The sequence below is a fragment of the Notolepis coatsorum genome (genome assembly GCF_963971535.1).
Source record: "Notolepis coatsorum genome assembly, chromosome: 18".
In the NCBI taxonomy this organism is placed as follows: domain Eukaryota; kingdom Metazoa; phylum Chordata; class Actinopteri; order Aulopiformes; family Paralepididae; genus Notolepis; species Notolepis coatsorum.
Window position 1 is genome coordinate 81702693 of NC_140182.1, and position 72089 is coordinate 81774781.

Below are 72089 nucleotides of genomic sequence, written 5' to 3' on the forward strand. Positions count from 1 at the left end.
ACGGCTCAATACATACAATTGTTAAGGGGATGCAGACCTGAGAAAGACGTTTGTCTTGTTTCCATCAGGGTCCCCCATTTTCAATTCATATAGACATTTATGACATACACAACATACATGACATTTATGGCATAGGGACATATAGGTATTTAGTACTGATACATTTGTGACATAAGCGGTATTCAAATATACAGTACTGTTACCCCTAGATCCTGACAGAGTATATACATATGATGGGGAGGGGACTGTACATTAGGAGGGGGTGGGTGGGTGGGAGGGAAATATACATACGGCGGGGAGGGAATATATATACTGCAGTGTTGTCAGTGTGCTACTGACAACCTACATACTGCAGTATGGTGTTCCATGTTCATGAATAGTGCAATGCAAAAGATGTTTAACTCAAAGGTGGAACATACTGTTTGGCTGGTGCAGCTCCGAGTCCTGTAGAAGTCGATGGTCGTGCTGTGCTGTATATTCCATATGCGGTAGACAGTATTTTGTTTCCTCCGCAAAGTGAATGTTTTTTTCACCCGGCTTAGCTGACACAAACGTTAAGTAGACTAGTGAACTTCCAGTGCAAGAAAGCGTTACGAGCGCGAGCGTCTCCCTGCTAGCTCACAGTTTAGGTCAGCCTGAAAATAACAATAACAGCCGCGCCCACCAGCATGGCTCAACACGCGAGGTTGCGTGCTGTGACGTCACTCCCCAATACAAGGAAAAGCTTTCCAAACGTATATTTGACTGTCGAAAACGAAAGAAAATACTGCATTCCGCCTGCATTATGATGAGATAGTAACGAAATAGTAACGCACAGCCACTTGGACAAGTAACTGCAATCAGATTACTGGCTTGTAAAGATTAACGCGTTAGATTACTATTTTCGGGGAAAAGTAATCAGATTACAATAACGCGTTACTTAGTAACGCGTTAGTGGCATCACTGTTCACCACTATATTTATACACACACACACACAGACACACACACACACACACACCTTCAGTTGCACTTTCTCACACACAAACACAAAAAAACATATTGTATATAGGACTCATTACCCTTAATTATTAAGCTTAGCATTGTGTTGTATTTTATCTTAGTACTTTTTATCATGCCTATTTTATTATTCTATTTTATTACTTGTCTTTTTTGCACAATCAAGGTGGGCATGGCCACCTTCATTTCACTACATGTCTCGTGTATGTATGTATGTATGTGACGAATAAATCTCTTGAATCTTAAAACTTGAATCTTGAACCTCTCTCTCTGTCTACCCCTCACACCTCTCTTTCTCACCCCCCTCTTTCTCGGTCTCTCCCTTCCCCCCCTCTCACCCCCCCCCCCCTCTCTCTCCCCACTTCTGCTGTGACTTGAGTTTGTTGTGGGGCATGGGAGGAGCTGAGCCGCGTCTCTACAATTCGTAGCCGCATTTCTGCAGAACCCTCTCTGATTGGTTGAGGCCATTTCTGCAGACCCCTCTCTGATTGGCCGATCGCGCGCATGCGCATGAGCCGCGACAAGCTCCTCTAGCCAGGAGTCGAAACTCCGTTAAGCTCCAGAGAGAGAGGCTGAAAACCCACAGTTGTTGCCCGACGGATGGGAGCCGAATCCCGGATTCGAGTTTTCTGATGAATAGCCCCAAAACATGAAGGTTGCGAACGCAATTGATTACGCCATAACGAATCATTAAAAAAAATATACCGTTAACTGGATTATGTTGTGTGTGCCTTTACACATATGTTGGATAGGATTATGTAATTGGTTTGTCATTAAAAACCAATAATAATCGCTCGCCTGCTTCGCTGACCAGAGCTCTCTGATTCAAAGTTTTAATTGCAGCCAGAAACACACATGTTTCGGAACCAATGTGTAACTAGACAGTTACAATATAACATTTATATTAATTAACCCAGTTAATGCCTTAAGAGAAAGAGTCTGGTGGTCAATTGCTACGGAAATGTTGTGTCATACTAATAATAACTACTTCCTTCCTTGGTCAATAGAAGTCTCTGTGATACTTTCTGAACATGATTTGGGAACATCAAATGGGCAGGCCGCGAAATAACAACGTTACAATGTAGAGTTTCTGACAGCTGGCTGTGTTGTGAAATGTGCATAACGTTATGAATAAACCGCGAAGTCACGCGAAATAACGTAGTACATTTCCAATTAGAGAGGGGCTTCGCTCAACCCATCAGAGAGGGGTCTGCAGAAATGGAGCTCAACCAATCAGAGAGGGGTCTGCAGAAATGCGGCTACGAATTGTAGAGACGCAGCTGAGCCTGGATATGCTCTTCTCTCTCTCTCTCTCTCTCTCTCTCTCTCTCTCTCTCTCTCTCTCTCTCTCTCTCAGCCAAACGTCACACTATAACAACTACTACCCCCCCCCCCCCCCCCCCCCCCCCCCCCCGCTGTGTGCGGTGGATCGCCCCCCCATACCTGCACCTTTGGCCCTTATAGCATGCTACTGTTGCTGCTGCTAGCGGTGGGTCTGTGCCCCTCAGGATGGCGCTGATAAACGCTCACTCCATTGCAAATAAGATTTTGGTACCGATCGGTTTATTAGTCTCTGACTGACTGAGACTTGGCAGGAGCAGAGCCTGGAAGACGGCCCTCTAGCTAAACTGTGCCCGCTGGACTGCATTTTTATCAGCAGTCCCAGGACCTCAGGCCGGGGGTGGAGGACTCGTTGTGGTTTTGCAGGAACTGCTTTCTAAGTCGGACAGTGAGCATTGGGGCTTTCTCCTCGTTTTAACTACGGATGACCAAAGTTATGGTGGCTCAAATCGAGAAGACATTTTCACTGGTTGCAATTCATCTTCAAATGCATTTTCTTTAACTATCCCCCTTATCTGAAACTATTTTTAATCCCATACAGCTCATCATATGGCCTAAGGCATATGGATTACCTTTTCTTTTTCACTCCCTGAATCTCCAAGGTAGTTGGTACACGTGCCTTTCAATTTAAAGCACCATCAGATTGGAATCATCTTTCCAGCTCACTCAGATCTATTACCTCTTTTTTCCGCTTTGAGTCATCTTTGTTCACTCATCTCCAGACAAGCTGCTCCTGTTTTTTTATTTTTATTTTTATCTTTATTTTTCTTAATTTTTTTTATACATTTATGAAATGTATTTTGTTATCCTTTCAGGAGGAATCAGTGGGTGTTGGACTGGTTGGGTTGTGCTTGGGAGAGCTCCTGTCAGTATGCATGATTGTATTGTCTTGTATTATACGTAGTCTTGTATTGTATTTTCTTGTTACTATGTGTTTAGGACCCCCTCGAAAACGAGATGGTTAATCTCAAGAGGTTTATCCTATCAATAAATACATTTCAAATACGTTTCATCATATCTTCATTTACCGGCCCCCTGGTTCTAATAGTTCTTTTGTGTCTGAATTCAGTGATTTCTTTTTATCACCTATCATTAAGTTGAACAGAGTTATAGTGGTTGGTGACTTTAATATTCATGTTGATAACATGCCTGTAGTTATTTTTATATTCAGTTATACTGTAATTATATTGTTTATATTGTTAATTTTTTCTCATATTTCTATATTTAGATCTTCTTACTTTGCCAACCTAATAAAATTGGGTTAAGATTATATTATTACTTTATTGATCGCCTTGGGGAAATTCAGGCATCATAGCAGCATGGGGGAGGGGGGAGGGGAGATACAGGTATGGGAAGGTTAATAGAAATAGAAAGACATAAATATAGGCAATCAAATCTGAATATAAAAACATGAAAGAAGAAGGGGGGCAGGTGGCGCACGGAGATTACGTTCGTCACCAACACCGGGAGACACTAACCGGGAGACACTAGGATTCGCCTGTTCGAATCCAGCTCCCGGCGTTGCTATCAGCTTGGCTGGCCTCTCGCACTGATACAATTGGCTGTATCAGGGGGTGGGAAGCTGAAGGGTGGGTCCTGGGCGTTGTGGACAGCGACCCCTACAGTTCGGTCGGGGCGCCTGCTCAGCGAGGGTTGGATCTGAGGAGAGATAGTGTGGCCTCCCACACGCTACACTCTCCCCGGTGAGAACCTGCGCAGCCAGGTTGGCCTGCCCCAGGCTGCACATGCGTCGGAGGAAAGCATGTGACAGTCTCCGGTCTCCCGGACCAACAGTAGGGGAAAGTACGCAACAACCAGGAAGGGTGGGATGGGAGAAAAATCGGGAAAAAGGAGGGGAAGAAAGATAATAATAAAAAAAAAAAAAAACATGAAAGAAATAAAGAGTGTAATCAAAGGTGCAGATGAGGGTCTGTATGCCCTATCGGTTATATTATCAAGGGCTTGGTGCAAAAGTGACATTTTCTGAATTTTACAAACACCAAACTCAATTGAAGGTTTCCACTTACACCTTTATGTGTTCGGCCTTTACTTGAAAAAGTTTAATTATAGTGAACTTATCCTTTTACCATTTGATAGAGCTCATCAAGAGTTTTAAATTATATATAAAACTCATTTTTGCCCGAGGTGTCACTTACTGTATGCCCCTTTTGCTCCAAGCCATCGTTATACAATAAATATAGGCAATAAAGAATTATAATCTGAATATATGCTATGTGTAAGAGGAAAACAGTATACACAAGGTGCAGTATACACAAGGTACCCTAACTGGCATTATATCCATAATACGCTGTAGTCTGTGCAGGTTTTGGTGGTCAGACACACTTAGGTCGCTTTCACACAGGGGCTGTTTGGTCCGGACTTTCGGACCAGATTTTGATAGTCCGGTTTTTCGAGTTTGTGTGAATGCGTGTCGAACTCGGTTCGCGGACCAAACAGGCGAACTCTGGTCCGCCTGAAAACGTCGGTCTCGGTTCGCTTCATCGGACCAAACGCGAACCAAATATAGGAACTATCTATCTAACTGTGCATCTTGGGAAGAAGGAAGAAAAAACGCGGCTTATTATTATTACCGAGGCGCACAGCATTGGATCAATGCCACGTCAATACTATTATTACCTTACCACTGCTCGCAGCATTCATTCACTGCAAAACAAGCACACTGCATCTATCTATCTATCTATCTATCTATCTATCTATCTATCTATCTATCTATCTATCTATCTATCTATCTATCTATCTATCTATCTATCTATCTATCTATCTATCTATCTATCTATCTATCTATCTATCTATCTATCTATCTATCTCTCTCTCTCTCTCTCTCTCTCTCTCTCTCTCTCTCTCTCTCTCTCTCTCTCTCTATCTATCTATCTATCTATCTATCTATCTATCTATCTATCTATCTATCTATCTATCTATCTATCTATCTATCTATCTATCTATCTATCTATCTATCTATCTATCTATCTATCTATCTATCTATCTATATATCTGTGCATCTTGGGAAGAAGGAAGAAAAAACGCGGCTTATTATATTATTAATAAAACAGCTACTTGTGGGCACTCATAAAAACACCGTGGTCTACAAGTTGTTTAGCGAGAGGATGGTGGTAATGTGCTTCAATAGAACAATGGATCAATGCCATGTCAAAACTCGTCTCCGCTGATTCGCAGTCCACACACAGACACACACACACACGCGCGCGCACACACAGGCTCGCAGCCACACACACATTTCCACTGTCCAATAGACAAGCGCCCTTTTCGACCGCGTGACATTGTTCAGAAGGTTCGGTGCGCCTCACAGATTTCTATGTGAACGCAGGCGAACCAAATGAAGAATGCAACAATGTTGCAACTTCACCCCCAGAACCGCACCGAGTCCACCAAAACTATATGTGAAAGCGACCTTAGTGGTCAGACATTCCTAATAGTTATTGAGTAATTTCCTCCAGTAAATGCAACCCCAAAGTCTAGTTTGACACCATCAATAACATTGTCACAATCTTTTCAAACTGGGACTGCAGTAACTGGTTCTATTTTTTGTGGATAAGATTAGAGATGTCAGGGCTAGCATCATAGATTAGAGGGGGTCATCCCTATGTTCCCCGGGTTCTATGTTCCCCGGGTCCTATGTTCCCCGATTGATTGATTGATTGAGTGAACATTTTATAAATGTTTATTATTTTATTAATTATTAATGTCCGCCTTGTTTCGAACTGGTTAAACTTAGGCCCTCTTTCGAAGTTGGTTAAGGTTAGAGTTTGGAATCAGGGCTGGTGGTCTGACTATCAATCGCTACCGGGGAACATAGGACCCGGGGAACATAGACATGCTCCCGATTAGAGATGTCAGGGCTAGCATCATGGATTAGAGATGTCAAGGCTAGCATCATGGATTAGATATGTCAAGGCTAGCATCATGGATTAGATATGTCAAGGCTAGCATCATGGATTAGACATGTCAGGGCTAGCATCATAGATTAGAGATGTCAAGGCTAGCATCATAGATTAGAGATGTCAAGGCTAGCATCATAGATTAGAGATGTCAGGGCTAGCATCATAGATTAGAGATGTCAGGGCTAGCATCATAGATTAGAGATGTCAGGGCTAGCAGCATAGATTAGAGATGTCAGGGCTAGCATCATGGATTAGACATGTCAGGGCTAGCATCATAGATTAGAGATGTCAGGGCTAGCATAATATATTAGAGATGTCAAGGCTAGCATCATGGATTAGAGATGTCAGGGCTAGCATCATAGATTAGAAATGTCAGGGCTAGCATCATAGATTAGATGTCAGGGCTAGCATCACATTAGAGTTGTCAGGGATAGCAGCATTGCCTTTTCTGTTCCCCTATGTGCCTATCCAACTCTGCCATCAGTTTTGGACCATTTCTCTCCTGTCTCCCTGCAAGGCCTCAGTGATCTGGTGGCCAGTATGATGAAACCTTCATCAAGCCCTGTAGATATTCTACCAACCTCCATGCTTAAATGCACTATTTGCACTATTGGTCCATGCCTGGTCTGTATTATAAATAACTGCCGGCAATCTGGTTGTGTCCCAGCATATTTGAAACATGCAGTTGTTCAATGTATTCAGAAGAAAACCTTGATCCATCCCTTACTAAAATACTATACGTTTATTTATATCTAAGCTGCCTTTTATTTAAAGGGGACATGCATTGCTATTCCTAGCACTATTTGGGCAACTTTACACAATTCCTGTGAGTCTATGGAACACCTCTGTAAGGTTTTATAAAAAGAAATGCATTGTTTTATATTTCTAATCAAGTACTCAAAAGCCACATTTTTCTCACTTTGGATTTCAGGCTGTGTTGGCTCCGCCCATAAGCACTTTGAGTGACAGTCATCCACACAGTCTGCGACTGGCACAGAGAGAGATTGAGGGGGATAGTAATTAATTTCACCGCGGGGGGCATAATCCCACGGGACAATGCATTGGTAACTTGTTTCAAATTATAATATATACTGTAAACAATGTTAATATGTACCTCCGTTGGGTGTGGGTCAATGAACACACTCGGGTTTACCAAACCATAGGTTTATTTAACATCTAGATATGACGTGACGGCAAGAGCAGGTTCACAGTAGCGAGGCAGTTTGTAAGCAGTAGCACTACAGGTACGGTGACTCGTAGTAGTCATTAGTCAAACTGGATAATCATTTAGCCAATTATCTACATCCCTTCCCTTTAGCTCAAATCTCGTATAACAAAATACTGTATCACTAGGTAAATATTAACATCGCTGAACATTTCTTTTACTTAAAAATTCTACAATTTTCCAGTAAACAATTAAATGAAGATACTCTTAGATCAACTTGAAACTATCCATCTGTAGACAAAGGTGGACGAGTATATATCACTTTGAGAAGTAGTGCATTCATAAAACATGAAATCACCATAAGTGCATAAGTGGAACGACTTAGTGCAAATAACATTGACACATTGGCATAGCATTTTACATTAACCATGTTATACACAGCAGTTTTCTTTTCTTTTCTTTTTTCTTTTTTTTAATACAATCTACTGCATATACTTGGGGTTTGGCTTGCAGATGCGGCCTGCACGCGTTGTATATTGTGCGTTACTGTTCTCAGCTGGGAAGCGTGCTGGGTGTGTCGGCCGGGGAGAGTGTGTGTGTTGCATGTTGTTTGGCCCTGGTGATAGTGGCGTGAAGGGTGCATTGTTCACTGTAGAGGAGCTGGTGTTCTGGGAGTCTGGGTCCCCTGCGTGGAACCATGGTGGTGGTGGTTCTGTGACAGGAAGGATGTGACAGCGATTCCTCCTGTATGTCTTCCTGTTGGACTGGATGACGTAGGAGCGCGGCTCTTTGCTCTTCTCCTTCACAGTCCCAAGTCGGTCGTATCCTTTCGGGGTCTGCATACGGACCACCTGTCCCTCTGTTAAAGGCGGTAGTAGGCGACTTGACTTGTCAAAGTGGTGCTTTAGAGTGAGCCTTCTGTTGAGGAGCTGGGCGCTGACTCGCCGGGCGTCCTTGGGGGCTGGTTCCAGTAGTTTGCTACACACTGGAATGGCTGCGCGTGTCTGCAGTGACATCAGACGTTCAGCAGGGGAGCCTAGTGTTGAGTCACGGGGGACGTTCCTGAGGTTTAGGAGATTGAAAAAAACATCGGTTCCATCATGAGATTTCTCCATCAGATGCTTGGCACTTCTGACCGCCCTCTCTGCGAGCCCATTAGACTGTGGGAACTCTGGGCTGCTGGTGGTATGGACAAAATCCCATTGTTTGGCAAAGTCCTTGAAACTCTGACTGGTGTATTGTCTAGCATTGTCAGAGAAGAGGGTGTGCGGTGAGCCGTGGACTGAAACATTTCTTTTCAACTTAGATATCACAGCCGATGATGTCAGGCTGTGGAGTAGGTCGATTTCGTACCAGCCAGAATACGAATCTACTAGCACTTGGTAGTGTTTACCATGCCATTCAAACATGTCCGTGGCAACTGTAGACCATGGGAGGTCTGGAACTGATTGAAGTTTCAGAGGTTCCTTTTGCTGGTGGGACTTGGTGCTGTTGCACGCTGCACATGAGAGCAGCTCTTCAGCGATGTCAGTTGACATTGCCGGCCAGAATATGATGCCTCTAGCTCTGCGCTTTGTGGCTTCAACACCTGGGTGACCTTTGTGCACGATGTTGATGTACTCTCTGTGCAGAGACTGGGGGATGACTGTCTTGTGGCCTTTCATGATGATTCCATCCTCTACTGCGAGTTTGTCTCTGTAAGGGAAGAAGGGAATGACAGAAGGCTGGAGCTGGCTTTCTCTGTTGGGCCATCCTCTCTGAATGACCGCGCTGAGGGTCTGTAACATCTCATCCTCTGCTGTGTGCTTTCTGAGTTCTTCTAGGCGAGCAGTGGAGATGCAACTCACTGACATGACTTCATAAGCACCGTTTTCAGCAGGGCTCTGGGTGACATGTTTGTTTGGAGCTCTGGAGAGGGTGTCAGCCAGGTACTGTACATGTACTTGCCCTTTTTGTACACTAGGCTCTGTAGATGGAGTAGCATTCTCTGGAGAGTGGAGACGGGCTGGGGCTGTGTGAGTGGGCTTTTTCAGGATCGTCACCAGAGGTTGGTGGTCTGTTTCCACGATTGTGGGCTTTCCATATACATAGTCCTTGAATTTTGTGCAGGCAAACACGACAGCTAGAAGCTCTCTTTCTATTTGGGCGTACCTTGTCTCTGTATCTGTGAGGGTACGCGACGCAAATGCTACTGGCCTGCCACTTTGCATGCATGCTGCTCCGAGTCCATAGCATGACGCGTCACATGTGGCTCCTTGACGTTGTAGTACACCAACACTGGTGGGCTGGATAGGCACGACTTGAGGCGCTCAAATGCCTCCTGGTGCTACTGGTACCAGCACCACGCCGTCTCCTTGTGGGTCAGCTTCCTCAGTGGCACTGCTATGTCACTGAAGCTGGGGATGTACTTTGCCAGCTAGTTTACCATCCCTAGGAAACGCTGTAGTGACGTGACATCTGTGGGGACTGGCATCTCAGTTATAGCTGCAGTTTTAGAGGGGTCTGCTTTCAGGCCTTCGCTCGTGAAGATGTGGCCTACATAACCTACTTGGTCTAGGCGAAACTTGCACTTTGCTGAGTTTAGCCTGAGGTTGACCTCTCTCACCCGATCAAGCACTTTTCTCAGGTTGGCATCGTGTTCAGCCACTCCGCGGCCTCCGATGATGATGTCATCTACTATCACGGAGCATGGTAAGCCTGTGAACAGCTGTTCCATGGAGCGCTGAAACACCTCGCTTGCGGAGTTGATGCCGAAAGGCATTCTTTGACATTTGTAGCGCCCGAACGGCGTACTGAATGTGGTCAGCACTGAGGATTTCTCGTCCAGACGTATCTGCCAGAATGAGTTCTTGGCATCCAGGACGGAAAACACTGTTGCTCCTGACATCTGTGCTGCTACGTCTTCAACACTACGCATGGGGTGATGGGGCCTTTTCAACGCTGTGTTGAGGTCCTTTGGATTGATGCACAGTCTGATTTCTTGTTTGTCCTTCTTGTGTGCCGCCACCATAGATGAAACCCAGTCTGTGGGCTCAGAGACAGGTGTTATGACACCTATGCTTTGCATGCGGTCCAATTCCGCTTTAACTCTCTCTCTTGCATCGCTGCGGGGATGCGGTGGGCTGGTCGGACCACAGGCTGTATGCTGGGATCCAGCGTCATGGAATACGTGACTGGGAGTTCTCCAAGCTCATCACTGAACACATCTTTATAATGTGTTAGAATTTGTGTATTGAAATCTGTGTTATTCTCCATGGTGACTTGATGGACGTCTAGGCTCATTTGAACAATCCCCATGTCCATACATGCACGAAAACCTAGTAGTGGTTGCACATCTCTGTCCACTATGAAGAAAGGCAGTGTGTGTTGCTGCTCCTTTAAACAGCACGACAGTGTGACCAGACCTTTGGTCTCAATTCTAGTGCCTCCATAAGCAACAAGGTTTGCAGTTTTCTTCTGCTGCACAAATTGCTCTCCGTTAGTCACTCTTTTGAAAGTCTCTATTGACATAACATTACATTTAGCTCCTGTGTCAACTTTAAACTCTGTAGATTTGCCATTTATGTGCATTGTGACAAATCCTTCATCCTTCTCATTGACTTGAGAATTGACACTGTCAACATTGACACCATCCACATAGAACGTGTCGTCTTCATGTGTAGACTGGTCCACTGACACTTCTGCACAGACGGGGGGGACAGTAAACAATAGGAATAAAATAATCATATGATCATTTCTAAGCAAAGTGTGTGACTTATCAATTTGAACGTGTGCTTGACTTTGTGCGTATATTTACACACAGCTCGGAGCATGCGTACCTGGGCCCTCATTTATCAACGTTGCGTAAGCACAGATATGTGCGTAACCCCTCCGTACGATCATTTCTAAGCAAAGTGTGGAACTTATCAATTTGAACTTGTGCTTGACTTTGTGCGTATATCTACGCACAGCTCGGAGCATGCGTACCGGTAGAATATGAAGACTACAACGCGGAAATAAGCTTCCGTGCATTCGTTTCAACACTGGATATAGTGTTCTTCCCCCTTCCTACTGTATAAGAAAGAATAAAAAACGCATTGCAACGAGAACAGAGGTTATTTGTTGAGTTTATGTGTATTACAAAACCCTTGCAATAAATGTGTCTTAAATGAATGAAAAGCATACATGCTCTGGATACAGAGCATATATCGTGTGGGTGATATGACTTGTATTCTGCTTACAGAATTCCACGTATTTAGTTTTACAATGTCAAAGCCTTTTAATATAAATCAAAACGTTCCCGTATTTCTGTAATCTATGTGCAAAATAATAACGTGTTGAGTTTTAACAAAGAACGTATTACATGCTGGGAGGCTGATAGAATAAACTATGATATGAATATGAATAGGAATATGATATGATATGATATAAGGTATACTGGTCCGTCCGCGAGGATAGCGACGAGGAGTCGGATAGCCATTAAATGCCATTTGAGAATATAGGCTATTAATGCAAAGCGACGGCCTATAGCCTATACATATTATTTAATGTTTTCATAAGCGTAAAGTAAGATACAACAGCTATAGATTAATGATCAAGTTAGTTTACTGTGCAGGGTTCGCAGGGCTGTGCCATGTGTTATTATATATGCGCAAGTTACTGTTGCATAATGTAGGCTATGGCTGCTATTATAATTCATATAGGCTACCTAATACCGACAACAAAATAGATGCCTCTAAAAATCATATTATAGCCAATCGAACACAACTAATAAAGGCATTCATATTCCAGCATGGTTATAATGACACACCACCAACGCCAAACAGTGGTCAACGAACGGTCTTTATTAGTATTTTGAGCTGTCCAGGCAGAATTGCAGCAATGGTCTTAGGGAGTCGTTGATATCTGGCATCACTGTGTACAAGTCAGCCTTTTATTTATCCCATAACACGGGTTGTGTCTTCTTGGTTCGGCAGCGCCTCAGTGAACAATCTCCCGTGAAGTTTCTCATAGTTCGCTCGGGTCAGTCCATTATTTCACATCCCATGGGGGGTGTTTCATGACCATATATGGATAATCATGCACAAGCATTGACGGTAGAACAAAGAGGTATTTATCAACACAGAGGAGCGTAGGACCCGTGTATGCACGATTGATAAATCCCAATATTTCTGTGCGTACACACATTCTAAATTCTGTGCTTACGTATGCAAATAGAACACTTTCTAAGAATTGTTGATAAATGAGGGCCCCTGGCGCCCAGCTGTAGAATATGAATATTGCAACGCGGAAATAAGCTTCCGTGCATTAGTTTCAACACTGGCGTGTTCTGTATGACCCGTAATTCATTATAGTTCATTGTAAAATAGCGACAGTAGTGTAATTATTGTCAAACCCTATAAATATAGCATTTGGAATAGGTCTTTCTTTCCGAATGAATGCAGCATGGTTTATATATAGGGTTATTGGAATACTATGGGGTGTTCAGAGATAGCAGATAGGAATGAATGAATGAATGAGGGGCAGTCTAATTGCAGAGAGAACATAATATTAACTAGAGTTCGCTATACCCGAGACACCTCCTTCATTTGTAGCGCAATTTGAGACTGAAATTGGAGCGTGGAACAAAACGCACAAATGCCATCCCCATGCACATTCAAGTCCTCTCCACCCTCGGGTCTTTGGCCACCGGCACGGCCCATCGTGATATTGGAGATGGATCGAGCAATAGACTGTTACTGTACCACCCATGTAGCTGTCAAAGCTCCATCACAAATGCAGTTATGTGAATAGAAAGGGATTCCACTCAGTCAATGTTGTGATGCGCATTTGCCTGATACATGTCGTTGCTGCATGCCGGGAGGAAGGCAATGCTGCATGTTTTCAATTCATTAAATAAAACTGATTTTGCAATGGTTTACTGACTGTCATACAAATAATCAACCAACTACATACTGTAACTTTTCAGTGCACGTTTTTATTTACATTGTGACAACAGCCTTGTGAGCTCCCGCACACAGACATGATGAAATTCAAGTTCAAGTTTGTATTGATCACATGGCGTAGGCTACATGGCAGTGAGATTCATTGTTCTTCTATATGCTCTCGTATTATTGTTTATATAGGCTACCTAATACCAACATCAAAATAGATTGTATGCCTCTACAAATCATATGCAGGTAGAACATTTACGGAATGTTTGATTTGGAATCAAATTGACGGAGAACTTTAATCCCTGGGTATTAATCGAACGAAACGAAGAAAAGGCAGTCATATTCCAGCATGGTTATTAACACTTTCAGCGCCACGCCTGGTTTTCCGTTTTACCGCTTGAATGCCACCATCGGCGCCAATGTTAACGTTAATATCGCCTAATCTATGTTTTAAATTATGGCTATGTGTCTAATCTGCCCATCGCATTATCAAAGACTATTTTCCAGTCAGTGCTGTGAAGACAGATTGTTTTTTTATCGCGTCGTTGCCGTTTCAGAGCAGTTAGAAAAGCCCCCGTTTTGATATAAAAAACAGCTCATTCTGGAGCATTCTATGAAAATCGTCTTTTAGTGGAATATTCCACAACGTTGATATTCGTCGGCCTTTTTATGAATCGTTTTCAAATAAACGCTAGATGATCAATATTATACGTGCACGCACGCACATTACGGCCGCGCACTGATAATCGCCTCGTTGATTTCCTCTCTGACTTTTACAGTGAAACCGAAAGAAGACATTTCACAAAACAGCTTATAACTTCATCAAACTTACTCTGATTATCCTACCACTGATAACATAGAGTCCTTACCTGACATCAGATGGTATCCAACTGGTATATTCCAATTCCTGATCACCATTCGAAAAAATCGATACGTGTATGGATCCAACGCGATACAGTAGAACTCCATGATCCGCGGGGATCTGAGGCTCCAGAATGAACTCTAGTAACCCCGGCTGGATCAGTGAACTGGAAAATGTGGAGTACCGGATTTTTTTCCCCATTCATTTTCATTGAGTCCATTCCAAAATCACTTATGTCATCTGGGAGACGACAGGGGGCGCTTTTTTCCACAGTGATCGTCGGCGCCCCTCGGCTATACTCGGGTAGGCTCGGGTGATGCAAGAATTTTTCAGATCGAAAAAAAAAAAAAAAAAAAAAAAATCCGAGAAATCTCGTGAGTGGCTAGCAACCACCTATAAAAAAAACACGAGAAATCTCGTGAGTGGCACTGAAAGAGTTAATGACACCAATGGCAAACAATGGTTAACGGTCTTTATTAGTGTTTGCGCTGCCCAGGCAGCAATGGTCTTTAGGAAGTTAATAGATATCATATCCGACATCACCGTATGTGTACATGTCTGTCAGCCTGTCGCGTATTTCTCCCATAACACGCTTCGCTCGGTTTAGTCCACTTTTCCACATTTCATGGGGGTGTTTCATTACCGTATATGGTTAATTACGGGCGAATACTTAAAATCGTGCACGAGCGCGGAGCGTAGAACAAATGGTATTTATCAACACGGAGTGTGCGTAGAACCTGTGTACGCACGTGTGATAAATCCCGATTTTTCTGTACGTACACACATTATAATATATTATCTTGGTATCTAGGGACATCTATGGACCTCAGTGAATGTATTCCCAGTGTCAGAAATATTGTGACTATTACTAGGTTTGCTTAAATTGTGATGAAACAAAGAAGAATATGAATTATGATTTTTCTTTGCATCTTTGACAGGGAATAACACCATGCTAATAATAACGTTCAGTACCTTCTTGAGATCATGTGTACAAAAAATCTAAGGAAATGAATAAAGGGAAGATTAAACAGAAGGTTCTGTAGTTACAGTACTGAATTATCCCATCCGGACCAATGCAATTTGAAATATTATTATAGAATATAGAATAGCAGGCTTATAAATGACCTTATTATAGCCAATTCACACATTTATATATTTTTTTAGTATTTTATTTTTTTATTATTTTTTAAACATAACATAAAATTTGACATACAAGCATTAACAGTAAACATCCAATGAAATCACAATTTAAATAAATGTAGTATACGAGATATACACCTAATACTTGCTATCTAATACCCTACATACATATGCTCTCGCCCGTTATATTGTCCACTGCTATCTCCCTCACGGAGCAAGTCATCGCCGGGACCGTTATATTGTCCACTGCTATCTCCCTCACGGAGCGAGTCACAGCCGGGATCGTTATATTTTCTACTCTGTGTCTCTTTCCAAGTTCTTTCTCTTTCTTTGGTCCCATGTTGATTGATTCTTTCTGTTGATATAGTTAGTAGAAGGTCTTATTTAATATATACGATGTGTTGTACAAAGAGGGTTTTGAAGCGAAATTAACGTTAACGGGAGCGGAGCGTTGACCAAACGTGACCGCTACATCTCGTTCTCAAACCGGAAGTATTATCTTTTTATATTATCTTTTAAATGGCCGAGTTCAATTTGGATTTAGTATCACCAGGCGTGCATAAGAACAGATAATGAAATCTACTGTAAATACAGTAGCTTTTTTATTTTTATCAGGGTGCAACCGTTTTGAAACTAATTTCAAATCTAATTGTTGCTACATGCAAAAAATAGGGAAGAGAAACTAACTGCGCTTCAATGTCAATAACGTTAAGTGTTGTGGTTTATTATCCCGAATAATAAGAGATATTAAAACAATTCATACAGAAGTATGAAGCTTGAAACCCCATAGAGGCTTTTGGGAAGTGTCGTTCTGAAAAAATCCCAACGCTGATCGAGAGATAGTGGTGTCCTCTACAAAATGGCAGCAAAAAAACTACAATTCCCATGGTTAAATTTTTGCAAAATGGTCACCTCTCGCCAAGTAAACAAGACCAAAACGAAAAGGAAAAAACGTTAGCCAGCTAAGCTATACGTTAGCCAGCTAAGCTAATAGTTCTGTTCCTCGTGCTTAAGGGCGTCCCAGTGTCACAGATAGTACAGGGAACCCAGGCGCAGAACACAGAGACAGACAGACCCAATACTGTCTGTGTTTAATATGTCAAGTAGGCAGGATCAAACACTTACACGGTGTAACCAACAGTCATGCCAAAATAATGACTTTCACAGTGTGAGATGTTCATTCATGTGTTCCGTTTCATGTGAATTTAGGCCACGGTGCAAGTGTAACGGGTGTGCCTGGCCTGCTACAGCCTTATATCTGGCTGGATACACATCCGTTAACCTCTGTGTGATCTGCATCATGTTCTATTGCTGTGCTGGTTGAAGGAAGGACCGGGACCACAAGCTGCTACTGGTAGCTCTTTTAATGAAGTGGTGGTGGTTGTATCTGTGTAAGTCAAAATAATAAAAGAAAGCACTGTAACATGTGGTCTCTTCCACACATGCAGGTCATCAATCCCCTGCTCTCAGTTAGCATGGTACAGACCGAGAGTGGGCTCAGCGTTGACGTTAAAACTGAAATCTCTTAAAGTGACAGTTATTGGGATTTGGTGAAGTATCAAACATAAAAATAAAGATATAATTTCAACCCGGTTAGATAAGCCAGTGGTTCCCAAAGTCGGGGTCACAACACAAAGGTGGGCCGTGAGCAGCCACGGGAGGGCCGCAAGATGATTTCCCAAAAAAGAAAAAAAAAGAAAAGAAAAAAACAATTTTTTTTTTTTTTTTTTGACAGGCCACTGAACTTAGAAGCAGGCCAGGACAGTGTTTCTAGTTGTATTCTAAAATTCTATTCTATTGTATTATTTTTTTTTTTTTTTTTTTGTCTTTTTCCCCCTCCATTTTCCTCCGATTTTCTCCCATCCCAATGTTAGTCGTATGCCAATTCCCAGTCCCTTCCTGGTCGCTGCGCACTTACCCCCCACAGTCGGATCATCTGGGAGAGTGGAGGCTACCACGTGCTTCCTCCGACACACGTCCAGCCAATCACCGCTTCTTTTCACCTGGCAGCGCGGATTCTCATTGAGAGGGCGTAGCGTAGCGTGTGGGAGGACCACACTATCCCCCTCACGTCCAATCCGCGCTTAGCAGGCGCCCCGACCGAACTGTAGGAGTCGCTGTTTACAACGACCCGGACCCACCCCGCCAGCTTCTCCCACCCTCTGATACAGCCAATTGTATCAGTGCAGATGGCCAGCCAAGCTGGTGACAACCCCGGAGCTGTGAGCTGGATTCGAACAGGCAAATCCAGCTCAGCTCCGGGGCTGGTGACGAACACAATCTCCGCTCGGCCACCTAACCGCCTCTATTCTATTGTATTCTAAAATGTGACTATATGGTTTTATATTAACTTAATAAATAAACAAAAACGAAAAATCTACTTATTTCAACGAACATTTCAAACTAAATAACAGATTATGCACATAAAACGCTGAAAACAACCGAAGCAACAATAGTATTTTAATGAGGCTATTATTATTATCATTATTATTTTGCAACAAGTTAGCCCTCTCATAAATAGCACATATAAATGAATAACTAACTTGAACTAACTTAATAGGATTAAAGTGATATTTGGCTAAAAGAATCGGTCGCATGAAAAAAAAAAAAAAAGAAAAAAAAAGCCTGACGATGTGCATTGGGCCGCGGCTCTCTGACGCCTTATTTTCTGGGTCCCGGCCTGAAAGGTTTGGGAACCCCTGAGATAAGCAATAATCGACGTCAAGATCCAAACAATTCTGCATATCCAACTGGTTTGGGTAAGGGCCATTGAAATTTCATCTTTTGCTACATTCACATTGTAGATAATGGCTACTCTTGATAATGGTTGTTGCAATTCTGGTAATCCAATCCCTGATACTGAACTTGACCTGCCTTGGCTGCATTGTTTCTGCAGAGCAGTGCGGACGGAAACAGCTAGTATTGTGGTGAAGGAGCTTCAATCTAAATGAAAGCCTGGGACTGCATCAAAGCAGTGGTGACTGACACACATCCTGGAGGCGTGTAGCTTATTGCCAGCGGAAGAGTGCAAGAATGCTTCCGCATTCGTCACCGCACGCCAGTACGGTAATGCGCCTTTCCTTTCGCCCCGCTCAGACAAATGCATGTAGTACATTGCAACACAACGCAGCATTTCCGCGTACATTGCAACGAATCACTTGGAGTTTGAAAGTGATATCAGAAGAAACTACTCAACCTCGGCTGTCTTTAACTATGAGTGAACACAACGCATTGTAACGTTAACGCAGCTGTCAACTGTACTTTACTATGGAATATACATGTATATTATCGCAACGCGTCGTCACAGACTAAACAGTGTTCTGGATTTTCCTACAATGGATTATTGATTGTAAATTGAACCCTTGCACTGAAGAACCATTATGAATCTGTGTTAGAAAATGTTTTGGATCTAAATCACTTGGAGTTTGAAAGTGATATCAGAAGAAACTACTCAACCTCGGCTGTCTTTAACTATGAGTGAACACAACACTCTAACTTACCATGTTTAGATAATGAAGTACTCAACCTCTACTGTATTTAACTATGAGTGAACACAACACTCTAACTTACCATGTTTAGATAATAAAGTACTCAACCTCTACTTGTCTACTGTCTGACTGAACACAACACTCTAACTTACCATCTTTAGATAATGAAGTACTCAACCTCTACTGTATTTAACTATGAGTGAACACAGCACTCTAACTTACCATGTTTAGATAAGTACAGTTGACAGCTGCGTTAACGTTACAATGCGTTGTGTTCACTCATAGTTAAAGACAGCCGAGGGTGAGTAGTTTCTTCTGATATCACTTTCAAACTCCAAGTGATTCGTTGCAATGTACGCGGAAATGCTGCGTTGTGTTGCAATGTACTACATGCATTTGTCTGAGCGGGGCGAAAGGAAAGGCGCATTACCGTACTGGCGTGCGGTGACGAATGCGGAAGCATTCTTGCACTCTTCCGCTGGCAATAAGCTACACGCATCCTGGAGACACAGCAGCGGAAGATATAAAACGTTTGTGTACATGCAACACCCTCCTCTCTACACCACCTACACCGACATGCAACACCCTCCTCTCTACACCACCTATACCAACATGCAACACCCTCCTCTCTACACCACCTATACCAACATGCAACACCCTCCTCTCTACACCACCTACACCGACATGCAACACCCTCCTCTCTACACCACCTACACCGACATGCAACACCCTCCTCTCTACACCACCTACACCGACATGCAACACCCTCCTCTCTACACCACCTACACCAACATGCAACACCCTCCTCTCTATACAACCTACACCAACATGCAACACCCTCCTCTCTACACCACCTACACCAACATGCAACACCCTCCTCTCTACACCACCTACACCAACATGCAACACCCTCCTCTCTACACCACCTACACCAACATGCAACACCCTCCTCTCTATACAACCTACACCAACATGCAACACCCTCCTCTCTACACCACCTACACCAACATGCAACACCCTCCTCTCTATACCACCTACACCAACATGCATGCCCACACGCCACACTACTTTTGGATGTGTTCAGCTCCACACACCTGCCTGCCACTAGGTACTGTACATGAGCACAGCTTTCTAGTTTATTTATTAATTTAATTGTCCAATGTTTAAAATATTAAATTAATTTAAAAATTAAATGTAATCTATCTATCTATCAGCCTGTATCGGCCTTTAAAGTCAGTCTTCAGTACAAAGGCAGTGGAAGGTTTCTTCTGCTAGCCCCCAGAAAGATGCTATGGAAAGTGATGAGTTCATGAATATAAACAAGAAAGTACACATGCAGAGAGAGAAAGGGAGAGAGAGAGAGAGAGAGAGAGAGAGAGAGAGAGAGAGAGAGAGAACACTTTTTTTAAGAAGTAATGGAGAGCGAAGATCCTTTAACTCATTTAGCACCAGACCCGAAATTTCTCGGGTTATCTCGCCAGCGGTTGAGCGCCATACTCGAGATTTCTCGGGTTTTGATCCTCCAGTTCAGATGAAACAAGGTCCTCTCCCACTGAACCAAGCCATTCTGATTCGACTGGTTCGCTGACGTGAATTAGACACTGATCTGCATATCTCAGCCCCTGGTTGTAGCCACCGCCCACAATCAACAATTCGCTCAACAACGGAGCGAGTGGAAATAATGCGAAAGCGGTTTCCCTGTCACTGACACTTCCTCAAACAGGTTGACATGACGCAAGTGCTGAGAGAGAGTGAGAGAGAGAACGAGTGAGTGAGAGAGAGAGAGAGAGAGAGAGAGAGAGAGAGAGAGAGAGAGAGAGAGAGAGAGAGAGAGAGGGAGAGACAGACAGATAGAGAGAGGGAGAGAGAGGCTCTCATACGGTGCAACTCACACTCCCGACTGCGTGTGTGTGGGGAAACACACGTGCGCTCTCGGAGCATCTCTCCTCTCTCTCTCTCCCTCTCTCTATCTGTCTCTCCCTCTCTCTCTCTCGCTTGTTCTCTATCTCTCTCTCTCTCCCTCTCTCTCGCTCGCTCGTTCTCTCTCGCTCTCTCTCTATCAGCACTCGCGTCACGTCAACCTGTTGCAAAATATCATAGCGCACACGCACACTCCCACGCATATTCCGATCCGTGCAATAATATTCACTGGGGTATATATTGTCATTTGAAACAAGTTACCGATGCATTGTCCCGTGGGATTATGCCCCCCGTGCCAGTACAGACTGTGGTTGACTGTCATACAGCGCATTGCGAGTATGGGCGGAGCCCAGCCAAAAACAGCTTGGAATCTTGAAGGGTAGAAAATGCTGCTCTACAAAACTTGATTAGAAATACAAAACAATGCATTTTTTGGAAAAAAGAACGTACAGATGTGTTCCATAGACTCACAGGAATTGTGTACAATTGCCCAAATAGTGAAAGAAATAGTAAGATAGTTAATATAGACCAAGATGGCCACAAAAAAGAAAACAAAATAAAACATAACATAACAAGCTTTAAACAATGTACTTCAAATAAACAAGAGGAATTCATATACAATTATATAGGATATAATGTGTTTTGTCTCAAGTGCCATGTTTTCTCCAAAAATCCTGCAAAACTGAAAATCTCCTCCACAGAAAACGTAAGGTTATGTATATAACCAAGTTCTATGAGTTATGGTGACGCTCAGCATCATACTGCACTGTACTTCACTTCGTGCACGAGCACTGAATAAAAAATTCCACCATGTACCTTTACATCCCAACATTCGTCTGGCCACACCCCCATCCGCTTACCTTCATAAGCAGGTGTGTGGTCACCTTCTCGCCTTCTTCCCAAACTTTCACCACAAGGCGAGATCAAGGGCCGCAGCGGCGTCTGATGCTGAGCGTCACCATAACTCATAGAACTTGGTTATATACATAACCTTACGTTCTATTTCGTTATGGATCTCGCTCAGCATCATACTGCACAAGGGAGGCTGAGCAAGAGCCATAGCCCGCTGAGGCCCCCCACAACCATCAGACCGGGGAGGACCGAGCCCCCCCGACCCTCCCTAATGGAGGATACCCCCCCTATTGGAGGCTTACGGGAGGGAGACGGATCCGACCGTGCGAAGAGGAACTCAAGCAACCCAACGCACAGGGTGAGCAGACCGTGGCTTGACCCCACGACTACACACACGCACAACCCGCATGTCACCAGGGAACGAACGGAAGGAACAACCTCGTTACTGCCCCCAAAATCACGGGGTCAAGAGCAAACCCAACCCCGTGGCAAGGCTGTAGCAGCGGAGCGCGAAGGAAGACCCAGACCCACCGAAGGGACTGGATCCGCCGGAAAAAGGGGGCCCGGAGAGGTCAATGACGCCAGGCATCAAGACCCCAACAGGCGGTCACTCAGTGACACCGCCCCCCACATCGCCAGCGTATTCGGATAAGGCCCCTCCAAGAGCGGGCCCTTTCCCCCCAATAGCACACCGCCTGGCACACTGACCCTGCAGAACAGGCAGTCAGCATGGCCGTAAGCACTCAAAAAGGTTAACCAACGGAAGCAGGCAGCGCACCGGGGAAAACAGGCAGCAGGCTGTAACCTGAGCCTGGAGCACTGCGGACGAGACAGGCGCCAAAGGAGTCAGCTGAAAACAGCCCCCCCGGCGGAAGGGGCGTATGCTGGCGTTGATCACCATGACAAAGCCTCCATCAAAAAAAAACCACCCAGAGGGGTCGAGGCAGAGAAGGCTGACATGATTGGCAGACGTCATGAACGTGCAGGGGCACACTCAACCGGGCAACCCGGGAGTTGACACTGCTCCAACATACCAGGGAATCAACTACCCTCTCGGTACAGACGGTGGTTGTTCCTATAACCCCTCAAGAAAAAAGGGTTATCCCAGGCCTACGGTATCAACGAAACTTTACTTCGGACCGGGCCCAGCGGCTCGGGAAGCACACAGGGTTACCAGAGGAGGTCCAGAAGACCACCCCAACAGCCCCCTCTTCGCCATGCGTGAGAGAGGAGCGAAGAAAGGAGAACCAGCCCCTTATGATAGTGCCAGGTACAAAAGAGTACCCAACAAGGGTCTCCATAACGCCTAACCCTGTGACACCCGGGCCGACCCGGCATTTTCCCCCCCGAAAAAAGCCCAAGTCCCTCAGGGTACCAGAACAGCAGATATGCATCCCCGGCGGACAACGGGTTAACTGACCTGGACCAGCGTGACCAGAACCAGTCCCGTGCCCTAACCACTCCGACATGCCTACTCCAGGAGAAGGGGCAGATATGCGTGTTGATCTAAAACATGAAAAGAGGGCGCCACCCAGACGGGCCGGTTTGAACCGTGCTCGGTGGCCCACCCCAAGGGCGTGAGACCCCTCTACCTATGTTCTGATCTATTCCGTTAACATCCCCCAGATATGAACGAGAATTCATCGAGACAACCTAGTAAACTGGCGCTCGGAAGAGACAAAACTCCATCCCAGTTGCCCTATAAAAACGCTGTTTTAATAACAAGCAACCAAGGCGCACTTAGCCCCTGCGTGATTCCCATCAGAAACACCCAGAGCCAGCACTTACATACGCGTCGAGACCCAAACACATCAATGGATAGTCTAGCAAGACACCAAACATTGTTCCTCCAAGTCGCCTGGGAGAACGACAAGGAGCCATCGTGCTTCATGTTCCTTTCTCTTTTTATTCAAAAAAGAAAGAAACACAGACTGACATGAATCCCACGTGACGCAGCTGAGGGTATTTCTTTTTTACATTTTTACATCCCACCACCCTCGCCACAAGGAGGAGATGGAAATCCCCAGAGAGACTTCCCACACGAGCTGTATAGATTGAAAAGAATATATTGCAACATTGAGCTATGTAACACTTGGTTTAGGGCTCTCCGAGGAGGAGGCACTGAACCAATACACACTCAACAATCGAATTGAATCGAATACACACACAATAGAGCAGAACTCCTTTTTGAAGTTCTACTCACCTTGACAATCTAAGGAGGAGGCTCTGAAACTCTGAGGAGGCTCCCTCACAGGGAAGGAGAGTCCGAACTCACAGAAGGCACTTCTCCCCGAGGAGGAGCTTCGTGAGGAGGAGCTCTGACAACTCCCTGAAACAGATCCATAACATGGACCTGAACAACCCACAAGTCTTACCAACAGAGACGCGCTCAGTGACGTACTCTATGGCGGGGGAATTTCCACGGTGCACACGCCCAATCTTCCAGGGCGTGGGACCAGGAAACCCCCCCCTCCCCCCCCTCTTACCCTGTAACGTGCCGAACAGCAACGTGACAGGAACCTTGAAGGGCAGGAGGTTTTAACCCCTGACCAATCAGAAAAAGGGGAGGAAAGGATTACCAGTTCACCCCTTTACGACCCCACACCCATGATACGATGTAATGACAAGTAGAGCATGACACAGTCATAGCCCGCTACATGAAGCATTGAACAGCCTCACATAGCTCATGTGCTAACCTGCTATCTGATTTTTACTAAGGAAAAAACACAGAACAGAGAGGGCCCCCTTTAAGAGCCCCGGTACCAGACTTACATATGTGCTTCTGTGGGCCAAACCTAACCCAGTTCATAAGACACACACAACCCTTCATCACAACAAAAAATGGCAAAAGTACACTCTTGCTACAGAGGAACGCCGTTTTTCATAACGAGAGAATACAGAATCCTCGATTATGTATTGGCCACAGGCCTTGCTAAGCACACATGATAAGTGACCAAACAATCTTTTCTTTAGGAAAAAATTGTTTCTCCAGCGGAAAGCACAACCCCAGCAATTAAGCAGAGGGTTACATCGTATCCCCACAAACACAGTGACACAATATATTGTAACCAACATGTCTGAGAGGAGGGTGGGGAAGCCCCAGGGAAACCGGGGGGACCACCCCTCCTTCCTTACCCTTGATACGACCAAGTTGAACAGGTAACCCTGTTAATATGTGAACACACTGTTCATTGTCATTACAGGCTGAGAAAAGAATTCATTCCTCAATCACATGTCACTAAGCATAGCTTCATAGGTTAATTAACCCCCTTAGTTGTGAGTTCATGTTACATGAACACACAGTGACAAGACAATTCACACACAACACGCGTCGTATCCTCAATGTATTGCAGCAACACACGTTTTGGAAAACATCGTTATTACAAAACATTTAGAAGGGAAGGAAAGAAGAAGTGTTTAAAGTCCGGTCGGGACCTTCCTACCCTGAGCGCAGGCCAAGATAACTGCAATCTGGCTAACGGGACACCGAAGTTGAACACAGCATCTCCTGTGTTGGCGACAAGGGTAACGTCGCTGCGCCACCCAGCCACTACGTTTCTCCATGTTGACGCAGTCCTCGCTGGCAGGGCTCCCGGTGTAGGTTCGACTAACATCCTCTGTCAAAGATGACGTCGTAGTCAGAGTGTTTAAGGCATGTTATAGTCATAGAAAACGTTCAACAGTGTAGCATTAAGCTAACAGTCGTCCGACTGATAGCAACAAGCTAACGTTTACTAGCCTGGTAAACACAGCGAGCTAGCGCCGCAGCTAACAGCTGACTGGCTAACACAGTAGGCCACAACTAGCACACCAGCTAAGCAGCTATCCGACTGATAGCAATAAGCTAACGTTTACTAGCCTGGTAAACACAGCGAGCTAGCGCCGCAGCTAACAGCTGACTGGCTAACACAGTAGGCCACAACTAGCACGCCAGCTAAGCAGCTATCACCTGAACTGTACACATAACAAGCCACACTTCAGACAGGCCGCTGTCTAAGTCCCTCCCCTAAGAGGGAAAAGAAAAAGAATGTCAAACACAGTTTTCAACAGTGATCCAGACATACAGCGGGGCCAGCACAATTCCCATTTCGGGCTGCAGCCGACTTTGAGCATGGAACTCCCGATAAAGAAGATCCTATGCCCACATGTCCTCGTTAGGGTGTACTTTCATTTTTATGTGAAAGGTGGGGCCTGCACGGGACAGAGAAGCATCCACTCGAGAATCCTGGGTTCACCAGGACCTGGTCGCGGCCCACTAGATCATGGGCGTCAGACCAAGATCCTCCGACCGCCGTTTAAGCCGAGCAGAGGACCCCAGCCTGGAGTCGGCGTTTCGTAAATTGTCAGCTAACCCCCACAGCATCAACAACAACCAGAGCTCGCAAGCAAAACAGTACGTACCCCATCCTGGAAACAACCGCTTCTCACAATAGTCGGTGTTTCCCACAGTCCAGCTGTGTGGCCGGAGGGCAACCCCATCCAGCCGCAGCAAGGAGGACTGTAGCTGGGGAGCATGTCAGCGGCGTGAGCTCCTAATACGAAAAAGCCATTGAAGGTCAGAATGATCATCATCTTCCAGACACTCCAGTAACGAAGACAATATCGCCGTATTTTCTCGAAATAGTGAGAGAGAAAATAAAGATATGATGTCAACATATCTTCCCGTTCTTTTGTTTTCCAACTTTCTTCTACTAACAACCTCGTCAAGTGGGGATCTACCAAAGGCACTTCCTTGTGGTGAAAGTGAAGAAGGAGGCGAGTAGGTGACCACACACCTGCTTATGAAGGTAAGCGGATGGGGGTGTGGCCAGACGAATGTTGGGATGTAAAGGTACATGGTGGAATTTTTTATTCAGTGCTCGTGCACGAAGTGAAGTACAGTGCAGTATGATGCTGAGCGAGATCCATAACGAAATAGAACCAACTCAACATACAACTCTCAGACTGCCAAAACAAATCCGGATTTACAAATAGAATTTTCTCAAATAAAACCCTCCTCAAGTCGGTGTACAAGTGGCAGTGAAAAACTAAATGAAATTCATCCTCCACCACTCCAAGATCACAGAGAACACACAACCACTCCTCCTCAGGAGTACCTTGGATTCTACCCACTTCCACAGCCAATGGCAGGGTGCCAGAGCTTCATCCTCTCTTTAAATGTAACATTACTTAAGGTTCAGTAAAAAAAAATCATCTTTAATTTCAACATATTTTCTAAGTTTAGGTTTTTTTCATATCTCCACCTTCCACTTATCCTGATGGATTGTTGATCATTTTGTTTTAATTATGTGAACCTTACACTGCAGATTGTTCATAAAAATCATACTCAAATCAGCAGAAGAAAAAATCATGGACATCTCTCTTGACCAGGGATGACCGTGTGCTCTGTCCCAGTTAAATATCTTTTTAGTCACCCTGTCATCTCGCAGCTGGACCAGGCGGTTCCATAACCTAACCATTTCACATTTTGCTTGACCAAACATGAGTCCCAACCCATGTCCCCTTCTATAGCCCCTTTTGCTGTATATGTATGGACTCCCAAGAAGTATCTCATGGCACGGTTCTGGATAGCATTACTTTCAGGTGCATCATCAAAACCCCATACTCCAGCAACATAAAATAAAACAGAACCAACCATTGAATCATATAATTGTGTAAATGTTGAAAACCCATGGTCAGTGCACACTTTCATTTAACACACCCTCCTGCTGACTCAAACAGTATTTCCTTCTTTCTATGAAGCTCATGTACTCATTAAAGATAAAACCAAGATATTTATAAGAGTATGTGTAAATCAGGGGCGTTGGTCCAAATTGAAATTTATGGTTATTCTGCTGTTCATGTTTTTTCCTGAAGTGCATAATCTGTGTTTTTTCACTGTTAATCGCAAGTCTCCATTTCCTGCACCAAGAACTCATAATATACAACATGTTAATGTGGTTAATTTTCTGCAAACAGGACAATATCATCAGCGTACAATAAAATACTTAGGATTATGTTATCAATTGGAATACCAAGATTGGCTTGCTTAATTTCTTGCGCCAGGTCATTAACATAAAGGGCGAACTAAGTGGGAGAAAGCACATATTCCTGTTTTACACAATAAAATACCGGCTTTTATTCTGTACATTTTAGCTTTTTTATTCCTTGATGCTGTGGAGCAAACAGAGAGTAAGAATTCCACTGTACATGTGGCAAATAAAATCTGAATCTGAATGTGTGAGTAAATGGTTAAATGTGAGGAACAAATTGTAAAGCGCCTTGGATAAAAGCGCTATATAAATGCACCATTTACCATTTTTTATTTATTACCAAATGGTTTCGCAATTCCATTCTTAATTGACAACATTGGTGTGAGGTTCGCCTGTTCCCTGGACCTTTAATTCCCTGTCTCCTCACCTCACCAGCCCCCACCCTCGCGATGTTTTACTCTCCTCTGCTCTTCAACAGCCCCCACCCTTGGACTACCTTTCACAGCTGTTCAGAGTTTGTGATTAGCGCCCCAGAGGGCTTTAAATACCTGGACCTCCCCTCCAGTCCTGGTCGGGTCGTTCTGTATGCTGGTTCTTTGTTCTGGACTCTTTATCCTTTTCTGTGTTCAGTGTTCATGGAGTCCTGGACGTTACCATTACCTGCCGCGTCTCCGGCGTGAGACGAGGTGCCAGCCATCACCACCTGTCGCCGTTTGCCTGGAGTGGGACACGGTCTGCGCTCTCTAATTCTCTACGGGAGGTTTTCCAGTGTCCCACTCCAGACCCCTAGCCGGCGCGCATCGCTCCTATCCCACGGGAGGATGCGTCTCTTCAAGCCGGCGCGCTCCTACTCCAGACGCTCAAGCCGGCGCGCATCGCTTCCTATCCCACGGGAGGATGCGTCTCTCCAAGCCGGCGCGCTCCCACTCCAGACCCCTAGCCGGCGCGCATCGCTTCCTATCCCACGGGAGGATGCGTCTCTTCAAGCCGACGCGCTCCTACTCCAGACGCTCAAGCCGGCGCGCATCGCTTCCTATCCCACGGGAGGATGCGTCTCTTCAAGCCGGCGCGCTCCTACTCCAGACGCTCAAGCCGGCGCGCATCGCTTCCTATCCCACGGGAGGATGCGTCTCTTCAAGCCGGCGCGCTCCTACTCCAGACGCTCAAGCCGGCACGCATCGCTTCCTATCCCACGGGAGGATGCGTCTCTTCAAGCCGGCGCGCTCCTACTCCAGACGCTCAAGCCGGCGCGCATCGCTTCCTATCCCACGGGAGGATGCGTCTCTTCAAGCCGGCGCGCTCCACTCCAGATGCTCAAGCCGGCGCGCATCGCTTCCTATCCCACGGGAGGATGCGTCTCTTCAAGCCGGCGCGCTCCTACTCCAGACGCTCAAGCCGGCGCGCATCGCTTCCTATCCCACGGGAGGATGCGTCTCTTCACTTCCGAGGAGGATCTCCTTGCCAGGCCTCCGCCGTCTGAACCCTGCCATCCCTGTAAGCAGCTCTGGCCCTCGCCCTGTCCAAGGCCTTAACCCTGTTTCTCTGTCCCTGTCTCCAGCCCGCCTCCCCGGGCCTCTGTCCCTGTTTCCCCCTCTCCAGTGCCCCTGTCCCTGCCCTGACCTTTTTTGCCCTGGCCCTGTCCTTTAGCCTTAGCCCCTTAGCCTGCTCGCCTCTTAAAGGCACAGTGCCACATTTTTCCCTATTTCCTTGTTTCCAGTATTTTTGTGTTCTCCCTTAAAGGGACTGTGCCGCTTTTTGTTTGTATTGAATAAATGCCCTGTTTTGGCTTACTCTCATACCTGTCTTGTGTTGTGCGATTGGGGTCGGTTACAAACCATAACAATTGGGTCTCATTCACCAACGGACTTAGGACAAAAGATCTGACAAATCTTGGTCTTAGCGCCACTTAAGACATTTTCGGGCCGACTTTGGGATTCACCAACCGTACCTTGTCTTGGATTCGGTCCAAACTAAGAGCAAGATTTAGGATCCCTGAATAGCAGTCGTAAATTGACAGACTGGTGTGCGCCGTGTTCTTAACACTTTCAGAGCCGGCCGTGTTTTCCTTTTTACCCCCTTGAATGCCCATCATCCACTTCAATGTTAGCGTTAATATCGCCTAATCTATGTTTTAAATTATGGCTATGTGTCTAATCTGCCCGTCGCTTATCAATGACTCATTTTCCAGTCAACATTGTCGAAGCAGATTGTTTTTTTATCGCTTCATTTCCGTTTATAGCATCTTGAAAAGCCCTCGTTTTCAAGGAAAATTAAAATATTCCATAATAAACTGAATATTCTAGAATACACAAAAAACTTTAAAATGTTTCGGCCTATTTATGAATCGTTTTCAAATAAACGCTAGATTATCGATAGTATATGTGTACGTATGCACGCTATATAGGCGATCTGATATCTGATCTGATATATTTCCTGATCGCTCGCACAGCCAAACAGCCATATCACATATAGGGGAAAAGCTTATATCTCTGTGAAAACAGGTCTGATTATCCTAAGACTGGTAAAATAGATTCCTTCCCTGAGATCAGATGGTATCCAAAAAGATTATTCCAATTCCTGATCGCCATTCCAAAAATCGATCCTTTTATTGATCCAATGCTACATACTGTAAACACATATTCCACGCTGTTCTGATGCTCCACAATGAATCCGATCGGCTCTGGGTACATGCGTGAGAAGTAAAATGTGGATTCCGGATTTTTTTTATCTTATCCATTTTCATTGAGTCCATTCCAAAAGGGTGCATTACCATCTGGGAGATGATAGGGGGCGCTTTCTTCACATCTGAGCTCCTGATGGGGCTGGTTTCCGAATGGTAGACTCGGTTGATGAAATATAAATTCAGATCGCTAATAAAAAAATAAAACGATATTTGTCATCGTGGGCATTCAGGGGGCGGGCTGAAAACATGTGTTATGTCGTCCGTGGCATCCAAAGTGTTAAGGGCTTTATTTGGGAGGAATCATAGTGATTCCTTCTTGTCAACTCTACAGGCCTCCTTGGAATTAATTAATCATAATTTAAATAAATGACAATATTTGTAACGATAAAAAATTACGTTTTATATTTAAAGTCATGCCTCAACGATGCATTTGATGTCCGAAAATAAATAATAGCACTACACAAACACTGCAAATTACTTTGAATAAATAAATAAATCAGATAAATGTTGTTCTTATTCATATTTTTGGACATTGCTTATTGTATACATTGTAAGAGCCAGTGGATAAACATTCCATTGCTCATCTTACCGGTATGATGTTGCATGTGACAAATAAAACCTTGACCTTGCAGGTGGACTTGAACAGTAATCATGTACATTGAACCCTGCCATCCAATTAACAGTGAGCAATCGTGCTATTTAAATGGTAAACTTTGCACCCTAGGCTTACACACACAATATGGGAAACGTACTGCTGCTGCACGACATTGCTGAACGCACGTTGAGGAGGGAGTGCCAGTTCCACGATCACGCTGATCTATTCGCCAAGAGCGACACGTACCTAGTGGGACACTTCAGGCTGCCATGGCCCGTCTTGATGGAGCTGTGCGAGACGCTGGAGCCCGGACAATAGACGTGCTGTCTTAGTCCGACAGCAATTAATTGCACGCATGATGGGGTGAATAAATCCTTTCAACCTGAGTTTGACTTGCTTGCTTCTGTCACTATTATTAGATGCAGTTTACAATTTATACCAATACCTAAACACATCACTTCAGTAATACTCAAACAAGGGGGTCAGGGAATTGTGCTCTTTATTGCGGCCACATTTGCTGCAAGGTATTCTGCCGCTACCACGACCCGCTCCTGGCTGGCAGCATGCCTCTCCTGTGCCTTGCGATCCTCTTTTTGGATTCCGATTTGAGGTCTACCCATTTCTTTAAAATGTCTGCCACTGTGCGCCCCTCTCCTGACACAGCGTCATAGCCATAACAAATCAGCCTCCTGGCCGAAAAGTTACAGTTAACAAAGCGCGACCTCATCCCTTGCGAAGCGACTGAAAGTTAAGTGAGAACTCTTCGCTCTCATCATCTTCGGGATTTCATTTGCACACGGCTCTGTTGGCTGGCTTTATAAGGAGCTGGTGGAGGCATGTCTGTATGCAAATGAAGTAAACAGGAACGCACGTTTAAGTTTGTCAATGAGTAACGTATCTCATTGTGGCCATCGCAGCTGTGATAAATTTGGCCACTTAAGCCTCTCCACGCGTTGGTGAATCCGGGTGTAATTATCGTCGAGTTTCTCTTATGACCTTCCAAGGTGGTTGTTGTAAGATAAATCTTATGGCAATGTTGGTGAATGAGACCCATTGTTCCCACAGGGCTCTATTATAGGGCCACTTCTATTCCTCATCTATATATTTACATTTTTACATTTAGTCATTTAGCTGACGCTTTTATCCAAAGCGACTTACAAGTTCTGTACGACAAGACAGCAAGAAGGGTACAACTCTATCAGCTGAGTAACAATGTTCATCAAGTGTTGCGTGTTACAGTGTAGGTTTGTTTATTAGGACAAGTGCATGACAGTAAGGTTAGTCAGGGTTAGATTTTTTTTTTCCTTTTTTTTTATCATTTCAGATAATGGTTGAAGAAGTGAGTCTTTAGTCGACATGCAGCAATACGTGCAGCAATGGGGAGCCAGTGCAGGTCCGGAGGGGGCGGGTGGCCGACAGAGTCCCTCTCCATGACACTTGGTAGGAGCGGTCGTTGAGGTATGATGTCAGCCATGTCAGCGCAGATCCAGCCACTCCCATTCCTGCGAGGGCCGCGAGGAGGATCTGATGGTTGACTGTGTCGAAGGCTGCAGATAGATCTAGGAGAATCAGGACAGAGGAGAGGCCTTTCGCTTTTGCTAAGTGAAGTGCCTCTGTGACCGCAATGAGGGCCGTTTCTGTGGAGTGGCCATTCCGGAAGCCAGACTGATTGGGGTCTAGGAGGTCATTCTGTAAGAGATAAGCAGTAAGTTGGTTGGATACAGCACGTTCAATGACCTAGCTGCTGCATCCTCAACCGTGTCAGGGTCCAGACAAAACTGTGTTTCAAAGTAATCGTCAGGTTCCCAGCTTTCAGACGATGTGCAACACTGCTATCTGGCCTGTAACGTTGACCTCGTATCTCCCCCTCAAGGCTCACCCTGGGTGTTGGCAGTTGGTATTTCTGACAGGTTTTATTTTCTCCTCCGGTCCATCCTCCACATCTGTGTCTACACTGTCTTGATCGAATAAAGTCCGGATGACTGACAGTTTATGGGGGTGTGGGAGATACCCGGAAGACTGGTACTGGTCTGTATGAGTTGGTTTCCTGTGGACCTTCGTTTTATGCTTCTCTCTTCCTTGTGGTGAGGTTTTATGTCAAGAAAAGCGATGGATTTATTCTCTTCTTTTATGTGAATTTGAGTTTAGACGGTCTGTGTGTGTGTCCTGCGTTGACTTTCTCCAAAATGTCATCCACATACCTTTTCCAAAAGGATAGTCCATGTTGTTTTGGGAGGCGGTATCTATAGCTTTTTGTCTCCAGGTCTTCCATAGAACCCCCCCCCCCCCCCCCCCCCCAAAAAAATTCATTAATTATATCTGACAATGGTTCTCCCGTTGCACATCCTTCTAATGGTCTGTGGATCTTCCCCCTAAACTGAAAGTGAGGGGATTTGGCGACAAGGCTTAGCAGCTGGGATAAGTCATGACCTGTTAGTTTTGTATGCGTGTGCAGAGTCCCATCCGATTTAGGATGATCCTGTACAATGCTTAATTAAAGAGAGACGTCCGCTGGGGTCGCGGTGAACAGAGATACTACCTTCTGCTAGAACAGCCCCTAGGGGGGTCGTGAGAAGATTTCCAGAATATTGATAACAAATTTTTTTTATTTATTTTTTTTATATATATATATATATTTTTTTATTCAGTCAGGCCACTGAACTTAGAAGCAGGCCAGGCCAGTGTTTCTAGTTGCAGCGGTGTGATAGTTAGATAACCTAGGTGGGGAACAACCAGGAGATCACTGCAACAGAGGGTAACGCAGTCTAAACTCACACAAGTTGGAGAACTATCTCTCTCTCTCTCTCTCTCTCTCTCTCTCTCTCTCTCTCTCTCTCTCTCTCTCTCTCTCTCTCTCTCTCTCTCTCTCTCTCTCTCTCTCTCTCTCTCTCTCTCTCTCACACACACAAAGAAAAAACAAAAAATCCATCAAAACCAGTGTTGTTGCTAATCATTGACACATGCTGGACTGTAATAATCCCCCTCCCATATAATAGTGGGGGTCGGGGCTCTCTGACACCGTTATTAGGGGGGTCACGGCCTGAAAACTTTGGGAACCCCTGTGCTAGAACACCAGAAACTATGTGAGGAGGAGACATCTGGAGCACATATTCATTCAAATCTGCATCGGTGCGGCCAGCTATCACACTCCTGGAATGCTGTTCTTAAAAAGCTGTCGGAGAACAGGGATCATTGGACCTCATTCACCAACATTGTCTTAAGATTTCTCTTACACAAATCTCCTTGGAAGGTCGTAAGAGAAAGCCGACGACAATTTCCCCCGGATTCACCAATGCGTGGAGAGGTTGTCTTAACTTGCCAAATGATCACAGCTGCGAACCCCTGAATGATCGTATGTCACTCATTCACAAACGGGAACACACGTTCCCGTTTACTTCATTTGCATACAGACACGCCCCTCCAGCTCATTATAATGCGAGGGCTGTGCGCAAAATAAGGGTTGGCATTGCCCGGTATTCAACTATTCATTCAGGTAGCGAGGAAGCGCTTTGCGACGGATCAAAATTTGATTAGATTCAAATGTATTGTCATCATACAGCACACTATCCTAATACAGTGGAATAGACTGTATTAATATTCCATATGTATACCGTCTTGTTGCACACTCCTGGCCAACTGCCACAGAGCATGCACATACTGTATAGTCTACGTGCTTAATGAATGAACAGTAGGCTTATATTATTCTAATGACTTGTTTTATTAGGAGATCACAGATACTGCGCTGCCCTATAGTAGTACGTACAGTACGTACAGTACACATCTTAGCATGAGAAATGTAGGAAATTGGTAAGCGGTGGTAAGCTTGAAACCTCGATTGCGGACATGCCACACAGAGTCCCGTCCGCTCACAGTACGCCCGACTCTGTGGCGGCCTAAAGAGGTCATTGCCGATGTCATAAGATGTGTACTGTACATACTGTACGTACTGTACTACTATAGGGCAGCGCATACAGTATCTACTATCTCCTAACAAGTAATTCGGATAATATAAGCCTATTCATTCATTACACACGTAGGCTATACACACAGTGTTACAGTGTGCTGACAGCAAGATGACCATATGACAAAGCTGACCATATGACCAAGCTGACAGCAAGATGACCATATGACCAAGCTGACCATATGACCAAGCTGACAGCAAGATGACCATATGACCAAGCTGACCATATGACCAAGCTGACAGCAAGCTGACCATATGATCAAGCTGACAGCAAGATGACCATATGACCAAGATGACCATATCACCAAGCTGACAGCAAGATGACCATATGACCAAGCTGACAGCAAGATGACCATATGACCAAGCTGACAGCAAGATGACCATATGACCTATCTATCTATCTATCTATCTATCTATCTATCTATCTATCTATCTATCTATCTATCTATCTATCTATCTATCTATCTATCTATCTATCTATCTATCTATCTATCTATCTATCTATCTATCTATCTATCTATCTATCTATCTATCTATCTATCTATCTATCTATCTATCTATCTATCTATCTATCTATCTATCTATCTATCTATCTATCTATCTATCTATCTATCTATCTATCTATCTATCTATCTATCTATCTATCTATCTATCTATCTATCTATCTATCTATTTAGATTAAATAGATTAAACCCCTATGCCTGTTAAGCTATTGGCCTGTAAAGCCCTATATCAGCCAGTATCAGACATTAAACCCTATATCAGCCTGTATAACCCTATACCAACCTTTACAACCCTATATAAGCCTTAGCACCCTATATCAGCCTTAAAACCATATATCAGCCTATGAGTCCCTATATCAGCCTGTAAAACCCTATATCAGCCTAGAAGTCCCTATATCAGCCTGTAAAACCATATATCAGCCTGTAAAACCATATATCAGCCTGTAAAACCCTATATCAGCCTGTAAAACCATATATCAGCCTGTAAAACCATATATCAGCCTGTAAAACCCTGTATCAGCCTGTAAAACCCCATATCAGCCTGTAAACCCTATATCATCCTGTAAAACCCCATATCAGCCTGTAAAACCCTGTATCAGCCTGTAAAACCCCATATCAGCCTGTAAAACCCTGTATCAGCCTGTACAACCCTGTATCAGCCTGTACAACCCCATGTCAGCCTGTAAAACCCTGTAAAACCATGTAATGTACCATGTATGTAATGTAATAAAATGTACCATGAAATGTAAGGTAAAATGTAAATGTAAAATGCAAAACCCTATATCAGCCTGTAAAACCCTATATCAGCCTGTAAAACCCTATATCAGCCTGTAAAACCCTATATCAGCCTGTAAAACCCTATATCAGCCTGTAAAACCCTATATCAGTCCAACCCTAATTAGTAAAACACAGTGATGAGCGTCACCCTGATCATCAGGTGCCTAACTCAAAGACAGGATGTACTTATCTCCTTCTGGCTCAGTCCACTCTGCTGGCCGCATTCCATCTCTCTCTCTCTCTCTCTCTCTCTCTCTCTCTCTCTCTCTCTCTCTCTCTCTCTCTCTCTCTCTCTCTCTCTCTCCCTCTCTAATTTCCCATGTCTCGTCCATCTCTCTTTGTAGGAGTTGTTGTTGCTGACATGGAGGCGAGGGAGGCAGCAGCAGAGAGGCAATGCAGACTGTCCGAGTAGTGGTGATTCAGCGCCAGAATTATGAGAAAAATCTTGTTTACAGGCATGGGGGTCTCAACCCATGAGTCACAGTGTGGCCTGTGAGAATCGAGAATCCTGGAAACGTTTTCTTCACCGCTCTATGGTCATCCTTCACTCCCCCAGAACCTCACGGACACCCCCTGGCCCAGCCAAAGCATTCCCACCCCCACCCGCCACCGTCTCCCGCTCTCTCTCTCTCTCTCTCTCTCTCTCTCTCTCTCTCTCTCTCTCTCTCTCTCTCTCTCTCTCTCTCTCTCTCTCTCTCTCTCTCCCTCCCTCTCACCCTTTCATTCTGCAAGATTTCAAAAAGAGGACTGAGCTCCTAGGGTCTAGACTGAGTTATAGACCCTAAAACCACCCTAAAAATTTTTTTCCGAGGGACAGGCCAGAGCGATTGTGAGAGATGTTTTATATAATGCCAACAGCATGTGTTATATGTGTGTGTGTCTGTGTTTGTTTGTATGTCTGTCTGTGTGAATGTGCGTGTGCATGTGACTGTCTGCTTGCTGGCCTGGGGGGGCGGGTAAACAATTTTTGCCCATTTTTATTTATTTTCTTGTTTATTTTCCATATTCCACATTCCATTTTCCACGTGTTTATCGCTCTATGCTCCCTTTCAAGTATGTGTGCCAGCAGGATTTATTTAGTAAACAAAATCAGGCAATTTTGCAATTGCGCTAATCAAACAAGCAGCATTCAATGCCTCGTGTGAGGCCAGCATGACTGCCAGACCTGGCATGGACCTGGCATGGACCCAGCAGCATGGACCCAGCATGGACCCAGCATGGACCCAGCATGGACCCAGCAGCATGGACCCAGCATGGACCCAGCATGGACCCAGCATGGACCCAGCATGGACCCAGCAGCATGGACCCAGCAGCATGGACCCAGCAGCATGGACCCAGCAGCATGGACCCAGCATGGACCCAGCAGCATGGACCCAGCATGGACCCAGCATGGACCCAGCAGCATGGACCCAGCAGCATGGACCCAGCATGGACCCAGCAGCATGGACCCATCAGCATGGACCCAGCAGCATGGACCCAGCAGCATGGACCCAGCAGCATGGACCCAGCATGGACCCAGCAGCATGGACCCAGCAGCATGGACCCAGCATGGACCCAGCAGCATGGACCCAGCAGCATGGACCCAGCATGGACCCAGCAGCATGGACCCAGCAGCATGGACCCAGCAGCATGGACCCAGCATGGACCCAGCATGGACCCAGCATGGACCCAGCAGCATGGACCCAGCAGCATGGACCCAGCATGGACCCAGCATGGACCCAGCATGGACCCAGCAGCATGGACCCAGCATGGACCCAGCATGGACCCAGCATGGACCCAGCAGCATGGACCCAGCAGCATGGACCCAGCATGGACCCAGCATGGACCTGACATGGACCCAGCAGCATGGACCCAGCAGCATGGACCCAGCATGGACCCAGCAGCATGGACCCAGCATGGACCCAGCATGGACCCAGCAGCATGGACCCAGCAAGGACCCAGCAGCATGTACCCAGCATTTACAACATTTACATTTACATTTAGCTTTGATTCAAAGCGACTTTCAAGTTCTGTACAACAAGTCAACAGGAAGGTTACAACTCTGGCAACTAAGGGTAAGTAACATTGTTCGTCAAACAGTGTTGAACTTGAGTGCTACAGACTTGAGGGCATAGTAGTATATTATATTGTTAATATTAGCATAGTAGGTAGTAAAAAAGGCAGGGTAGATTATTTAGTAGCAAAGTGCATAATAGGAAAAGACAGTACAAAGGATAGTAGTTTATTCTATTTATTTATTTTGTATTCATTTAAAAATGTCAGATATTGATTGAAGAAGTGTGTTTTTAGTCAACAGTGGAACATTGGGCGGGTTTCAGCTGTGCTGACTGTGGTGGGAAGTTTGTTCCACCATTGTGGAGCCAGGACAGATAATAGGCTGCTTTGCCTTAACTCATTGACCGCCATGCATTAGCCTCATCCTGTAGTAGCTACCGCCAGCGCTGTAAACGGTGGGAGTCGCTCACCTTGTTTGCAGGGCTATAACTATTTAAATATTATAGCTATATATGCAATACTATGGCCCATTTGACATTGAGTATCTATCGTTCAAGATGTGAAAAAGGAATATTTTTTCCATCCATACATTCTCGTTTTATACCGTGGTGAATATAAGTATAGTTTTAGAGTGGTCTAGGGTAATTCCTGGGAGGCTAGTAATAGCCTGTGACGCATATTATACTTAATCCATTGGCATTTCGTCCCTATACACGCTACAATAAAAAATTCAAATGCATATGATCAGTATATTATGTTCCATCATGCATGCATGAAAGGGGGGGGGGGGGTGTTTTTATTGTCAATAACGGCATTTGTTAGTACAACAGCATACGCTGATCAGGGCGATGTCTATGAAAACAATGAACAACCAAGCTGAAATTGACGTTAAATTGCTCTTACCTGTGGCCGATGAGACTCCAAAAAGAATATTCCAATTATTTGATTGCCATCTGCTAGATCGTATGTCCATTTGGCCCACGCCATAACCCCCAACAGCATAATGAATCTGGTGTCCCGAAAGCGATTCAATGCCATCGGGTGAATATCTTGATCCACGTTACAAGAGAGTTCCCGGATGACTTTCAATGACGCACAGCCACATACACAGAGTCAGAAAGGAAGTGCGACATTGGCCGCATATCACCAGGCGGTGGTATCGGACCGTTGCGATCTCAGACACATTGCCACACAGTACCATAGCCTTCCAGGATGAATTATGAATGGAAATAGCTAATAAAATTAATTATGATCATAATAACGAGTATACTCGTTGTTGGCGTCCAACGATTGGCGGGCTATAATGAGTATACTCGTTGTTGGCAGCCATTGAGTTAATGACCCCACAGCAGCTCAGGCAGTTTAAAGGGGAACGATGCCCAAATCAAGAACTCCAATATGTGATTTCCATGGCCATGGAATGTTCAATAAGTATGATATAATCCAGGAGAAGGTGTGAGTTACACTGTGTTAAGGCACGACGGTGAGGCCAAGAACCTGTGTGGTGGTTTACCTCCGCGAAGTGCCTTAACCACATAACATGCACCCAGAAAAGCAGACATTTCTTTTAACTTGAACTTGCATAATTCTTTTTTGAAAAGCGTATCTTTATACTTTATACTTATAGCACATGCATAAGCCTGGTCTCTTTTGAAAGATACCACTCTGAAGTTTCTTACACAATAAAGAAAAATAACTTTTAGTGGTAATGAAATAGAGTAACATAGGGCTGAACTTGAGTTATACTTGTACTTGTGTACTCACGTTTTTATGTAGTAGTTGCAATATCCAAAAAAATTATATGCCCAGAAATTGGTATAAGCTGGAAAACACTGCGGGTCCATAGCCTGAAGTTTTATGTAGTACAGGTTCAAATTTCATAAAATTCCGTTCAGAAAATGGGTGATTAACACATTAGGCGCCAGACCCGAGTTATCCCGGGTTAACTCGCCATGCGTTGGGCGCCAGACCCGAGATTTCTCGGGTTTTGGTCGTTTATTCCTTTATTCGATATCTTTATTCATTATTCATCCAAGAACCTCTGTGTTACCATAGGGAATGAGTCTGAGGTCGCCAAAGTGCAATACCGGCCGCATCCCGCTAGACGGCGGTGTAGAGCACCCTCTGTAACCTTGTATCTTGGCCTGTGTAATGGCCAAACGTCTCCGGTTTCATGTTTCCTTGTCGGGCGAGGGCAGCCGTTCTCCCGGTTCCATTGAATCACGTCAAATATCCCGATCCATATGTTGTGGTAGATTATGCCATGGACCAAATGGACATTGGATGTCCCAGATGGCGATCAAACAATTGGAATATTATTTTTGGAATACTCCCGATCACAGGTAAGAATGATCTGACGTCAATTTTAGCTTGATCCTGCAATGCTTTTATACCGATCGGGCTGATAAGCGTTTTTAGTGTTCAATACGAATGCCGTTACTGACAATCAAATAATCAGAAATGACCCCCCCCCCCCCTTTCCATGCATTCATGATGGAACATAATACCTATGATATAGATTTGATTTAGGAATAATAGCGTGCACAGGCAAGAAATGGCAAGGTCTATAGTGGAATTGACGTATAGGGCTATAACTCAGCATTTCATGAATTACCCTAGACCGCTCTAAAACCATACTTATATTCACCACGGTATAACATGGGAACGTATGGATGGAAACATTTATTCTTTTTCACATATTGAACGATAGATAGGTGATGTCAAATGGGCCATAGTATTGTATCCATAGCTATAATATAGAATATAGTTATACTCTACAAACAAGGTGACGCAGTCCTATTGTTTAAAGCAAGTGAGCCCCGACTAATAGCTGGCGCCGAATGAGTTAACACTAGCACAGCCGACAAGGGGTCAAATGACCCCTAGGCATTTTCAATAAATGTATTCTCGTCACTCGGTCGAGCTCAAGCTCTGTCACTCAATGACTTTTCCTAAAAGTACCTGTTTTATCTGGCACGGTTTCTGAAATTTCAAAATGACTTCAGGAAAATGTAATTAGAACGTTATTCCACATAATGGGCCGTTGGAACAGACGAAAGTCACAGCACTTTGCGAGCATCTAGCACAGGGGTGGCCAACCCGTGGCTCGTGAGCCGCATGTGGGTCTTTACCCGTCAATGTGTGGCTCTTCCATCCCAAAAAAAGGAAAATTATAATAATAATATTTTTCTTTTTAATTTAATAAAAAAAATAAAAAAAAATTTGGTCACTCAAACCTACATTTCATTGTGGTAAACCTCATATTTTTATATTCAGAGGTAATTATATAGTTTACACTGTTTATTTTTCTCATATTTCTCATATAAGCTGTCGGGTCATCTGACCCGTTCCGGCGGGAATCAGCGGCATCAGAGGGTTTTGCTTGTAAATGTTCACCTAGATCCCTGATTCGCACATCCCCACGTGGGGTATCATCCTGATCATCAGGTGCCTAAATCAAAGACAGGATGTACTTATCTCCTTCTGGCTCAGTCCACTCTGCTGGCCACGTTCCATCTCTCTCTCTCTCTCTCTCTCTCTCTCTCTCTCTCTCTCTCTCTCTCTCTCTCTCTCTCTCTCTCTCTCTCTCTCTCTCTCTCTCTCTCTCTCTCTCTCTCTCCACTATCTCATAGAGATAGCATGTTCCACTGTACACGCCTGCCCACACACCACACTATGGACGTGTTCCACTTAGGGGTGTGGACATTTCTTGATTCTAAGATGCATCGCGATGCGGACGTGGACGATTCAGCATCGATGCAGTGACAGAACATAATCGATTATTACCTCTTTTTTATTTTTTTACTATCTTGCTAGCTTTTATGTTCTTTTACAATGTAGCCCTTTGGGATTTTCTCTACAACTATAAAGCGCCCTACAAATCAAATATATTATTATTATCATTGTATTATTAAAGCAAGTTCTCTGGTCATGCATCCACTCAACTCATAGAAAATACAGCATCAGGCTATTCTAAAAGTATTGATACTTGTTGTGAAGGGCCAGATTAAACCGAATATATATATTTATTTATATATATATATTTAATTGTATTTGTATATTCTCTAATATTCCCTGATATCCCTTGTATATTCCTTGTACAATATGCATTGAATATCCATTCTAGCCTACTGAACATCCCATAATAGTCTCCATTCTACTATTGGTCGAGACCTTGGTGCCAGGCTGCCATACCCCTCAGACCCAGTTCAAACGTACCGCTCCACATGTACGAACAAGTCCTAGTTCCGCGTAGGAATCTGACTACCGCACCACTAATGGGACTATTTGTTCATAGTGCGTATATATACTGCGCTACTAAAGTAGGACTTTCTTTTCAGTCCAGTTTCTTACCCTCCAATAGAGTCACAGACGTAAAGCCTCCCCGCGACGCCACGTGTGGGAGTAAGGCCAAGTTCGCCTACCATCGGTATTGAGACATCGTGTATATTAATATTTGAATAGTCATATTTGGCACTATATCGTCGAGTTGGACGTAGTCTATTAAGCTAATAATAGTCTGTTAATATATAGTGCTTCGTGCGGTGAGAATACTACCGTAGTCAGTACCCCACCGTTTCGGGCAGAGAACTGGCTGCTTATCCAGGGTGGTTGACCCCACGTGAAGCTGCACCCGAGGAGCCCCAGAGCCGACGAGCGAGTGGACCTGTATACCGGATTATTCTACCGACGACAGCCCGCCTTCCCAGGCACGGATTATGCTTTGTATACTTTGATTATTCCATGGATAAAGACCCCCGACACTGCCGTGTGTTGGAACCCCCCCCCCCTGGAGAGGACGCAAGGTGAGGAGACGCTCTGCAAGACGAGGTCGCTTCACGTCTCTCCTCCGTGGACCGGATGACGCCGGCCCACAAAGAGTCCACCTGCTTTCATCTGTGGTCCAAGGATCGCCGGCGCATTGAACGGCACTACAGTGGGTTCACCTGGGATACCCTTGGCCGGATGAGGCAGCCGGATTCTACCCCCCCCCCCCCTCCTACTCCTGTCGGCTTACAAGCGACCGGATTAACCCCCCCTAGTGTATCCAGTATATAATCATTAAAGTATCATTGCTGTTATTCCTTAAACTATTCCAGGTCGTATATGTACCACCTGCGCCTTCAGAGATTGGACATTCTCTATTGATATACCGACGAATACTCTTGCCATAAAAGTGCATACTAATTTCCATTCATAAATGTGATTGATTTGATTAAGTGCTTGCTCTACACACCATCGCTGTGTAGAAATAAAGACCTATTTCTAATTCGTACATTTGTGTTGGATCCGTTTCATCTACGTGACAGTGTTCATCATAATATATTTATGCCGTGTACTGGGTGGCCGAATATTAAGTACAAAGGTAGTGGTAGTAAGTATCATATCTAGTAATACAGTCAGGGAATTGTACCCCTCAGTTAAAATTGGTCCTTCGAGCCGGAGGGTAATTAGTGTAATATTAATATAGTGTTATTAATATTGAAATGGCCTATGATGAACACTCCACGAAACGATCCTCCTAACCAACGCCCGCAGCGCGAACGACGGCTCCCTCAGTACTTAGAGGCTTACGCTGTCAGTCAACAACCTAGTCTTCTACTAACAGTAAACGCGGTAAAACTAGAAAGTAAAAGTATGTCTAACCCCAACGCCCAGACTACCCCGACCATAGAGGCCCCTACGGGCTCTAATGTAACTGACCAAGTTCACGGTGGGGACCAGTGGGAACCAGACATGACTTCACACCCCGCCAGTACTGAAGAAGTAGTCCCCGATGAGTCCCGGGAGGAATACAACGCTACCGAGAGAGAACTCGGCACGGAAGAAGACGGGGAGAGCACCGTGGAGATAGAGCTCCAAGGCTCCGCAAGGAGTACCCCGAGGGAAGGCTCCCCTATACAACCGCCTTCTCCCAGCGAGGCAGAGAGGACCCTACAGCAGGCCTTCCTCATCAGCCTGAACGCCGCTGCTGAACGCGACCGACTGCAGATCCAGCAGCGGAGCGAAGAAGAGCATATACGTCTAGAACTAAGACGCATTCAGAGAGAAGAGAATGTGGCCCGAGACCGAGCAGACAGCCAGCGAGCAGCTGCTGGTGCTCTACGGGACGCAGAGCGCGACAGACAGCAAGCGCAACTAATAGAACAGCTGATCAGACGGACAACACCCTCTCCCTCCGCCAGAGGCTCCAGGAACTCGTCTAGACACACCTCCAGGGCGGCATCCCCTAGCCGAGTAAACAACCCTGAACTTGACCAACAGACGAGGTCTATACCCCCCACAGACCACCTCCCCCCACCGGTCCAAGCGAGACCTAGCAACCGGGAAGGAGCAGCATATCCTGTGGAGAGGCTAAACCAGAGACTACAAGCACTGGATGACCTAACTGAAGACGAAGAGGAAGAGGAGGAGAACCACGCCCGACGACAGCACAGTACTCTACCGGACCAGGAGGTCCGGTACAGCCCAGGCTATACTCCCGCGGAGCTGCGCTACAGACCCCCGACTCTATACCCGGGTGAGCACGGCGCACGACCCGCACCGAGGAACAGCACCTGGACAAGCGGGCCATGGTACACTGCCGGTACCAGCCCATACCAAGGAGCGGGAGGAGACTCGCCTAGGAGGCCTCTCCCCCAACGCTCGCCGATGTATCCACAGTCAGCGTCATACATTGGCACGCCTATGGTACCCGACTTCACCCAAGAGAACCGGGCCCAGTATACAGAACTCCGCATGTGTCTGGAGACCATGTTGGTGGATGTATTGGATGAACGCCACAAATACGCCATCCTACTGAAGCACTTAAAGGTACCCCGCGCACATAATATAGCGCTCGCCTACGCGACTTCCACCACCCCATACACAGCAGCGCTGGTAGCATTGGACCAGGGGTATGGGCGCATATGGGATTACGTGATCCAGGAGATCCGACACATCGACCGCTTACCCCCAGCAATAGACAATCGAGCACTGGACGACCTGTCCATCAGAGTGCAGTCCCTGGTAGGGATGTTGGGAGCGCAGAGAGAGAAGGGGAGGCATGAACTTTACGCCAACTCAAATGTGGAAAGGATCTTGGAGAAGCTGCCGCCCGCTCGACAGGAGCGTTTTAGGCGACAGAGGGACCACCGAGACCCGAATGGCCCCGAACCGAACCTCCTCCATCTAGCAGACTTCCTGGCGAGAGAAGTCAGCAGCCTACGGCTAGATACATTCGGACGGAGCACCCCTGGCTCCAGAGAAGGAACCAGACGACTAAATGATGGAAGAAGATCGGTGACTGTGATGCACCAATCGGAGTCAGTACCGAGCAGCAGGAGCCACAGTACCCCCTCCAGAACGGAGAAGTGGAAGATAGTGTGCCCCTACTGTGAGAAAGAACACTGGCTAGCGCAATGTGACTCCTTCCCCAAGCTGAACGCGGAGGAAGCAAGTCAATGGATAAAGTCCAACAAGCGCTGTTTTCGCTGTGCGCGCTCACACATGGCAGCCGAATGCCGCTTAAAGAAAAGGTGCACCAAGTGCGATGGAGCCCATCTGGACATACTTCACGACAGTAACAGACGGCGCCCTTCACCCGCACCATCCAGCAGCAAAGCGAGCGTCATGTACATCGATCCCGCCAGCAGCAGTGGAGCCCGAGTACTCCTAAAAGTAGTGCGTGTGACACTAAGCTACCAGAATAAAGTCCTGGACACTTACGCCGTCCTCGATGACGGGTCAGAGAAGACCCTTCTGCTCGCCTCCGCTGCGGCCCAGCTAGGGCTGCGGGGAAGCGAAAACCAAATGACAATTCGGACAATAAGACGAGATTTGAAGACGATAAAGGGCGAGAATGTCTCATTCTCTATCGCAGCAAGCGGCCAGCCTGAGCGACGGTACCAGATTACAGACGCTTTCACCAGCCAAGAAATAGGACTGTCGCGGTACACATACCCCGTCGCCAAGCTGATGGAGAAATATGCACATCTGCGCAAGTTACCGATCCCGCTCATAGACAATGCTATGCCGACCCTGTTGATAGGCTCCGACCATGCAGACCTCATTGTCCCGATAGACCGGGTTCATACCGGACCCCGAGGCTGTCCTGCAGCAGTCGAGACCCGTTTGGGATGGACTCTCCAAGGCCCGCTCGCCAAATCTCTCAACCGAAGTACAGCCACTAGATGTCTCCACTCCCGAGTCACAGAGGGAGAAACCGCACTCCTGCAACACGTAGAGCGGCTATGGACCTTGGAACAAATGCCCTTTAAGAACGGAAAGAAAGACATTCGCTCTAAAGATGACATTTACGCCATTCACCTCCTCGAGACAGGGACCAAGAGAGTCCCGGCCAACGGCGTGTTGAGATACGCCACGCCACTCCTGCGGCGAGAAGGAATGCCTACTTTCCACGCCAAGACAGACGCCACAGAACGGTACCTGCTGAACACGGAGCGGCGCTTAGCCAAGAACCCCGCCCAAGAGAGTGTATACCGCGCTGAGATTGAGAAGCTCATCACAGCGGGACACGTGACAAAGATGGACATTAAAGAGGCTGACCAGACCACTGAATCGTGGTACGTGCCTCACCACAAGGTCCATCACAACGGTAAAGACCGCATAGTATTTAACTGCAGCTACCAGATCGGATCCCAAAATCTGAATAAAGAGTTACTGCCCGGTCCCACACTCGGCCCCTCCCTACTCGGCGTTCTACTCCGCTTCCGCCAGGAAAAGGTGGCATCAGCGGGGACATTAAAGGAATGTTCCTGCAGGTGAGATTAGTAGAGGCGGACAAGCCCCTGTTACGGTTCCTATGGAGAGAGAAGCCAGGAGATGAGCACCCAGCCATCTACCAATGGGAAGTCCTCCCCTTCGGAACGACGTGCAGCCCCTGCTGTGCTACATTTGCACTACAGAAACATGTAGCAGAGGACCCAGCAGCGGACGAAGAGGTCCGACACAGCGTAAAGAACAGCTTCTACGTAGACAACTGTCTACAAAGCCTTTCAACCCAAGAAGAAGCCGAGGCTCTCCTGATTAAACTCCGCGCCTCATTGATCAAAGGCGGCTTTGATCTCAGGCAGTGGGCCAGCAGCGATCCGCAAGTACTGCGCAGCCTCTCCTCCGAGGACAAGGCAGCCAGCAGCGAGACCTGGATGGCTACAATCCCGGGAGAAGCCCAGGAGATGACCCTGGGATTGGTGTGGCGATTCAAAACAGATTCGCTTCACTACAGACACAAGCCCCTGACTACGGAGCAGGGAAGGCCGGCGGCGGCGCCGACCACCAGACGGAGTGTGTACACAACACTCGCCCGACAATATGACCCGCTAGGATGTATTCTACCGTACACCACCAGGGCAAAAATGATTGTACGAGCATTGTGGGACAAGGACCAGGGCTGGGACGACCCCATTCCCGCACACCTTGCATCCACCTGGAGAGAGTGAGAGATGGAGCTCCACTCACTCCCAGGCGTTAATATGCGCCGAAGCTACTTCCCACCCACGGTGAGGCCAGAGACATGTAAAATGGACTTACACGTCTTCAGTGACGCCTCAGAGGTCGCATACGGATCAGTAGCCTACTTGCGGGCCCAAGAGAAGGGGGGAGAGATCTACACAGCATTTGTCCTCGCCCGCTCGAGAATAGCCCCACGCAAGCAACAATCTATCCCACGTCTAGAGCTCTGCGCAGCCCTAGCCGGAGCGCACCTAGCCACGCTCATCCAACGTGAGCTCACCATACCGGTGTCTAGAACAATCCTGTGGTCAGATTCCACGACGGTACTCGCCTGGATCAAATCGGACTCATGCAAGTACAAAGTCTTCGTGGGAGTCAGAGTCACCGAGATTCAAGACTTAACCGAAGAGTTAACCGGAGAAACAGAGTGGCGCTACGTTGATACAAAACAGAACCCAGCTGACGTCATCACCCGGGGGATGCCCCTGGATGACCTCACCCGTCGCAATGTCTACAGTGACGGCCCCGCATTCCTAAGACTCCCGGAAGGACAGTGGCCCATGCCTATCCCGAGGGAAGCAAGTCCAGAGGAGGTGGAAAATAAGAAGTCTGTGTTCTGTGGATTGAGCACCGTAGCCTCCACCGACCTTAACATAGACGATTGCACGTCCATAGAGAGTGCACAACAAAGAACATTCTTGCGGTACCACCCGGAGTGCAAGTCCCCCGCTGATATGTCAGCAGCTAACTACGAGGAAGCAGAATTGCTTCTACTGCAGCGAGCCCAGAGAGACTCGTTCCCCGATGAATTGGCCTGTCTACAGGGAGGAAAGCCCGTCCCATCCGACAGCAGATTAATTCATCTGGCCCCCGAGAGCGACGCTCATACCCTCATCAGAGTGGGTGGTCGCCTACGCAGAGCCCCCAATCTACCGGATGACATTAAATACCCGATCGTATTGAACAGCCGACACAAGGTCACAGAGCTGATTATAAAGAAATACGATGAGGATGTACATCACGCAGGAGCAGAAAGAGTCTTCGCGGAAATCAGACGTCGTTACTGGATCCTACAAGGAAGAGAGGCGGTACGACGCTTCCAGCGAACATGTCTAGACTGCCGCAAGTGGCGCGCGCAGCCCAGCATACCAAGGATGGCTGACCTTCCTCCATGTCGCCTCCGAATCGGTGACAAGCCATTCCACTCAACGGGTATGGACTGCTTTGGCCCGCTGCACATAAAGAAAGGAAGAGGAACCGAGAAGCGGTGGGGTATTGTATTCAAATGCATGACCACCAGAGCGATACACATCGAGCTTCTCCCGACCATGAGCACAGACTCATTCCTTATGGCCTTCCGTAGATTCACATCACGGAAAGGAAGACCGTCTACCCTATTGTCCGATCATGGGACAAACTTCAAAGGCGGCGAAAGAGAGCTGAGAGAGAGCTTCCAAGCTATGGGCCCAGAACTTAAGACCCACCTCGCTCCAGCACAGGTTGATTTCCAATTCAACCCCCCAAACGCACCCCACTTCGGTGGCACTTGGGAACGAGAAGTGCGCTCCATAAAGACAGCCCTGTACGCAGTACTTGGGGCCCAGACTGTGGCGGATATCGACCCAGTTACCCCCAACACACTCCTGATGGGGCGGCTAGATCCTGCATTACCCCAGACAATGTACCGGCCTGAAGAAGCGAACGGCCGACGAATGTGGAGGTACAGCCAAGTATTAGCCGACAAGTTTTGGAGCAGTTTCCTACTGCACTACCTACCGTCTCTACAGACCCGCCAGAAGTGGGTAAAGGAGAGAGACAATTTGACAGAAGGAACAGTCGTCATGATTATTGATCAATCACTGCCCAGAGCTATGTGGCCGGCCGGCCGCGTAAGCAAAGTGATCACCGGTGCCGACGGCAAGGTCCGAGCAGCTGAAGTGCTTGTCCAGGGTCGCACTTACACCCGTCCCGTGGCGAGGCTTATAGAACTGCCCCGACTCCCAGACACAATCGATGATGACCATGACCCTATAACCCTATGACTTTGTGAAGTTGACTGACCCCTACAGCAAACCCTTATGTGTAAATAGACAACGCGATTAATCTGTCTCTGTTTAACTGATTAGGTCTGGGACCAATCAGGGGGTGGCTGTTGTGAAGGGCCAGATTAAACCGAATATATATATTTATTTATATATATATATATTTAATTGTATTTGTATATTCTCTAATATAGCATAATAATAACATAGATCTTTCTGATGAAAAAAAAAGCTTCAATCATAGACAGTAACGCGCGGCATTATTTGACAGTAACGGTAACGGCGTTATTAAGATTGGATGAGTAATCCGTTAGATTACTCGTTACTGAAAATACTAATGCCGTTAGTAATGCCGTTCTTTATAACGTCGTTACTCCCATCACTGGTTTTAACATATAGCTAAATTGTTGGTGTCGAGTGGGCTTGTTTAGATTTATGTTTGCCCCAGGAGCTAAATGTAAAGCCTGGAAACATCCATCCTTCAGCCCGGCTTTCAGTTTACTCTCCAATGCTGTCTTTGGTGGGAATATAACAAAACATGGTACAGTATGTTTGTGTGTGTTTGTGGTGGATGGAAGGTCATGCACACACCCCCCCCCCCCCACACCCCCAGTTACTCCAGGAGGGTCATGGAAAAATATGTCTCTTGCTCCGCAGAGGGTCACGATATGAATGCGTGCATGCGCGTGTGTGTACATATGCAAATAGGTACCATAACCTGCATAGTTCTGAAGGTTCCACTGTGAGGCGGGGGGGGGGGGGGGTCATGCTTCATAAACAAACAACATCTGCTACAGTTGGAGAAGAGGAAGTCCTCTGTGACACAGCACCTAACCTGGGATATCAGACATCTAAACAGATCATAATTTACCCTGCTGAATGGGAGGGAGAGAGAGAGAGAGAGAGAGAGAGAGAGAGAGAGAGAGAGAGAGAGAGAGAGAGAGAGAGAGAGAGAGAGAGAGAGAGAGAGAGCGAGAGAGAGAGAGAGAGAGAGAGAGAGAGAGAGAGAGAGAGAGAGAGAGAGAGAGAGAGAGCGAGAGAGAGAGAGAGACGGGGACAGAGAGAAAGTAATGAGAGGGAGAGAGATAGATAGAGAGAGAGAGAGAGGGACGGGGACAGAGAGAGAGTAACGAGGAGGGAGGGAGGGAGAGAGAGAGAGAGGGGGAGAGACACACACAGAGAGACTTTTGATATTCTTTATTAAAACATCTCAACAAAAATAAATGGCCAGTAGAGACAAAAACCTAATAGCATCTTCATAAAACCAACCTCACACACACACTGACACACACTCGCTCACCTGCAACACCCACACACACGCACACCCACACCCCAATATATCCCAACATTTTCCTTCAGCGCACATAGGCACAATTGACAGTCAAATGCATACGTTCAGCCCCCCCCCCCCCCTCCCCACAGTACATATTGCATTCCCCAGTCCCCAGGCATTCTTGAACGCAACAACATCATGTCTCAGAGAAAAATACATAATCTCCAACCTAAGCGTGTAGAGATCAATCCCCTCAACATTGCCACTGAATCCGTAGGACCAACGCCCCTGATCTTATTCCTGCGGGTTAGCCAAATGGCTAACATAGCCTGACCATATATGAAATTCAGTAGCACACGTACAGCCTTATTACGCACTGAATACATATGACCAAGGATGAAACTCCCCACGCAGAAAATCTCCCCCAGTTTCACACACAACCCCTTGAGTAAAACACAAAACATTGATTCTTTGGCGTGGGTAACGGTTTCAGACACTCCGCAAAAGGGGCACCCATCACCCATACCACCCCCGGATCCACCAGAGCCAGGAAACGGTTAGTTGCCAAAGCCCCATGAGCTATCCTCGAAATGTAGGTCCCCTGACCTCTTAGGAAGTGGCTGCTTGTAAAATACCCTCCACCTGAAGCTTGCAGTGCTGCCATCACCCAGCACCCCCTGCCACTGATGCTGACTGACGTCCTGCAGATTGTATACAGAGCCTTGCCACATGCCAGGCTAAACTGCCCCAAGATGGGGGTTGTATAGGACAATACCTCCCCCCCCCCCCCCCCCCGCCCCCCTGCCAGACTCCATTATCTGCCGACACCAGCACCTCCCCACCCTGCGGTCTCTGACAGAGTCCGGCAGAACCCCCAGCACTTCCCTGATAAACCCTCCCAGCTGTATAAATGATGTCAGTCCAGTCTGAAGAGCAAGCTCCTGGGGGGTCTTCCAATCTCTCTGGTGACATAAGATGTAAAAGTTTTATGATGCCCCCTATCATGAGCCGCTGTCTCAGAGTGGAGGAACGCACCAACCCCCGGGGAAACAAAGAGTTATAGAGTTATAGAGGCTCCTCCCATACCCAGGGTCCTTGTGCTACATCCTCCACTCGTGTCTTTCTCAGCAGCCGCCAAGCCTTCAGCACCGACAGGTAGAACTCCAAGATCCCTGCAGTGTTCAACTCATCCAACTCCATCAGGAACGAAGGTTATCCCTATGCATATGAAATATAACAAAGGTTATCCTATAACACTAGTTATATGAATATGGTGAGCGCTCTGCTCTATTGGAACTGTCCCTTTAATCATATGCTATCATGAAAACTTTCAACCACATGCATGCACCTACACCTGCCTGGCCACGGCCACATCCGCTGACATATAAGCGGGGCCATGGCCATACTACCAGCTCCTTCCTCAGTCTTTCACCGCCGAAACGGAAGACACATGGGGTCCTCAGTGAGTCAGAGCAGAGCGCTCGCCATATTCATATAACTAGGGTTATAGGATAACCTTTATTATATTTCATATGGCTTTACGCTCTGCTCTATTGGAACACAAGAGCGGAGCAGAGCGGAGAGCCTGACAGATGTACCCGCTGAGGTCCCCTACACCCATCAGAATCCGGGGAGGGTCCGGGCCCTCCCTAGTGAGGGACGGGAGGGAGACCGGACCCGACTGTGCGAAGAGGGAACAGTACCTCAAACGCACAGGGTGAGCAGACCGTGGGACTAACCTTTGTTTAGAAGGGCCCGTGACTACTCGGTCGCGCATCCCGCACGCCACCAGGGAACGGACGTGAAGCAAAAAAAATTATATATATATAATAAAAATTAAAAACCCACCTCACAGCCCCCAACATCGTAGCAGCGGGGCGCGGAGGAGGCCCCAGCCACAGGCCACATCCCGGGGGCCAGGACCCCCCGAAAAAGGGGCCTGGCGAGGTCAACGAGGCCGTGGTATCAAGACCCCACCAGACGGTCACTGGTGACACCACCCCCCACATCGGCAGTGTATCGAACAGGGCCTACAATAGGTGAAGGCCCTTCTCCACCTGGCACGCCGCTCCGAAGCGCTCCAAGGAGGCTTCCCCCCCACAATGTCAGGGGGCCAGCTGGCGCACCGGGGAGACAACCCTCCAAGGAGGTTGATCCCTCAATCCAGGCCAACAGGTCTTAACAAGAGCAGAACTCGACCTGCACCCGGAGCACTGCGGACTAGACAGGCACGCCTAAGGGGCTAACTGTAAAACACAGTATCCCGGCGGAAAGGGTGTTCGGTATGCCGTGCACCATGTCACAATCTCATGGGGTCACGAACCTCACGGAGTCGGGGTTAGCCAACTCCGCCAGCGAACAGATTCCACCACGAACCCGGCCCGCCAATTTATTAATCCCGCGGGGTCGAGGTTCAGAAAACGAGTTTGACACAATTGGCACACGTCATGAAACATGCAGGGGCATACTCTCGGGCAGCCGGGGTCAGACCCGGGCTCAACCGGAGAGTCGACTCTGCTACCAACACACCGGGGAGACAACCACCCCCATATGTTTATTAACAGAAAATGGTTGCTCCCTTAACCCATTAAGAAACCCCGGAAACATAACTGCGCGTATACACAGGCTATACAATGCAGTTCAAGGTGTTTCAGGTTTAAAAAGGGTTAACCCAGGCCAACAGGTCAACGAGGGCAAGACCCGACCTGGGCCTGGAGGACCGGGACCTAAACAGGGATACATAGAGGAGTTGACAGAAGCAGCCTCCTCGACAGCCCCCTCCCATCCCCGGTTTAGCAGGGAGGGAGGGGTGAAACGAAATGGAGAAGGACCAACCCACCTAACATTGTGCAAAAAGGTACAACAGGGAGTGAAACCCACCTGCCAATGTTTGATCTACTCCGTCATCTCCCCCCAGAGATGTACGCGAGTCCTCGAGTCTAACCTAGTGCACTGACGCTCGGTAGAGATAAAAATCTCCTTCCCAGCCGGCTGCATAAAAAACGCAGTTTTTATGATGTTGGGCAACCAAGGCGCGCCGGTCCCAAAAGGAGAATTTCTAACAAGAAAGAGCCCCACAATGTTTCCCCCTGCTGTCTGGGACGAGCAGCAGGAAGCCGGTACTAGAGACACAGACACAGGCTCTTATACGACGAGCCTGGGAATAAAAACCATGTCAATTCTGCTCTTTATGTAAGAGGGGAAGGCAGCGGTTTACCCAGACAGACCGCAACGTGAGTGACACTATTGAAAAAGGTTCATGTAACAGATTGGACTAAGTAGACAAAATGGCCCAATATACACTACTGTTAGAGAGCAGAGCAGAAGGACCAACAGTCTCGACTGCATCGCATCATCTATCCTTTACAATGACAGCGGTCTGTAGCACAGGCCCTGTAACTCACGGACATGTCTCTTGGCCAATAAGAAAACACGCCTGTGACGTCCTCAATGGAAATCCCGTGTCCCACTATCCTAATTTGGTGTGGGAGACAGGGAAATCCCCCCCCCCCCCTCCCTGTGACGAGAGGGAAAACACCTTCGTCAGGGAGACTGATAGGTAGAAAAGCACGCCAATCAGTTTTGTAAAGGATATAACTATATCCGGGGGGGGGGGGGGGGTATTTGTCCCCTATCCAGCCCACATATCCGAGGACTTGACATGGACCACACACATTGACAGTGTTGTGAAGAAGGCACGACAACGCCTCTACTTCCTCAGGCGCCTAAGGAAGTTCCAAGTCAGTCAGAAGATCCTTAGGAACTTCTACTCATGTACAATAGAGAGCATCCTGACTGGCAACATCACCTCCTGGTTTGGGAATAGCACTGCACAAGACCGTAGCAGACTACAGGGAGTGGCCCGTTCAGCCGAACGCACAATTGGAGGGGGGCTTCCCACCCTCCAGAACATTTACAACAAGCGGTGCAGGGGGAAGGCTAAGAGAATCATCAAGGACTCCAGCCACCCGAACAACTGCCTCTTTGAACTGCTGCAGTCAGGCAAGCGATACCGGAGTCTTAAGGCGAGCACAGAAAGACTCAGAAGAAGCTTCTATCCCCAGGCCATCAGGCTGCTAAACGAACAATAAACACTATGCAACAACCATCAAATGCACACAGCACACACACCCACACGCACACACTCACTTAAACAAACAACACACTGCAGCACCCACTCTCCACACTTTAGATCACACAAACACACTTTATATTTATTGATAAAGGATTTGCACTACAACTCGTACACCTACTGTAAATTGTACCTAAATTGCACCTCATCCCATTTCTGCCTTGCACTATATAGTATTGTATATTAGTACACTGCATAGTATTGTATATTATATGGTAACTCAGTTACGTCTATTCTGCATTGAACATTGTACATATGTCTATACTGAACACTGTGACCTAATTTTTTTACTTCTAATTTACATGCTATACTATGTTATTTTATTTCATACTTATCTTGTCTTGCACAGTCTCTGGAGCGTAACAGTAAGAAGCATTTTGTATAAAAGTATTCTGTACTTCTGTATGACAACTATGAAAGAAACTTGAACTTGAACCACCTCACCCCTGATACGACGCAATAAAAAAGGCAGAGCCGTGACACCAGTTGTATAGTGCGCTAAATGAAAGCACATACACCTGTAGTGTAATAGCGTTACATCCTGCACACCAACCACAGCCGATAACCTCGTTCGTAAAAAACTGGTTTTATCCACGGCTCTGGCTTACGTGCGAAAAACTTGCCACCCGCTATTTTCTTATCTTTACCCTTAAGCAAAGAAAAAATACCAGACTGAAGAGAGGGACTCAAAAGGAAGGGGTAATGTGTCCTACCTGTACCCCCGGGTCGCAGGACGACTGGCAGAAACAATGGTGGTCTCCCCGTTGACGAGGCCTCTTGCTGGCGGGGCCAGTAGTGGCGACGGCTGGAGTCCTGCTCCGGCGTTTCGCCCATATCCTGCGGCCGGCCGTGGTGCAGGCTGACAACATCTTCTGCCAAAGATGACGCCGAATCAGAGTGTCCAGGGCCCGCTATCTCCCCGCGGCTATCGCTAATGGTTAGCTACAGGCTAACTGCTAGCTACAGGCTAACGGCTAGCTACAAGCTAATGGCTAGCTACAGGCTAACGGATAGCTACAGGCTAACGGCTAGCTACTGAAGCTGCGTAAGGTGGAGTGCAGGCCTGGTCAGATAGCCTACTGCCTAGCCCAAAGAAAGGGCAGACAACGCTTGCCTCCCTCACAGGACGGCGTTGCCAGAGATACAGTGGCGTCGGCAGCGGAGCCCCGTTTGTACGGGCCGCCGCCGCCCTAAGCTCGGCGACAAAAAACACGCAACTCCCTTGCGTACTGTCCTTTGTCTCGCTCGCATCCCTCGCGGCGGGAGGCTCAACTCACTTTCTCTTTCTGAAAAGCGGGAGCCAACGTCCAGTGCGGATGGCAGTAGGGCATCCCGTCTCGGAGGTGGGACTTGAACCCAGACTCGGAGTACGGGGCTCCCAGGAAAACAAAGCACACTCTGCCCGAGGGGAGAGAGCTCTGTCTTCGTGGGGCATCAAACAAGAACTCCCCGCCCCTTCCATGTAATCCTAATTGTCCATCGGACGCTACAGGCTAACGGCTAGATACAAGCTAATGACTAGCTACAGGCTAACGGCTAGCTATAGGCCAACGGTTAGCTACCGGCTATTGGTTAGCTACAGGCTAACGGCTAGCTACTGTAGCTGTATCGGACGCGATGGAGAGGTAACCTGGAGCCGGCTGTTCTGCGGGGCCGTATGCCTGAGCAGCCGACCCTGCACAACTGACACATCCGTTTAGACCATCCGCCCCCGCCGCTCACAGCCAATTGACGTGAGCGAGCAGAGGCGGAGAGCCCGCGCCGCAAGACACCACCCACCAGAGAGACGGTCGGACCAGCCGACTGCCTCCCGTGGCAATAGTATCCAGCTGCACAGCCGGAGAGCAACGCTGGCGGGGGAACTGCCCAGCGACGCGCACTCCCCTCCGGGCGCCGCTGAGGCTCACCTGCCTGCCACAAACGTGGAGCAGAAAAGCCCCACTACGCCCCGAGGAAGCCCAAATGTGAAGCGCCGGTGGAGGTCAGAATAATCCTCTAGACTCTCCGGTGGTGACGACATTATTATTTCTTTCTCCTGTAAATTAGTGAGAGAGGGAAAAACAAAAGACAATGCCAACATAGCTCCTATAACTAACTAACTACTTCAGCACTGATCTGAAGAGGTGCCCTGCACGTACTTCCAGGTGGTGAAAGTAGGGAAGGGGCTGGTAGTATGGCCATGGCCCCGATGTGAGCGGATGTGGGCGTGGTCAGGCAGGTGTAGGTGCATGCATGTGGTTGAAAGTTTTCATGATAGCATATGATTAAAGGGACAGTTCCAATAGAGCAGAGCGTAAAGCCATATGAAATATAACAACTGGAGGTCCAGCCCTAAACCACCAGCCTTCCGCAGCAGTGCACATGCTGGCCCCCTCCAGCATTATACCAGTACAGTATTGCAGCTTCTGTGCTGCCTGGAGTCTGAAAGCAATCATCCTGCTCTCTAGGTCAATAAGGCCTTGTCCTCCTTCCTGAACAGGCAAATAGGGGACTGCGGCCCTCAGCCAGTGACGTCCAGACCAGAAGAAATCCACCAGCTTCCTCTGGATGTCTGCCAGGAAGCTTCTGGGGGGGTTAAGTACAGCCAGCTGATGCCACAGGGAGGAAGCCACCAGGTTGTTAATGATGAGCACCCTCCCTCTGTAAGATACCTGTGGTAGCAGCCACCTCGACAACCTAGCCACCATTGTCTGTGCTATGCCCTCCCAGTTTTTACTGACCCACCCCTCTGAACCCAGATATACCCCTAGAAGTTTGAGGCCATTCTCACCCCACTGTAGCTCCCCTGGTAACTGTGGTAATGCCAGGCCCCTCCATGTCCCGCCAGGGCCGTAGCCAGGGTTTAGAAATTAGGGAGGTCCATTTATTTTTTGGACCAGTGTACTCACTCGCTCTTGACTGAATCTTGTTTTGGGTAAACACACCTGCATCATAGCAGGCTCAGGATGGGCAAAGTAGTATAGCCTGTTCATACCTGTCTCTCTCCTCCACAACCTGGCTTGACTAGACATAAGGAGAGAGAGAGATGATTACAATTAACTGGTAGATTCAGGTCCAGAATTGTTGGAATTCCCTGACAAAGATGTGCAAAAAGCTGTACAATTTAAACAATACCATACTGGTAATGAGCAAATAGTTGTTTATTAAATTAATGCATGGAGCTGTTCCATCTTATTTCATTTGATACTAACTACTCAGTTCATACAGATTTCAAGTATTCAAATATCAATGATGAATATTGCATTTACACAGTATATATCTATAGTTAATAGATCACCTTTTTGTTTTATATTCATGTTCAGAGAGGAGTAAGTTAGATCTTTGTATGTGATTTATATGGCAATTAAATCAATGGTGTGCTTGTTTGTTTGGGAGTTTGACCTACAGTTAATGTGCCTACCACGTGAAGGTGCATGCTCAATGGACAGCACAAAAACAATTTGTGTAGGTGGAGACTAGAGCTACCACAGATAGTAATAAGTTATAACAGTAAGTAATCCATACCATATATATCCTAATAGTTACATTACCACACGATGACCATACTTGGCTGAAAATAAACTTCGCTGCCTGTTGTGAATGTGTTTTTCCCCTGTAGGCTAATACATAAGTAGGCATACATGTTTGCAGTTGAGCAATAATTTGCAGTTGAGGAGGCTATATATGTGCTGTGTTTTTATGTCTTCCATCGAGGACCACCTTGGAAATAAGTGTTTTAATTAATGCTTTTATAGGTGATATCCTCAGGAATACAAATTGGTCATGATCATTTGTTTTTATGATGTGTTTGTAATTTCCAAAAAAAAATACCGCCGGCCACTAGGGGGCAGCGTCTCATTAGTAGTGCTGACCAGCTTAGTTTATGGACCTAGATCACTCACAGTAACGTGGGCTTAGTTTAGCCAACGCGATGCTGACCAAATAACGTTATCATTCATATTATTATAGACATCATCATGGCAGTGATGGCACACACAAACTACCTCAGGCTCCTCCTGCTCAGGCTGCTGTGATTTTATTACATTTAGCAGCATCCACCTCTAGATTTCTCCGCACCCCCTTTACGCTACTTCTGTTTGTAAATTATTTTCGCTCTAAGCCGCATCTGTTCTTCTCACACGAGAAACAGGTGAGAGAGGCGGGGGGGCTTATTAAGAGATGTGATTGGGCAATGGGCCAGCATAATGGGCCGCTGTCCCAGGCTAGTGGGCCGGTTGTTGACCAAACTTTATTTACAATTTTTATAAATCAATTATAACGGCGCAAAGGCGCGTCGGCCCACCGGGAACATTTCCAGATTACCAGTCCAGCCCACCGTCCACGGCGCAGGTTTGTCACTGCTGTTCTGTCACTCCCAGCCTAGTAGTGGGCCGGTCGTTGACCAAACTTTATTGACATTTTTTATCAATGAATTATAACGGCCCAAAGGCACGTCGGCCCACCGGGAAAATGTCCAGATTACCAGTCCAGCCCACGGCGCAGGCTTCTGTCACAAGCACGTGCATGCTTTGAACAAGTAACGTTAGTTCAAAGCAAAGCCACCTGCATGTCCCCTGCCTGGGCAGAAGCGACCAAGTAGTGCTGTAGCGATGCAGGGGGGAGTACCTTTGCCAAACATCAGACATTACTGGACATTTTCAACTCCCGACTGTACATTTATATTGTGATATTTCTATACATTTTTTATTTTTTTTATTTTTTTATAATATATATATATATATATATATATATATATATATTTTTTTTTTGAATAGTTACAAATAGTTACAGAGGTCCAGACATCGGTGACCTCATAGCTGGCTACGGCCATGTGTCCAGCACTGATTATACTACAAAAAAGAGCAATAAGAGTAATAAACAAGGCAGGATATCGGGACCACACACACTCACTGTTTCTACAATCACATATTTTGAAGTTCATTGATATGGTAAACTTTAAAACTCTACAAGTTATGTACAAAGCAAGATATAATCAATTACCGGTTGCTGCACGAATCCGCTTCAAGGCCCTCGACCTAGCATACCGTGCGGCAAAGGGAACCGCTCCCGCCTACCTCCGGTCAATGGTCTCTAACTACACACCCTCAAGACCCCTACGCTCTGCATCTTCTGGCCGCCTCAGACCTACTCCTATCCAAGCTCCGGGAGGGTCATCAAAGAGAAGTCGCCTATTCTCAGTCCTTGCCCCACAATGGTGGAATGAACTACCCACCCCAGTTAGGACAGCCGAATCACGTCCAATCTTTCGCCGTCGACTAAAGACGCACTTCTTCAACCATTATCTGAATAAAAAAAAAAAAAAAAAAAACAATAAAAAAAAAATCTAACCCTAACTAACCGTACTGTCATGCACTTGTCCTAATAAACTAACCTACACTGTAGCACTCAACACTTTGATGAACATTGTTGCTCAGCTGATAGAGTTGTGCCCTTCCTGATGGCTTGTCGTACAGAACTTGTAAGTCGCTTTGGATAAAAGCGTCAGCTAAATGACTAAATGTAAATGTAAATGTAAATGTAACAAGCAAATGTGTGGATAAAGAGAGGGATACAACCTCAGAGGACCATTGAACTTCAAAAAACCTCTGATGAAAACAAACCTGAAAATAATGTGTATCTCCTCTTACGGAGTCACCATGTGGAATGGGTTAGACTAGAGGATGAACAAAAATATTGTGAAAACATAAATCAATTCAAATCTAGACAAAGAATTTATCTATTTTCGATAGGTACAGAGGGGAAGAAGAGCTTTTAATTGCATTTAGGCATAAAAAATACATAGGATATTGTATTATACTTATATAATCATATTATAATTAATCATTATATTATATTATACAACAGGTAGGTCCGACCATGCATTGTGATTGGTCGAGAGCGTTCTAAGCCGTGAGTATTTGTGATATATTCACGGTTAAATCACCAAGAATATACCACTGCGCTGGCTTTAGAATGTTGTAGAAAGTTTCAACTGCCATCAAAACGGTAACTGTAACTGCAAAATGGTAACTCGACTGTCAACATGACCTACTCCGCCGACAATATTACGTTTGATTTAACGTACCCGTTAACAATAAACGAGTGGATAGTAATAGATGACGGGCCTACATCTAACGGTAATAATAAAAACAGCATTATTAGACATATCAATCCATGAGCTCAGAAGGCCTGTGCATGGCCCAACATTATATTTGAGTTAATGTTCCCGTTAACTATAAACAAGTGGATGATCAGCAGCTCGGACAGTTCCGGGAGTTGGGCCAGTTCAATGATGTTGAAGGCTTTCTCCAGCATGTCCAGCTCCTCTTTCGGTGGATTGGTATGTATAATAATCAGGGATGCGTTGCTCATGGGACGGGGGTTGCACGCCGTGCAACCGGCTCTGTGAGCAGAAGCACGTGTGCGCGCGTGCACACAGGAATGCGCTGCACTCGACTGATGCGCCAACTCGCTAATTACCCACCTGGCTACTTTGCATAACAATAGCGCAGGTCGTCAGGTGTGTTCAAATACGTTCTCAGATACATTCACACAAAACTTGTGAATGAAATGTGTTACATTCCATTCGTAGAGGCAATTAGGCATTGTCTTTAGTCTGTGTGTACGCGAGAGAACATTTATGCACATGCGCGGGAGCGAGCGTGCATGTGGCGTCATTAAAACACAGTGCAACCAGCTTTGAAATCACCAACGCACCCCTGATAATAATGCTGTTTTTATTATTACCGTTAGATGTATGTCTAATAATGCTGTTTTTATTATTACTGTTAGATGTAGGCCCATCCTCTATATCCACTAGTTAACTGGTACGTTAAATTAGACTAATACGTCATTAATTTGCGGTCTAATAATGCTTTTTTTTTTATCTACTTTTTCTCCCATTTTCTATTTTTCTCCAATCCCAATTTCGTATCGTCCAATTCTACCCTCCCCTGTCTCGAACGCTGTTAGGCGTTCGAGACTTTATCGCGTTAATGTCGATTAATTAACTGTCTGAGAGAGAGCGAGAGAGAGGCAGGTAGGGAGGGGGGAGAGAGAGTAATGATATGGAGGGAGGGAGAGATACAGAGAGAGAGAGTAATGCGAGGGAGGGAGGGAGAGAGAGTAATGTGATGGAGGGAGGGAGAGATACAGAGAGAGAGAGTAATGCGAGGGAGGGAGGGAGAGAGAGTAATGTGATGGAGGGGGAGAGAGAGAGACAGAGAGAGAGTAATGAGAGGGAGGAGGGAGGGAGAGTAATGATAGGGAGAGAGAGAGAGAGAGAGAGAGAGAGAGAGAGAGAGAGAGTAATGTGAGGGAGGGAGGGAGAGAGAGTAATGTGATGGAGGGGGAGAGAGAGAGACAGAGAGAGAGTAATGAGAGGGAGGAGGGAGGGAGAGTAATGATAGGGAGAGAGAGAGAGAGAGAGAGAGAGAGAGAGAGAGAGAGAGAGAGAGATAGAGTAATGAGAGGGCGGGAGGGAGGGCAGGAGGGAGAGAGAGAGAGAGAAGGGAGAGGGAGAGAGTGATGCGAGAGAGTAATGAGAGGGAGGGAGGGAGAGGAAGGGAGAGGGAGAGAGAGTGAGAGAGAGTGATAAGAGAGAGAGAGTAATGATAGGGAGGGATGGAGAGGAAGGGAGAGGGAGAGAGAGAGAGTGATAAGAGAGAGAGAGTAATGAGAGAGAGGGAGGGAGAGAGAGTGAGAGAGTGATGAGAGAGAGAGAGTAATGAGAGGGATAGAGGGAGGTGTGGCAGGAGAGAGTTCCCATAATGGATAGTACACACATACACTCAGTGGAAACTCTGCATCCTTCTGCAGGGTTCCAGTTAGGACTAGTTAGGACTTACGGGCATCTAGAGGGAGGGGTATGATGATGCCTGTGATGATGATGATGAGGGATGATGGTCAGGATGATGTATTTTTCTTGGGGGGGTGACCCATGGTCTTTCGCAACAAAACGGGAGGTTTGGAAAGAATCACAGAAACCTGCCTGGCTAGTCATCACCAGAGAGGCTGGTAGCAGTACATGTGTTCACAGCTCATGGCAGCAGCACAGGCCAATAAAAACATGTCCTCAAAAGCAGAAACAATGATTGTGATTATTATTATTATTATTATTATTATTATTATTATTATTATTATTATTATTATTATTATTATTATAAACAATTTTGGTCAGCCTTGTCCAAATAAATTCCCTCTTTCTACCTGCTTCTTTTTTGCCTTTTTGTATTATATTAGATTAGATTACCGTAGATTACATTACATTAGATTAGATTCAAATGTATTGTCGTTATACAGCACAAGTACAGTACAACAAAAATAAGTTTGGCATCCAATAAGAGTGCAAATGTAACAGTAAAGTGCAACAGTAATATACAATGTACAGGCGATTAAACTGGGTATAGAATATATAAATTAGTACTAGTTTCAAGTTTCAAGTTTCTTTAATAGTTGTCATACAGAAGTACAGAATACTTTTATACAAAATGCTTCTTACTGTTACGCTCCAGAGACTGTGCAAGACAAGATAAGTATGAAATAAAATAACATAGTATAGCATGTAAATTAGAAGTAAAAAAAATTAGGTCACAGTGTTCAGTATAGACATATGTACAATGTTCGATGCAGAATAAACGTAACTGAGTTACCATATAATATACAATATACTATGCAGTGTACTAATATACAATACTATATAGTGCAAGGCAGAAATGGGATGAGGTGCAATTTAGGTACAATTTACAGTAGGTGTACGAGTTGTAGTGCAAATCCTTTATCAATAAATATAAAGTGTGTTTGTGTGATCTAAAGTGTGGAGAGTGGGTGCTGCAGTGTGAGTAATAGTGAGTGTATACTAATACTGAGTAATAGTGCTAATCAGATGTATGTACAGAGTTGTAGTATTAATATGTACAGTGATACAGGTATAAAGACACTATGGTATCAAGTCATACTGGCAGCAGCGTAACTAGTAAGAGTAGGTAAGGGATATTATGTACAGATATAGTATCTACAGATATGTAAAAATTATTTTATTATGCAGTTATGTACAGAAATATGTGGATATATATATATACACTACCGTTCAAAAGTTGGAAAGACTTACTTTTATTCTCAGACTACAGGAAGATAAATGTTTGAAGGACTGGGGAAAATGGGACTTTTATATGTTAATTACGACAACCAGTGGATGATGTGTTGTAAAGAATATTCACCATATCTATAGGGAAAGTAAGATAATTGAGAACTTGTCTTGTTGTTTGTGATTGTTTGCTTATTGTGAAAAACAATTAAAATAAAGTTATAAAAAAAGAAATACACTATACATTAGAAGAATTCATGCAAATGTATACATTCCAGTTATACGTTCAAATTATACATCTTCCATTTCATTCCCCATTCCTATCCCCTAACCCCACCCCATCCCACCCAAGGAGAGCGACAACAAACATACATAATACACATAAATAAAAGATTTAAATAATTAAACATAAATACAGATGTGACAGAAAAAACGATGCAAAAATAAATGAAGTAAAATGTATTTAAAGAAATAAGAAAAAATAAATAATAAGGAAAAAAAAAGAAAAAACTGTAATAATAATATATAATATAAGTAATACTCACCATTTTGGTAGCATATTTTCCAGATAGTTATATATAAAAATAAATATATATATTTTAATGGAAAGTAAATTTAACACCCTCAGCGGTAGTAAGACCACCACAATGCCATCTCCCCAGCCATACGTGGTCTAGCAGTGTCAGAAAGGTAGGTGGGGGAAGGAGGGGGGTCATGGGGTCTGAGGTTTGGAAGGAGAAGGGACTTAGGTCATATGGGTTTTGAAGTGAAGTAGGAAGGGCTGCCATGTTTTGTGGAAAGTATCTGTGTGGCCTTGTGTTGTGAATCCGATTTTCTCTATGAGAGACATATAACATCCCTCATCCAGTGCAAATGTGAAGGGGGAGTGGCTGCCTTCCAGTTGAATAGGATGAGGCGTTTAAGCATTAAATCATGCGCAGGAGTGATATACTCATTAGATCACGCCTAGGGGTAGTTGTTAGCCATGCAACCGGCTCTGTGAGCAGAAGCACACGCACGCACATGCACGCACGTGCACACAGGAATGCGCTGCACTCGACTCATGCGCCAACTCGCCAAGTACCCACCTGGCTACTTTGCATAACAATAGCGCAGGTCGTCAGGTGTGTTCACACAAAACTTGTGAATGAAATGTCTTACATAGTCAAGTCAAGTCAAGAGTTTTATTTGTCACGTCATACAAGTATACAGTGAAATGCGGGGGTCTTGCCCGCAACGATTGTGCATAATACAATAATACAATAATAAGAATCCGATAGGATGAAAATGCGACATTTGTGCAATAATACAAGTAATAGAGTAAGACATATCAGGTATAATGAGTTTTACAAAAGCATGGTAAGACATGCTAGGTCCTGTGCAATACACTGTTAGCTACGGATGAGGCACTGGGTCTTATGTACACTGCTATACAATGCTATACTATACAATCTCTAGTTATACTATGCGTCCTTATGCTAGCTTTCTATCCATCTATTTACTATACAAGAACTACTCCCGTTCTTGTTTTTAAAGTGACCTTTCATTGTGTAAAGTGACCATAAGTGTGAGCGTGTGCAGCATGAGTGTGTGTGTGTGTTCATGTTAAAGTGACTGCTAGTGTGTGAGCGTATACAGTGTGTGTGTGTTGTGTGTGTGCTCATGTGTGCTTGTGTGTGGAGAGTTCAGTGTTCAAGACTCTGATGGCCTGGGGGAAGAAGCTGAGCTGAAGTATCTCTGTCCTAGTTGCTGGTGTTCGCAGACGTTTGCCTGACCGCAGCAGTTTGAACAGGCTGTTGTTGGGGTGGTGAGGGTCTTTCATTATTCTGCAGGCTCTGGATTTGCACCTCTTGTTATATAAGTCCTGCAGGGGTGGTAGTGCAATACCCGTAGTAAGCTCAGCTGAGGAAACAGTGATGTTTCCAGCCAAGATGCTCTCTACAGCTCCGGAGTAGAAGGACTGGAGTATTTTCCCAGATACTCTGAACTTCCTACATTCCATTCGTAGAGGCAATTAGGCATTGTCTTTAGTCTGTGCGTACGCAAGGGAAAATGTATGCGCATGCGCGGGAGCGCGCGCAGGCGCCCGGGAGCACCTCTGGATTTAATGCTTTTATACAATGGCCCTTATTGCTATACAATAAACACACAGTAATTGAAGCATAATGGAGATTTATTCACAAAACCATCCACAGAGAAAGTAGATTCAATAGTAGATCCAATGGTCTGACCAAATATATATATATATATTTTTTAATCCTCTTTTTCTCCGCCTGATTTAAAAAAAAATCTCCCCATCCCAATTTAGTCGTTATGCCAATTCCTGGCCTCCCTACCTGGTTGTTGTGCACATGTTCCTCCTACTGGTCGGTACAAGGGAACCCTGAAGCCTACCACATGCTTCCTCCGACACATGTGGCGACAGCCAGTGGCTCTTTTTTCACCTGGCAGCGAGGACTCTCATTGGTGAAGCGTAACGCGTGGGAGGTCACGCTGCCTTCACCACTTCCTGCCTTTCGCTGAGCAGGCGCCCAGACCTGACCTGTAGGCGTCGCTGTCCACAATGCCAGATTACCACCCACAACTTCCCTCCCCCTAACTCAGCCAAACGAGTTAGTATGACGACCGGCGCTGACTCCGGGAGTCGAGACCGCAGCCTCTTGCATTGGTGACGAGCGCAATCTCCGCTACGCCACCCAACCGCCTAACTTTAAAAAGAAAAATTAATCTGTGTTCATTTTTATTTGATTTTTTCACCATTTTTCTTTTGTTTCACAATGGGTCATGACAAACCAATTACATAATCCAACATATGTGTAACGAACTAACATATTCCAGTTGACTGTATCTTTTTTGGAGGATTTGTCTTATACGATATATAACAACGTCTAACTTGACTGTTTCAGCCAATCAGAATCAAGATATTTGCATGCCATTGTATAACTGGCAATAAGTGAGGCAAAGGCCATAGCATTGGATTGCCCAATAGAGATTGCAGTGTTTTCCGGTGTCAGGCCAAATAATGCAATGAGAGGGCATGGGTCAACAAGATATCTGAGTAAGATTTTAAAATGGAAGTCCAGAAAGGGGCCAGTGCTGGACAATGCCAAAACATATGGATAAGCGAGCCAGGGGCTTGGTGGCACCGGTCGCATGTGGGATCCATGCCAGGATTTATCTTCGCATGTCTAGTCTTTGACCAATATAGAGGGTGGAGGAGCTTGAACTGTATCAGTGGATGGCGGGCACATATTGAGGATGAGTGTATTCGGGCAAGAGCATTTTCCCATTCTTTGTCTGTAAATTGATGATTTAGATCGGACTCCCAGTTCTGTCTTATAGCCAATACTGAAGAAGGTAGGGATAAGGATATGATGTTATATAGTTTAGATATTGAGCCTTTGATTGCAACCTTCACCTCCAAGGTTTTCACAGTTTTTGGAGGCATATGGGGGAACTGAGCAAATCTATTCTTAACGAAATAACATATCTGCAAATATTTGAAAAAAATAGTTTTTGGTAAGTTAAACTTTAGGGACACTTGTGTGAAGGACATAAATGAACTGTCTTGGTACAAATCGTAAATGCTCAGAATGCCATTCTTAGACCAGTTGCTGAAGGCTTCATCCACCAGGGAGGAAAAAGGACGTTTTTGTGGACAGGTGAGGACGGTGACATGGCATGGAGACCAAAGTGTTTTCTGTACTGGGTCCAGATCCGGAGGGAATGTTGTACTAAGGTGTACATTGTTAATGTGGTAAATGACGATTCTAGCTGCAAACGTCTGGTTTTTAATGGAATATCTACATAGATGTATAGAGGACCATTTCCAGCAACCATCACTCCAGTGTTCTAATGGTACATTGTGTTTGCTAATCGCGTTAGAAAGCTAATGGATGATTAGACAAATGTACCTTGAAAACCTTTGTGAAATTACGTTAGCACAGCTAAAAACGGTTTTGCTGGTTAGAGAAGCTATAAAACTGGCCTTCCTTTGAGCTAGTTGAGTATCTGGAGCATCACATTTGTGGGTTCGATTATACTCTCAAAATGGCCAGAAAAAGAGAACTTTCATATGAAACTCAACCGTCTATTCTTGTTCTTAGAAATTAAGGCTATTCCATGTGAGAAATCGCCAAGAAACTGAACATTTTCTACAACGATGTGTACTACTACCTTCAGAGAACAGCATAAACAGGCTCTAACCAGAGTAGAAAGAGAAGTGGGAGGCCCCGGTGCACAACTGAGCAAGAAGACAAGTAAATTAGAGTATCTATTTTGATAAATAGACACCTCACAGGTCCTGAGTTTCATTAAGTTTGCAATGTCACCATAACTTGAGTGGGTGTCCAGTAATCGGTTCCTTAAGTCTGCAATGTCACCGTAACTTGAGTGGGTGTCCAGTAATCGGTTCCTTAAGTCTGCAATGTCACCGTAACTTGCGTGGGTGTCCAGTAATCGGTTCCTTAAGTCTGCAATGTCACCGTAACTTGAGTGGGTGTCCAGTAATCGGTTCCTTAAGTCTGCAATGTCACCGTAACTTGCGTGGGTGTCCAGTAATCGGTTCCTTAAGTCTGCATTGCAATGTCACCGTAACTTGAGTGGGTGTCCAGTAATCGGCCCCTTAAGTCTGCAATGTCACCGTAACTTGAAACAAAATACCACAGCTGGTGCTTTTCATAATATGTGGTCTGATGACATATGAAACTATGAAACTGATCAGCAGAACAGGTGCTCACAGAAAGTAAATCACTTGGTGGCTTGTGGCTCCCTAAGGATTTCGACGAAAATGAGCCTTTTTTCAAAGCCATATAACTTTAACTGTTTACTATTTTTAAAACTTTTTTTCCCCCATGATTAACAGTAATAGCCTAATATCAATATATCTCTAACAGATTACTTATATTTCGGAATTATAACCACTTAAATCTGTGTTTGTTTGATACCACATCTTTTTTCATCGAAAAAAACCGGATAAATAGCCATATTTATCATATTTCTACACATTTCTGATGCCACATTACACATTATGTAATCTCGACGAAATACCTCTGAATAAGAATCAGAAAAAAAAGAAAGAAACAATGACTAATTCGGCCAGAAACAGCAGAGACGCGAGACGTTACTAGACGCTTATAGATACCACAATATCCTGCGGGCGTTTTCAAGTGGATCCCCGGGTGGAATCTTGAACTCTGTTCGCTGGTGGGCAGGCGACCGGAGGTGGTCCGTGAAATGTACTTCCTCATTGGAGCACGGCGGCTCTGGGGGGCTCGTGTTTCGGCGTCTGGCACGCTGTGGACCACGGGGGTCCGGTTCGCGTCCGGTTCTGTGTTGAAAATACGCTCGCTTCCCCCCTCCACCTCCCCAAAGCATGTATCCGCAGTATCAGCCACTTCAGCCCGCAAGAGCACCTTTTTTTGTGTTTCAAATTATAAGCTTTTGACACAATGAACATATGTGTAAAATGAAGATATTTTCCCAATTTCATGAAATAATAATAAACACAGACACCGCTGTGCTCACACACACACACACGAAAGTAGTTCTGTATCGTTAGTGGCTTAGCTTGGCATCACACTGCACTATCTCGCGTACGTGCACGCGTACTGAATAAACCACAAATGTACCTCTAATACCAGTATTAGTCTGACCACACCCCTCATCAGCTTACCTTCATAAGCAGGTGTGTGGTCACCTGCTCTCCTCCTTCTCGCTTTCACCACAAGGAAGAAGTGCCTCGGTAGATCCCCACACTTGACACCATGATGGAAGAAATTGGATTAGGAACAGCTTGGGAAACAAGGATACGTTGACATCATATCTTTATTTGCTCTCTCACTATTTTCGAGAAAATACGGCGATATTGTCTTCGTACTGGAGTGTCTAGAAGATGATGATCATTCTAAAAACCCTCCACCGGTTTTCGTATTGGGAGCACGCCGCTGCATGCTTCTCAACTGCAGTTCCTTGCTGTGTTTGTTGGGGTGAAACCTGTCAGGCCACAGCTGAACTGTCGGACATGCCGCTGTTGTGAGAAGCGGTGCGTTCCAGGTTGGGTGAGTAGTGTTTGCTGGCGGGCTCCACTTGTCTGTTAGTGCTATGGGGGCTACTTGACAAAGTTTATGGAAACCGGCCCCAGGCTAGGGTCCTTTGTTTAGCCGCCTAGGCGACAGAAGGCCTTGGTCTGGAGACCATTATAGTTTTAACTAGTGGGCCGCGACCATTGACACTGGTGATCCCTGTGTGTTCTGGACGAGTGGATTCTCTCTGTCACCGTGTTAAGGCCCCATCTTTCATATCCAAATGAGAGTATTCCTTCACGAGGGGATATGTGCATGTAATGTGCGATAGCGGCAGATTCATGTTCAAAGTCGGCTACACAGGCCAGTTGGTACTGTGCTGATTCCGCCGGATGTGGTAAAGTCACCGTTGTGAAGCGGTGTTGACATCTTGTTTTCTCTTTTCTCTTAAAAAGTGAGGAGAGGTTCAGAACGGCGGCCTGTCTGGGTGAGTGTTATGTCATTGTTTACATGTTCATAGCTTACGGTTAGCCAGTCAGCTGTTAACTGCTGCGTTAGCCTGCTGGATCGCTGCATGGCCTGCTTAAGGCCTACTATTAGCCAGTCAGCTGTTAGCTGCGGGGCTAGCATGTCGTGGTCGCTAGGTAACGTTAGCTTGCTGCTATGGCCATGGCTGGCGCGGGGTAGCTTAGCTTCTCGCGCGCCGCCGGGAGCTCGCTTCTGATCGCCGTTAGCTTGATGCTATTCTGTTGAACGTGCTTTGATTTTAACATGTTTTACACTCTTGACCGCGACGTCATCCTTGACAGGGGATGTTTCGTCGACCCTGCCCTGAGCCTGGACGGGGATTGCGTCAACAAAGAGGACTGTAGCGACTGGTTGGAGCGGCGACGCTGCCCGGATCGAACAACACAGGACGGCTGTGTTCTACGGTGTCTTGTGACTGCACTTCGCTGATCTGCGTTCCGGGTAGGAACGGGGTTGACCAGACCTCATAACACGTCTTCTGGTTTTACTTTGCTAAATGTATTGTGAATAACGGTGTTTTTTCCCAAAACGTGTGTTGTTGCAATGCATTTAGGATACGTTGCGGGTTATGTGTGAGCTGTTTTTGTCACTGGCAGTTAGCTTCTCCGTGCAGATCGTGATGTATTGATCTGGTTGTTGTGTGAGAAACATCATGGTGTTTATGTGTACCGTGTACTCACTACTAAGGCAACTAACCTATGAAGCTATGCTTGGTGACAAGTGAGTAAAAGAATGTTCTTTCTCAGACTGTAATGACAATGAACAGTGTGTTCACACATTAACAGGTTTTCCTGTTTTAACTGGCCGTATTGAGGGTAAAATAGGAGGATTGTGTTTTCCCCCCCGGTTCCCTGGGGACTTTATCACCTCCTATCAGACATGTTGTGCATTAATTGTGTCTTTTGTGTGGTAGGGATACAATGTAACTCTTAGCTTGATTGCTGAGGTTGTGCTAAATCTGCTGGAGAAACTTATTTCCTAAAGGGAAATTGGTTTGGTTGCTGTCATGTGTGCTTAGCAAGGCCTGTGGTCGATACTAATCAAGAATGATGTATTCTCTCATTGTGAAAAAAACGGCGTTCCTCTGTTGAGTGTTTTTGCCATTTTTTGTAGGTGATGATGGGTTGTGTGTGTCATGTGACCTACAACTGGGTTGTACTGGCCACAGAAGCACATGTGTATGTTGGACCGGGGTTCTTAGAGCCCTCTCTATTCTGTGTTTTTCCTTAGTAAAAATCAGATAGCAGGTTAGCTCATGCGCTGTGTGGAGCTGTGAAACGCTTCATAGAGCTGACTATGACTGTGTCATATTCTCTTTTTGTCGTTACGTCGTATCATGGGTGTGGGGTCGTAAAGGGGTGAACTGGTAACCTTTCCTCTCCCCATTGTTCTGTCGGTCAGGGGTACACCCCCTGTCCTTCAAGGTTCCCGTCACGTGGCGGTTCGGCACGTTACGGGGGGGGGGGGGGGGGGGAGGGAGTTCCTGGTCCC